The 71,864-nt window shown below is 47.0% G+C and overlaps 1 protein-coding gene and 1 pseudogene across 2 annotated transcripts; both read right to left on the bottom strand.

The window, feature by feature from the left end:
* Positions 1-7,743: 7,743 nt before the first annotated feature.
* LOC144372067 (uncharacterized) lies at positions 7,744-17,056 on the bottom strand. The gene is made up of 8 exons (XM_078035488.1): positions 16,925-17,056; positions 15,394-15,509; positions 14,998-15,228; positions 13,788-13,902; positions 11,383-11,483; positions 11,100-11,216; positions 10,011-10,125; positions 7,744-8,115 (listed from the first exon to the last, which is right to left on the bottom strand). Exons 3-8 carry the CDS (start codon positions 15,115-15,117, stop codon positions 7,910-7,912), a joined length of 774 nt encoding a protein of 257 aa, XP_077891614.1. The 5' UTR covers positions 15,118-15,228; positions 15,394-15,509; positions 16,925-17,056; the 3' UTR covers positions 7,744-7,909.
* A 7,704-nt stretch (positions 17,057-24,760) lies between these two features.
* LOC144372069 (small ribosomal subunit protein uS5m-like) lies at positions 24,761-59,172 on the bottom strand (annotated as a pseudogene). Its single transcript, XR_013432117.1, has 18 exons — positions 59,053-59,172; positions 55,263-55,343; positions 51,039-51,176; positions 50,301-50,426; positions 48,043-48,275; positions 46,439-46,473; positions 44,570-44,646; positions 42,248-42,314; positions 41,944-42,001; positions 41,601-41,665; positions 39,725-39,861; positions 38,404-38,734; positions 36,191-36,348; positions 36,013-36,100; positions 35,122-35,258; positions 33,122-33,309; positions 32,532-32,715; positions 24,761-24,960 (listed from the first exon to the last, which is right to left on the bottom strand). The product of XR_013432117.1 is annotated as a small ribosomal subunit protein uS5m-like (transcript).
* Between the last annotated feature and the right edge of the window lie 12,692 nt (positions 59,173-71,864).

Here is a 71,864-nt window from a genome sequence, read left to right as displayed (position 1 = left end):
GTAAGGAAAAACCCTCTCTTACATCAGTGCTCGGTGTCAGGGTCTCCAAAAGCAACAAACACCTCATATGCTCAGACTGCCAAGCAGGAGTGGGGGACTGTCCCACCCTGCAGGGATCTGGCGTGTGGCAGCCACATCTGTCCTGAGTATACTGCGTTGAGACGGGCTGTGCACATTTTCACATTGGACTCAGCTACACCCACATGGCATTAGGTCACTTTAACTTAGGTTTCACCTTGTCAGTCTCTGGTTCAGAGTGTTCTCTTATTACTGTCACAACAACTCCGTGAAGAAGGTGCTGAAGCTGGCTCGAGTCTGTCCACCAAGTGTGCTTTGAGATATGATCATCGTCTTGATGTTTTCTGTTAGTGTTTTAAAGTTTGAGCTCAAGTAATATCACCCTGCTCCTGAGATCCTAAAGGGCATGTGACCCATCACGAGTCTTATTTATTTATTTGTTTATTTACCCGTTTATTTGGCAGTGCTGGGGATGGAACCCAGGACCTGGTGCGTGCTGGGTACTGCTCTACCACTGAGCTGCCGTCCCAGACCCAGCCCCTGTTCATCTTAGCACAGAAGTTTGAGTGTTATATAACTCCTGCTCAGTGATTATAACCACCTTTACTGTTTTTCCTCTCCAGACTTTACCATTTTCATAATCACTGGGCCATGCGGATGGCCACGTACTTCTTCATCTGTGTCAACCTCTCTCTTGCCCTGTTTGAGGAACCGGTGCTGTTTCTGCTACCGTTCTTGGTAAGCATTAGATAAAAGATGTTCAACCAGACCTCGTCACCAGTGAGTGGGGCCCCTTGCTTCTCCCTTTTTTTCCTCAAATGTCAGCAAATAGGAATTTGACTTTATTTTTTTCTTGCTGGGGCTTCAGAGAATTCTGCTTGTTGGCTAATGTGCCAGTCATAAGGGACTTTGAGGGCAATGGAACTTCAGAATAAGCTGCTGAATTTGTAAAATGAATCAATTTTTAAAACCCATCAATATGATGTCTCTGGGTAAGGTACATCAAATATATGTTTATTCAGTGCAACGTGTTTGTTTCCTTCAAGAAAATGTTTCCTGATACATATAGGCCAGGAGCCAAAACCTGGAGACTTTCTCAGTTGAGAGAAGCCAGGAACTTTGTGTTTCATTGGAGAGTTTCTGCCTAAATCTCAGAAGCTGGACCTCAATGACACGATCTGATAGTGGGTTTATTGCAGAATGTCCCCCATTCCTAAAATGATAGTATGGACCATATCCCGCTAGGCCAAGGGTACTTTTGGCTTCTGCCTTCTATTTGATGATATTTTCCCCTCTCTGCTCCCCCCAGCTCACTCTTGAAAGGCCTTCTGTTCTGCCAGTCATAGTGACATCTGCTGGCAGACATGGGAAGTCACAAATCTGGGGGACCCTCTCAACCAAACCTTGTTAATGCTGCCATTTATCACAGGGGCAGGGGTGCAGGCTCTGGAGGGCTGGGTGTCCTGTCATTTCTCCCATACCCTCTCCCAAGAGAGCAACCATGTCTCAAGCAGCCAGTTCCCACCTTCCATTCGCAGAACTGAAAGTCAGGCAGATGCAAACCCAAATGCTAGCATGGGCCCTGGAAAAGAAGCCACCACTCCAGGTGACAATAGACTTGACTGGATGCTTGGGGACTGAAGCAAGGCAGTTCTCACCCACCTCTTCTCCCTCCTCATTTTCAGCAGGCCTCTGCCTGCGGCTAGGAGAGGAGTGGAGCTCTGTCCCCCACCCGGCCCCGCTGTCTCAGCACTGCTTTAAGGGCAAACTTGCAACTAGGTGAGTTGAAAAGGGATTATTCCAACTCAGAGTTTCTTTTCTTCTGATCTAACACAGGAGATGTCCACTTTTCGTTTCTGAGAAGTTTATGGTGTCCTAAGAACTCCACTTCACTTTGGCTACTCAAAGTGGGGTCGCTTGGCCAGTAGCACCAGCATCCCTGCTCAGAGCTTGTCAGAAACGCTGCCACTCAGAGGTGCTGGAGTTTTGCACTGACAGAAGCCACTTTTGAAACAAGCCCCGAGGCCATACCTTCACACACCCAAGTTCATGTGCTTGTACTCCACACTGGGTTCCTCACCTTGGCGACCTTGGCCCATCAGGCCATATCCTTCTTAGTCTGTAGAGGTCTTCCTCGTGCAGTGTAGACATTCAGCAGCACCCATGGCCTCTACCTGAGTTTTACACCAGCACCCCTGACTTGTGATAACATAAAAGGTCTCCAGACATTGTTAAATGACCCAAGGGGAGGGGGAAAGTCACCTGTGTTGAGACCCATCACCTTCAGGGTCACCTGAGACCTTGTTACAAACACACATTCTCAGACTCCGCACCAGACTGGCAAAACCAGGAACTCCAGTGGGGCCCAGGAAATTGGTTAACTCTCTGTGAGACACAGGCTCTCTGAGGTGGAAGAGGACTCGGGAAAGGCCCTGCAGTGAATCACTATTTGGTGACAGACCAGTCACAGGGGCCACAGCATGACCAAGAGGTTGCAGGCCGTGGATGATAAAGAGCCCAAAGCTGTAGCCACCTGGGAGGGTTTGCAGCCAACACTTCCCCTGTGCTATCTCCATGACCTTGGCCAAGTGACTTGATCTTTCAGTGCCTCAGTTGTCACCTATGGAAAATGGGGACAATCAAAGCACTGTTCCTCTTGCAACTATTCAGGGATGAGGAAGCTTTTATGATAAGGTGCTTAGAAGAGTGCCTGGCTCCAAGACCTTTGGACAAGTCAACTAACTGGTCTTCTCTTCACCATCACTGGCCTGTCTTGCCCCCGATTGTTGAGTCCCCTACAAGCCAGCCAGGCATGTGCTTCTTTCTCTGCCACATCCTCAGCAGGGAGCCCTGGCCTGGCCTGGACCAGGCTCTCAATGAACATCTGTGGAGAAAGGCATTGCAGTGCCCATGAGGACATGAGGATATAAGCAGAAGCCCTCTGTCTCAGGGGCTTGAACTTTGCTGTGGATCCTGTATGTTCTGCAAAGGGACCCCAGCTTCCTAGATCCGATTCTATTAGAAGGTGTCCTTGCAAAAGTGGCAACTGGACAAAAGTGAGCTTCTCCATCCATGTGGATTAGATGGGACGTCAGGTAGATCTGCAGGCATGCTGTAACCAACAGTCAATCAACACATGCTTAGAAAATCATGGAAAGACTAAAGATGGGGGCGGGGTGCTTCACAGATGCTGTGTGTTTTCTTCCTCTACTTCTAGGATTCTCTCTACCCACCTCCTGAAGTCAGTCATACAACTATCCCCATTTCAGATATGCAAACACTGAGGTCCCAAGAGGTTACAGAACAAGCCCAAGCTCATTGTCTAGTAAGCAGTGAAAGTGTTCTTCTCATGCTGGTCTCTTATTCCAAACCCACACCTGCCTTTCTTCCTAGGGCACTTCCTGGTGTGCACACAGGGATGACATGCCTTAAGATTGGGAGGACAATCCTAATTTCAAACCTTCTACCTCACGTTATGCTGAAGACAATCCTAAGCAGCAGAGCACGTGTCTTATTTGGTTTAAAAACTCCATCTCTGGTAGTAATGAGATCTCTCTGCCACAGCCCCGCCAGACAGCCATTTGTGACCACAGGAGTGTGGAGAAAGAGTGACCACAGGAGTGTGGAAAAGAGGACATAATTCAGGAAAGTGAAATAAAGAAGCAAGAGCTGAATATACTAGAACAGACAGGATCAGCAGAGAGAGCTCAGCTGAGAGAGGCCTGGAGCAGGGCTGGGGTGAGCCAGTGCATTCCATGGGTATTGATGAAGGTCTGCTGTGTGCCTGGCACTATGCTGAGAAGTAGATGCTGCATTGAGTACAGTCTCTGACCTTGCCCTGCTAAAGATCCCAGTCTGGGGATTTAAAGCTGGATGACATTGTCCAGCACTATGCCATTTCTTCAAACCCCAGCTGACCTAGAGCCCCCAGCACCATGGCCCATTTGCCTACAATGAAGGCCAGCAGCAGAATCCTGCCACGGCTGGCAGGAGTGGGTGGAGAACCCCCAGCTCTCTCACCCTGTAGGAAGGGTTCTATTAATAACATGGTTTACATGAACCTCCAGCACTCCTTATCAGAACTGTGCTTACTCACTTAGTGACAACAACTGGCTGGTACACCCTGTCTTCCAGTTCCTAATCACTTCCTGTTCCCACCTGGAGTTTTCTAGCATCACCTCCCAAGAAAACTACTTGCTAACAAATATGGATGACAGAGTCTCCACACTTTACCTCAGGGAAGCCAGAGCATGAAAGAAGGTTCTAGAAAAATATACAGTGATCCCAGTCTATCGGGCCATTTTGTGCCTGAATTTATAGTACTCCTTGGCTGCTCTGATTGCCCTGATAGGTTTAGGAGAAAAGACAAGCCATATTTTGGGATGGAAATTGCATTCAGGCCGAGTCACTTTCACACCATCTACCAAGTAGGAGTAGAATCTCATGAAATTTTAAGTACAACAGAATGCCAAATGACTACTCATTCCAGTGAAGACATGCTGCAAACAAGACTTAGAGAAGTGACCTCAGAGAAGATTCTATCATTCTGCATTTGCTTCTGAAAGTTGAAGCACACAGTTCTAATGGGCTCAGGAAGAGGTTGATACCCAGTTGAGTTGGCCAGAGCTCAGGACTTCAGGGCTGCTGTCTGGTGGTTCCTGGGCTCTTCTGGTCCTAACCTTAACTCAGTGTCTTTTTGTTGGTGATGTAGTTCAGCAATGGATTACTGGCCCAGAGAATTGTTCAGTATTGCTCAGTAGGATCAAAACACTGTCACCAGTTGTAGGTAGCCAACTCCAGGTGAGAAACTTGATAGATGTTAATGCTCACGGCTTCACACCAGCAACCTGCCCCTCAGTGATCATGCTCTCTAAAACATACACCATGCTAAATTGTGTGGAAGCATTCTAGGTCTAGCCAAACCACACGATCTTTCAAAAACAGCCCAATAACATTTAGAGGATTCACTCTCCAAAGCAAGCTTGCCAATGCCTGAGCGCCCACACACTCGATTGGCGCCAACCTCACCTCCTTTTAGAATGCACACATCCACCAAGATACCACTGCCTGTGGTGGTTGAGCGGCCTCTCCAATGGACGAGGTGGATGTGAATGTAACACGTGAATGAATTAGCATTTACCATCAACTGGAAGAAAAAAATCCATTCTCTAAGATATGATGACGGAGCTGCTCTGTGATCTAGACCATCCCCCTCTCCTGCATCCTCTCTCTTTTCCTCTGCCTCGATGGACCTCCAACTGAGCCCAGAAAGATGTGTCCTTTCTAGTCAGAAGCCCTGTCATGGCTTCCATTTCCAGGCCCTGATTCCTGGTTAACTGCAGCCAGAGCTCGCTTTCAAGGTAGTTTCTTCAGATCCCTTCCCTACCCTAACCACAGTGTGGGCTCTGGCCCCACCCTTACTCTCTACACCACCATTCCACATTAGGGTCTTCCTGTCCCTCTCTGTGACCCAGGACTGCCCATGACCGACCCCACCCAACAACAAGCTGTTGAACCAGGTGCCATCAAATGGAAGAAATGACCAGAGATGGCTAACTTGAAGATTTCACAGAATAGTCCATGAGACAAGGAATATCCTGAACCAGTGAAATGACATAAGAGGAAGTCAATGAATTCTAACCTCAAGGGCAAATCCTACAGTACACTGGCTCTCAAATTCAGCTACACACTGGAGCCACCTGGGAGCTGTGCATAGTACTGACCGCTGGACCACCCACTGGCCCTGGGCTGATGGATTGGCTCTGGGCTAAGATGGGACACTGGGGTTTGTAAATTACCAGTTGAGTATAATATAAAGCAAACTTTGAGAACATTGCTTTATTCCCCACATGAAGAACTGTGTGCATACAGATGCAGAAGTACACAAATCTGCAGCATAAACCTCCTTGAGGGCCATAGATTAAATGCACTGCAGTCACCAGCATCCTGGCTAGGAACACCACCAGCCTCCTATTTCCACCTTCCAGGTGATTGCAGCCCCGCCATCCAAGCATGGAGGAGTCCTCCCTGCTGAGAAATTTCAGTGTGCAGAATGGAGAGCCCTCTCTCCTGGGAGTCCCTGCTTTGACAATAAGTGCACTGGAGAAGTTGAAATCAAGTGGGAGGCACATGGGCAGGCTTCCTGGATGAGGCCCTATTGAAAGAAGAATGGGATCTGAGGAGTGGACCAGAGAGAGGAAAGATGGAAAGTACAGCAAGTACATTCAGAGCCGAGGTCAGGCCCAAAATACAATGTTGGCTGACAAGACAGCCCTTGCACCAGGATCAACAATTTTGAGAAGGCAATGAGGACTGCCTGAAAAGATCAATTCCACAAAATTTCATGGAAACCCACTCATCACACCTTTCTGAAAACACTGGAAATGTAGGTTTCATGCAAGGAACTCTGGGTGACAGATGGCAAAGTTTGCCAAATGCAAACATGCCTACCAGCTCTGAGAAGCCATTCTCATTCACACTGCTTCAACCAGGGAAAATCCCCATGTGCTCACTGAGAACAAGTTAGCTTGTGCCACTTGAAGCTGCTTCAACAAACAGCTTCACTTCTGCACTTCTAAGCTGTTCTCCTCAAGCACTTTCAGAGCACAGTTCAAGCCTGAAACACAAAGGGTGCCAGAAAGAGATCTCTTGAATCTAGCATCACCAACGTGCAGTGAAAAAGAGGACCAGCTGAGAAGATCAGTTCTCCAAAGTCTCACTGACATCCATTTGTCACACTCATTTACAACATTCACTTGAAGTGCAGGTGCCCACATGAGTGAACTGGTTTTTTTTATCAATGGCACAGAGGCTTCAATGTGTAAGCATGCCTGTCACCTGTAAGAAGCAGTTTTGAATTCTTCTAGGTCCACAGGAAAAAAAAATAGCATGTGCTCACTTACAACAAAGTTAATCAACAAAGCAAATTGAAACTGCTTGCAGCAAACAGCTTCCATTCTCCCATTCCCCTTCTATTTTCAGCAATCGCATCCAGAGTCCAATTCCAGCTCAATATAAAATGTGTGCTCCCAAGGAAGCCTGTATAATTGACATCACCCAACTTGGGGAGGCAAGGGGAATGCTGAGAAGATCAGTTCTTCAAAACTCCTACTTTTTCAGAAAACTCATTGAAAGGCAGGATACCCACTTGCAGCCATCAGTGGTTGAGAGATGGCACAGAGGCTTCAATGTGAAACCGTGAATGCCAATCATTACAAGTGCTTCTGACAAACTCTAGTGCAACCTGGGACACCCCAAAGTGCTCAACGAGAACACACTTTGTTCCTGCAAGTGGAAGCAGCTTGCATGAACTGTTTCAATCAGGAAATTCCAAGCTCTTCTCAGCAATCACATTCAGAGCACAGTTTTGGCCCAATAGAAAAAGGGTCCTAGCAAGAGGGTCCCACACCTACGATCACCTTCATAAGGTAGCTTCCCATCTTCTGTGTGGGAGTGGGTTTCTCCTTGGCCCTTATGCTGTGGAGGAGACCACTAGGAGCTAAGCTTCATGCAGGACCATCTGAACTGGACTTTTTGCAAGCCCTATGAAGCCCTCACACAAGCTCAAATGCTACAGGACTCTGCAGACCAGTCCATGCAACAGTAGACATTCATTCATTGTCTAGAGTCTACAGGTTCCTAAATGCTCGGCATTCATTATCATCAAATGCACAATTTTGATCAAAAACCATCACAGTAGATCAGGTAACAAATCATCACAGTAGATCAGGTAACAAAAACATATATATTTTAAAATAATAATATATTAGTGGGAACAACAAATACAGGATAGAGTAACAACTGTGTTACTAAACAAGGTCAAGGACAATGGCAAACTATAGATTCAAACTTTGAAGCCAATAGTAATCAATGAAAATATTCCTGGGCTGCCTCAGCCCCGCCCAGGCACACAGCAGCAGAATGGTTTTGCAAGCATCCTCAGGAGGGCTGGAGCCTTCTTTGCAGGACGAGAGGGAGGTTGAGGCTGGATCCACTCATCCTTCTTTTGGGAGAGGCTCCTTTTCCTCAGCACGAAGTTGGGTTTTGTGTGAGGGTTCTTTGCGTAAAATACGTTGGCCTGCCCTGGAATCCTCAGCTCTGGGGAGAGAGGGGTGTACAAAATAGGGTGGCTCGGGAGGTGCTCCCTGGGACACCCCAACATCTGAGAGCCTGTGCCAGAAACGAACTGAGCCACACACCTGAGAGCTCTCCAATTCAGCACCAATACCAACAAGACAGCCTCCACAGTCCTCCCTGAGGAAGAACTAGGCAGAGCACTTCAACACACCTAATGTCTGTTCCTACCAAAGGCTTTGGACTCCAAAACATCCCAGGTCCTCTTGCGTCTGCCAAGGCACACCACTAGGGTTTGCATCTGAAATCTCCCACAAAAGTGCCGAAGATTCAGACCCCACATGAGCCATCTTCACAGGTGGGTTTGGAAGGAAGCATTGGATGGTGAGTGCTCTGATGTCAACATGAAATTCTCATTCAAGATGAATACACTACTGGGAGGTGGGAGGGACTGGAAGAAAGGTTGAGCATGCTTGGAGGAAGACCTAAACAGGAGTGTGCCCTGGGCAACAGTACCTTGTCCCTGTTGGCTCCACTGAATCCTCATTCTCCAAGTAGAGGTCCTCCTTCTCCTCTCCGTCTTTCTCTCTCTCCCTCTCTCCCAGCCTTGTTCTCTCTCTCCCAGTCTATGCCTTTGTGGCAAGGGCTGAGGAGCTGTCCACTGCCACACACTAGAGCTTTATGGACAGCCTCAGTGCACAACCAAAGAGAAAGTTGTGAAACCCAGAGAAAAGGCCTAGGATTCTCAAGTATGGCCACAGTGAGGACAGGCTGACCAGCACGGATACCACATTAGAGCCACGCTTCTGCGTTGGTGGAGCCTGCTTCCATGTGAACCAGGCTTCTGAGAATGGAGGCCACATTCCAAATGCTGCCCTCCTGAGAACAATGATTCCAAAGACCAGCAAAGGGACTGCTTCCCTCCGACATGGTGTATGGCCCAGTGGTGCCATGACCCCGAGTGGGGGAATACAACAGCCAGCTTCTCCTTCCTCTGAACACCTCTTTCCTGTCGCCCTCCTCTAACCTAGAGCCTGTTCTCCATCCATTCTGGGTTGGACATGGGGATCTCTGCTATGAATTTCTTAGGCTACCAAGGCCCCAGACAGACTTCCTCTTCCATAGACTCTACTAACCTAACAGAAGGTTAAGATAGGAGACAAGTGATCCTAGAACTCATTGGGATGGTGGTCTTCAGCGTACATAGGCTGGGATAATGGCTGCTGAGGTGTTTGGCTCACAAAAGCCAACCAACCAACCAATGAAAAAGTGCTGACATTATTATCAGATGAGCTCTGTGGCTACGTGCTCAGGAAGCCCTCATCTGACTCTAGTTAGTGATCATAACCTGGCTATTGGGATCACTCTTTGGCTAGTGGACTCAGGTGCGGAAGACCATGGAATTTATGCAAAAACAGATGATTCAAGCTGTCTCCCAGGCTGTGTTTTCTTCCCAATTTCATCCTGTTACTGCTTGCTAGAATCTTGGCAATGCTCTGACCAGGCAGTGGTTTTCTTGTCACACAGAAGGCTTTCAATCCTACTGCTTCAGTCCACAAAATGCCAGTTCCATCTTTAGCCCATGCATGCCCATGTTCCTCTGAAACCACTCCTATCTCAGACCACAGAACCATACTGCTCCTGGAAAGAGGCTTTCCTCCTCACTCCTCAATGATGTCAGCTTTGCATGCGTCTTCATGTCCTGGGCAGGGCACCTGGTGGGGGAGCCGCACTAGCCACTGGGGTATACCAAAACACCTGGAGAGCTTACACCAGCAGAAGTGCAGTTGGCTTTGTGCACGAGCCCAACACACCCTGTTGGAGTGTTCTTGGGGGTCAGAGACTACTCTTTGGTGCTAAGAGTTGACCTGAGTCCACATCCTGACCCTTGCTCTCTGTCATCTGATTGTCCCACTTACTCTGACGGTGAGACATGATTTGGCCCAGCTCATATTCCTCCGGCTTCTCCTGAGTAAGCAAGTGTAGCTCGAGGGCCCTGCGGATGACGACAGGAGCCCGATCGTGGCAGGTCACCTGGAGCAGCATGGGAGACAGGCCTTCAGGAAATGGGCCTTGAAGTGACTACTCAAGGACAGTGGGCAGGGGCATTCTGGAGGCACCTCCACTCTAAATACAAGGGCAACATCCATGACCCTACTACCTGAGGCTGACCTCCTGCTCATCGCGTGGGCTCTTCACATAGGCTACTAGCCCAATCCTTGTACATAGGACTTCCTGGACCTACCATTGCTCTTTGTGGAGCTGCACTTCTCTCCAAGTGAAAGGACCCCACTACCTGCATACAGATGCAATCTCATCCCACAAGTTGGGAGGAATGGGACAATAGCCTCCAAGATCCTAGGTCTGCCCGAGGATGCAGGCGGCATTGGGAATGGCCTAGGCACAAAACCGAGAGGCTTTGGTCTGGATTGCCAGGGCCCAAATCAGACCCAGGAACATGACCACACACAGGAGTGACGAAAGATAGCCATGAGAGCTCCTGGCCTCCAGAGGCTCAGTGCTGGCTGGGGTGTACGAGGGCACCTCATCCGGCAAGGGTGGTCATTGGGTTACCTGGACATTTAGTGTGCTTGCTCCACATCCATAATGACTCTGCAGAGAGACCCTCTCAGCTCCTTGTTCAAGGAACATGCAGAACCTCATACTGGTGTCCTGCTCCATAGAGGCCAGCATCCCATACAGGGGAACCTGCAACCTAGGTCCTGGCCTGTTCTCATCTGTCACCCATACCTGCCTCTGCCCTTCTGGACTGCATGCTGCCACCTGACACACAGACTCCCTCAGACATGGCGGTGGACAAGCTGCTGCTCTCCCTCATCTCAGCTCCAGCCCTTCACACTGACCTCTTCCTTGTTGATTCCCATCTATCCTCCTGATCATCCAGAAGCTCCAAATTCAAGAGGGCATGAGTAGTTCATGGTATTGGACCAGTGTCTGCTCCCCACCCAGGTGTAAGCACCAGGGGACACCCCTGCTCCCAGGCTTACCAAAACAGTCTTGGCCATCTTTGGACTTTGTGTTTCTAAGTGGACACGAATTAAGCAGGTGTCTCCCACCTGCTTGTGGGCAAGCGGCCTGGAGGACTTGCAGGTTGATTCTGAGAACTGTGGGGGATGGAACATCAGCAAACCCAGAAACAGAAAGCCACCCCAGCCTGTCAGTTGGCTCTATGGGCTTCTAGCACATATGTCCAGGTGCTCAGGCTTCTTATTTCCCCAGGTGGGAGTGGAATGGCAGCACAAGTACAGCTTGAATAAGGTAGGTGTTTACCTCCTTTCCCTTGACCTCGCGGCGTTTCCTCACGATGAAATAATATTTTATTTGTGGATTCATGGACAGATACATCAGTGAGTGGTCAGGGACCTTGATTTCTGCAGAGCAAAGTGGAGAGAATTGTTAGGTGGCACTCAAGGATTATACCACAAAACACCCACAACCCCTGAGAGTCTCCGCCAGGGCGAGCCTGCACCAGAATTGAGAGCCCTCCTATCCAGCTACAGTGCCACCAAAGACTTCCTTAGTGATTCTTCCCTGGAGAAGATGATGTACAGGATTCTAAACCAAAAGAGCACCTGGCAATGGAAACAGCACCTTGGGCCCAGAACTTCTCAGTGCAGGTTGGATCTGCCAAAGGGACACTGCTAGGATCTGCATCAGGATTGGCAAAGGCTCCTGTGCTTAGGCCTTTCTCCCCAGGGCAGCCATGCTCACACATGGGCATTCAGGGAAGCGTTGGATGGTGGGCGAATTCATCCCCTTGCCCTGGATGAATCCACTCATGGATGAATACACGGAGGGGAGGTGGTATCCATCAGAGGTGTGTTGGGCATGGACATGGGAGGACTTCAGCAGGGTGGTGCCCTGGAGAACTCTATTGTTTTCTAGGATCGCTCTCCTTCCCCTTGTTTCTCATCAGGAGCTGTCTGCTTGGTACTTTTATTCTGGTTCTTGTTCTACTTCTGGCTCTTCTTTCTCTCCTGCATCTTCTTGTAGTTCTTTCTGGGTCTTTTTCCTGTTCTTACATGATTCCTTCTTGTTCTTCTTCTTGTGTATCTCCCTCCACCCTTCCTTCTGTTCACCTCCTTCTTTTTCTTCTTCTGCCTCCTGCTCTTTATCGTGTGAACCTCTCCCCACTCAGGAGTGTCTCTTTCTCCTCCTCCTCCTTCTCCTTCTTTCTCTGGCAATGGTGGGGCGTCCTGAGGAGTTCAAATCTATCACACTCTTCTGCCCAGATGCAGCCTCTGTTCAGTAGTCCAAGATGAAATCAGTTCTCAATCAATGGCCAGGAGTGAAACCAAGACCAAAGACAAGTGACTTCCTTTCTTTGTCATTGTCACAGTCAGGAAAGACTGAATAACACACACCACATTCTGGATAGGCTTCTACCTGTGGTAGTCAGCACCTCATCTGGACCAGGATTGCTAAAATAGATTCCACCTCCATAAAGCTTCCCCAATGAAAACAAGGTTTCCAAAATCTAAGAGAGGGCCAGCATCACTGCCACCCTCCTGCCATAAGGCATAGATGCCATCACACCTAGTGGGTTCCAGGCCCCCCATAGTCCTCCCTTTTGATGTCTGTTACACACAAACCTCCCCTGGTCTGGAGCCTGCTCTCAACTGATGCTTGGGTTGAAAGTCTGTTTCTAAAATCACCTTTGTAGATTCTCGGTTTGGTAATTCCTTTTGACCGGCTTATTTTTTTACTAGGGATAAAACCAGAGGCACTTAAGCACTGAGACCATTCCCAGGCCTTTTGACTTGGGTAAAGGGTCTCCCGAAGTTTCTGAGGCTGTTTGGAAATCCCCATCCCCCTGCACTGCCTCCCAAGTCCCTGAGATTCGCAGACACTGCCCCTTGCCCTGCTCCTTGCACCTCAGTCTTCCTCATGTGTGAGACAGAGCCAACTCAAATGAGGCGGTGTGTGAAAATGGGAAAACTCACTTACGTGCCCAACAGATGGTGGGTTCTACTGTGGACAGGCTGGGATGGTGGAGGCTAGGAGTGTCGGGCTCACAAGAAAGGAAAGAGCACTGGCATTGTGGACAGCTCAGCATTGTGGCCTCTGTTCTTCAGATGCCCTTCTTTGTTGCTGGAAGGAATAATAACCTGGCCATTCTGATATCTCCAGGAGATGGGCACCCAGGCACAGAGGACTTGGAATTGTTCCAAAAAGAACCCAAACAGGCTGTCCCCTGGCCTTGACTTCCTCTTCACTGAGTCCTGTTCCCAGTTGCTGCAATCCTGACATTCTTGAGTAGGCAGGACTTCTCATATCCTGGCCATGGATTGGGACCTGTGTGTGGCTTCCGTCCATAGCAATGCTGATCCAATCAGGACCCATGCTCTGCTCCTCTTCATTTGAAGGCATCCTTATCAGTGAGCCATAAACCAAACTGATGATGGATTGAGCCTCTCTCTGCCTTGCCCTCATCGATATTAGCTTTGCATTGCCAGACCAGGTCCAGGGGAGAACACGTTTAGGGAGGTCCAGCAGCCCCCTGGGGCCGCACTGAACACCTCCACATTGGACACGCCCATCACTGCACTTGGTTTCCTGCACCAGGCCCACCACACTCTGGCTATTTTAGGGCCAAGGCCCACTTTCTCTTGGCTGTGAGTTATCCTGAGCCCACTGTGGATCATGTCTCCCCACTGTCTGATTGTCCGACTTACTCTCATGCAGAGACATCATTCTCAGCAGCTCAAAGTTGTCCACATCCTCATGCTGCAACAAATTTTGGTCCAAGGCCCTGCGGATGAGGCTTGTCACCCTCTCCTGACACGTCACCTAGATCAGGGTGGGACAAATGTCATCAGAGAATGGCTTTTAGAGGAGCTACCCAGAAGACTGTGGTCAAACATTCAGGAGAAAAGTTAGCTACATATACAAGGGCACAATCTTGTTATCCTGCTACCTGAGTGTGGCCTCCATATACCCCCTGGGTTCTTGCAACGTGCTACTAGAACAATCCTGGTACAAATATCTGCCTGTACCTGCCATCTCCCCTCCCCCTGGGGAGCCACATTTCACTCAGGTCAAAGGACCAAACTACCTATGCACAGACACACTCTCATCTCACTGAGATGACAGCAATGGGCCAGGGATCTGCGCACCAAGTGTGCTCTGGGATGCAGGCTGCCTTTGTGGGTGGAAGAGGCAGATGCACTGAAAATTTTGGTCCTGACTGCCACTACACAAAACAGACTCAGATACAAGAGTGTGCACTTGAGTGCTTCATGATAGCCTGGAGAGGCCCTGGGCTCTGGAAGCTCGGTGCGGGTCTGGTTCTAATGATGTACTTGACTCAGCACTGGCAGTCACTGAACATGTCTCCTCTGCAGCTGGACACCTGCAGCATTAGCGTGTCTACTGCACATCCATAGAAATTCTGCCAAGAACCCCTATAGTTCTGTATTTACTTACATGCAAAGGCTGACATTCCGAAGCTGTGGCATGACCCCCCAGGTGATCCCGACCCCAAATTTCCACACCTAGTCATGCTAAGGAGGTTCTCTTCCCTGCTACCAGGAACACACCCCCTCCTACACATGTGACAAGTCACTGCCAGCTCCTCTGCTCCAACCTCACTCATTGAGAATACCAAGTTCTAGGCACTGCAGCCTGCACCCTGGACACATCTCTGCCTTCATCTGTCCACAGCAGACGCCTTCATCTGTCCGTCTGCACTTCTGGCCTGCCACACCCACAATACACAGGCCCACTCACCGCTGCAGCTGGGCATGCTGAGGCTCTCCCCCCTCAGGTCAAGCCCTTAAGACTGACCTCTCTCTTCTTAATTTCCCACCACAGCCCCAGGGTTAGCTGTGTCTCCTGCCTTCCACTGTGTGGACACCCAGGAGGCAGCCCTGCAATCAGGCTTACCAGAATGCGCTTTGTCTCCCTCAGGCTCTGTCCCTCTAGGAGGACGTGGACAAAGCGGCTGTCTTCCACCTGCTCGCTGGAGTGAAGCAGTGAGGAGCTGCTACTGGTGACTTTTCTCATGCACCACTCATTGCTTTGGGTGGCCTGGGGCAATGGTCCTGCAGCCACTGCAGAGCTGCTGCTCACAGCTGCTGGGATCCTGGATGCCACTGCCACAGAAGGCTCCAAGAACTGTGGGGGATGACAACATCAGCAAAGCCCAGCACCTGCACCCCACCCAGCCTGGCATTGGCTCTGTGGGCATTCTACAACATCCATCCAGAACCTGAGGTTCTTGTCCCCTTGGAGGATGTGGAGTGGCACCAGGAGTAAAGACTGAAGAAGGTGGCTGTTTACGTCCTTTGGCTTGACTTTAAACAACTTGCTGGCAGCTGTTTCCCGAAGAAGAAAGTTATAATCCACTCTGCCATCCAGGGCGTAATATACGTTTCCATCTGCAGGGATCCTCAGCTCTGGAGAGGCAGGGGCAGAGGCGTGGTAGGTGACAAGGAATACACTACCCAACATCCCCCACAACTGAGAGCCTCTGCCAGCTCAGGTCTCACACACATACCTGAGAGCCCCTGAATCCAGCTACTGTTCCACCAAAGACTCCCCACTGATTCCTCCCTGAGGACCCTCTATGCACAGAAGGTCCACTACAGGAACACCTTTCAAGGAAATAGCCCCTTGTACCCCAGACCCTCTTAGTTCACGCTGGACCCACCAAAGCGAAACAGCTAGACTTTGTATCTGGATTGATCCCCTAAGACTCATGTGTTGAAGGTTTTCTCCCCACTGCAGCAATGATCACAGGTGGGTTTGGGGAAGAGCACTTGATGGTGGGTGCCTCCACCTTGCCAGTGGATTCATCCACTCATACAGGGCTACACTAATTGGAGGGGTATGGTTTGGAGGTGTGTTGAGCATAGGTGGAGGATGTCCACAGCAGGGCTGTGCCATCCAGAGATATATATTTCTCTTGAGTTCCCCACTTCTGCATTTTCTCCTCATGAGTATAATTCTCATTCACATTTTTAATCAATTTATTGTTATACTTCTTGTTCGGCTTGTGTTTCTCCTTCTTGTTCTTGTTCTTCTTCATCTTCTCCTCATGCTTCTTCTTAAAGTCATCTTGACCTTCTTATTCATGGTCTCCTCCTTCAACTTATTTTCATTTTTCTACTCCTCCTTCTCCTCCTCCATGTCCTTCTTCTCCTCGTCCTCCTCATCCTTGTCCTCCTCCTCCTCGTCCTCCTCCTCCTCCTTTCTTCTTCTTCTTTCTCTCTCTCTCTCTCTCTCTCTTTCTTCTCTCTCTCTCTCTCTCTCTCTCTCTCTCTCTCTCTCTCTCTCTGTATCTCTCTCTCTCTCTCTCTCTCTCTCTCTCTCTCTCTCTCTCTCTCTCCAAGAAGAGTTTACAAGCTGTGAAGGGTTCTATTTTACCACACTCTTCTCTCTAGAAATGGCCTCTTGTCCTAAGTGGACTCAGTTTGCAATGAATAGATAGATTGGAAACCAGAAATGATTCTTCATTGAACTGCTTTTCTCATGTACTCAACTAGGTCAGGAAAGGTCGCCAAAGTAGGCACCCTGTGGTTGTCTGTCTTCTTTGACACAAGACAAAGAAGCCTCTCTTCTTGGCCCCTTGTGGATAATAGCTTTGCAATGCCTCCTCAGGCCAAGGAAAGAACACATGATAGGCAGGTCCACAGCCCCTGGGGAACATGAAGAACCTGCAGATTGATGCCCCATCATTACACTTTGTTTTATGCACAAGTCCTACCATACTCATCCTGGGCACTGAGTCAATGCACACTGTGTTTTGGCTCCCAGTTATCGTGAGGCCACTGTGACTCACTGCTCCCTACCCTCTGATGGTTCCACTTACTCTGATGGTTTGAGAGAATTTGCAGAAACTCGTAGTTTTCTGGGTCCTCCTGCTGGAGCAAGTGTGCATCTAAGGCCCTGCGGATGATGACTGGAGCCCTGTCCTGGCAGGTCACCTGAGCAGGGTTGGAGAAAGCTCATCAGAGAGGGAATTTGGGAGTAGCTACCCAGAGGACAGTGCTCAAGGACAATCAGAGACAAGTGAGCTCTCAACACAAGGGAACCATCTTGATACCCTGCTACCTGAGGCCTTCATGTGATCATGTGGGGGTCTTCCTATGAGCCTCTAGTCCAATCTTGGTACAAGAGTTTGCTTCAACCTGCTATGCCCTACAGGGACAAGGGAATAAGGACCAAAAGACTTTGTACAGACACACTCTAGTCCCATCAAGATGGGTGGAATGGTCCAGTGCACTTCCATATCCCTGCTCTGGTCTGGGATACAGCTGCATTTTTGTGTGGACCAGGCACAAACCCTAGTTGCTTTGGTCCTGACAGCCAGGGCACAACACACACTAGGACTCTTTAATGATAGGCATGGAAGCTGCTGGGCGCGAGAGTGTCAGTGCTTGCTGGGGTGTCAGGAGTTTCAGACCCAGCAGGTGTAGTGGTTCAACATGGCTCCCCTGGAGGTGGACACCAGAGTCTCATGATGGATACTCCACACCCAGGAAAATTCTGCAGAGAGAGACGCTAAATCTCTATTCACATACATGCAAACTAGGACACTAATGGGCCCCTCCTAGGCCCCCAGTTCTCTGTGACCCACACCTACCCACCCTAATCATTCTACAATGGCTCCCTTCCCTTCAACCAGCAACATATCCCCTCCCCCACACAAGAAAATGACTGCCAACTCCTGTGCTTCAACCTCCACGGTTCAATATACTCCTCCTCATTAGCAAGGTTAGTAGAGGATGGCCTGTACCCTCGATATTTCTCTGACCTCCTCTGAACCCAGCACTCACTCCTGCACTTCTGACCTGCACACCCCAAAACACGCAGGCCCACTCGCACCCAGACCTGGCATGCTGCTGCTCTCCCGCCTCTCTCTTGCTCACTTTCTGCTCTCCTTCCTGACCTTCCAGAAGCTCCAGTTCAAGAAGACAGGCCTAGTCCAAAGTGTTTGCTGTGGACTCGGTCTTCCCCACTGTGGGCTCCCAGGAGACTCCCCTGCTCGAAGACTCACCAGGATGCTCCTATACTGTGTTGTCCTTTCCTTTTCCAGGTAGACGTGAATGAGGCACCTGCCTCTCATCCGCTTGTTATATTGGGGCCTTGGGGAGGACCGCGTAGAGACCCCTGATGTCCTGGACTCCGGCTCTGCCCCTTCCCTGGGAGAAGGCTCTGGCTCTGGGGTTGGCTGAGGAGCCGTGACAGAAACTGAGCATGTAGCTAGAGGAGAAAAGATGCCAACATGACTGCCTTGCCCTGACCATCCTACAGACAGACAATACCCCTGCTGCCAGGAAGAACTCAGGCCCTTAGCCCACACAAGACCTCTTTGCAGACTGGGGTCACTTCCTGAGTGGACAAAGGCTTGTCCTAATTTCCAGCCCAACACAAGGCATACAGACTCCCTGCAGTGGGACAAGAGTCGGACCTTTCCTCATATACCCTTAGGTACTCACCACAGTCCGCCTGGCTCTCAGGCTTTGCCTGGCTTGATTTGCCATCTTCAATTGCGGCCAGGAGGTGGTGTGCTTGGTGTTCCAGGTTCAAGCCTCCCAGCAGGAGCCACATGGATAGCAGCTGCTGCAGACTCAGAAAGCCTGGAGGCTGATGGGAAGCCTCGGAGTAGAGGTTCACCCAGGTCCCCAGGAAGGAAGGTGAGGCACTGTGGGGAGGAAGGTGTGGAGTCAGCAAAACCCTGGCCTTGCCTTCACCACGGCCTCCAGAGAAAACCTCTGACCCTACACTGGGGAGAGCAGTCTTTCCTCAGCCTTCCCAAGTCAAATCACCTTGCAGGTCCCTATTCTGGAAACAGGAGCCCACCCTCTTGACCCCAAGCCCATTCCATGTTGAAGTTGGTCCAGGGGTCCACCATAGTCACTGAAGAGGACAACGTGCACTTATGCCCCATAGAGTCAGGGATGCAGTCACATGTAGGATATGTACTCATGGCACCTGCGGTTTGAGGCTGACCCCCATGAAAAGAGACAAAATGGCAGTCATTTGCACCCTATTTTTCAATGAATTATGAAACGTGACTGGAAACGTATCTTCACACAGTGGGTGCTTTCTCCATGTTCATCAGTGAATGAGCCCAAACTGCTGATTCCCACATATCTCTGGGTGTGGGAGCCACCATGTCCAAAGCCCCTGTCCAGCTATGTCCCAGCTAGGATGCTCTGTCCCACTATGGAAATTAACATGTCTTTATTAACCCAATAGTGCTTTTCCCAAGGCCTGAGTTTTGAGACGCCTCTGGCACAGATCTACATTCTTCACAAAGCCAATATCACACCAGAAAGACCACCTGGCCTCGCTGAGTCCACCTGGGAATGAGCTCAGTGCACACCATTGAGCTGTGGTGCCCAGTGTGTGGGGACTGCTCCTCGGACCTCTGTGGATCAGCTGGAGTCAGGATGGTTTCTCTGCCTGAGAGGGGAGTTCACTCCCCTTGCAAGGCTGTGGCAGGCACCTCCAGGACTCGTCCCATTTGGGACTGACATTCCACTATGAGTGTGGTCCTCTATCTCATTAGGTATCACAAACCTTTGGGTCCCTGCGAGGTACATGGCAGCCCCAAGACCCAGGCATGAGGGGGCTACACACTTGGGCTTGGTGGTCTGGTGCTTACCTTGGGAACAAGAGATCCAGCACCTGCTGGGTGGGGATGGAATCCCAACAGATTAACCCCATGTTGCTGCTGAAATGTAGGTTCCTCCCACAAATGACAGGCAGGAGCTCATTCCTCAGCTGGTTCTCCCTGTAAGGTTCAAGGCTCTGTACCCTGAAGGGCTCCTCCGTGTTCTCATCATTTTCACCCTGGGTTGGGACCAAGAATGTTGGTTTAAAATGGAAATGGTGACAAACAGAAAAATGACTTGTGCCAATACACTAGAGTCAAAGCACAATGGGACAGTTCCCATCAGTACAACACACACACACACACACACACACACACACACACACACACACACAGTCAGAATAGGAGTCCTGGGCCATTCATCAGGGATCAGACTAGAGGGCCTGCTGGGCTCACCTGCCCTGTGATACTCACTGTTACTCTTGAGCTCCTCTGCGACAATTGCCAGAGGCTCTGGCGTCTAAGATGAAGCCTCACCCAGTGCATCCACAAAAGGGCTAGTTGGCCCCCCTGAGATTCCTGGGAGCCTGAGGCTCGGCATTGTTTGCAACCACAGGAGAACATCCTTCTCACTCTAGTTTCTCCAACCAAATGAGCTCGGGTGGCTTAGTCAGTTAAGTGGGTGCCTGGATACCAGGGTTCCATGTTCTGTTTGATCCATTGTCAAGGCAATGATGTCATTTCCTGTGCCCATACCTGAGCCTCTTTTCTCATAAGACCACTTTCAAAAGCCCTATGAGCTGCTGATTTCTCCTCCATGCCTAAACATCTCAGGTGCGCAGGTGTTCACCAACAACTACCCAAACATCCCCACCAGCATCTGCCCTGCTTGGTGCCACTAGAGTTCCAGCTTGGAGCCTTCAAAAATGCATTCACAACCAGTCCTTCCCTCTCAGCAGGTTTTGGACCCTGGTCCCATCATTGTGCAACTCATGGTGTGCCCAGTCTTTTCTGGAAAGTAGGGTAGCATCTAATCTCTAGGGTTTATTGTGTCTATTGGCCCATAACACCCTCTATTCTCCTGAAACCAGAGATGGGACTCACAGGTGGCTAAAGCACAAATGTAGAGATGGGACAATCACAAGAAGGGGAGAGACAAAGAATGCACCCCAACTCATTCAGGCCTGTGTCCCACACAGGGACGTGGCCAATGTCCGTCCCATCGTGGCTGCAGTTCCCTCTCTACACCATGGCAAGTTGGAGGGGACTGAGATGCAGAGGCTGCTCCCCTCTGCCATACAACTTCCCAAGGCTTCTCCTAAGATTTCAAAAGGGCCAAGTGTGTCTAGTGTTGGGGTCTCACAGAGACTCCGAGGTACCACAGCATCCTGCTTCCCAGAACCGGTTCACCCCTCACCTCAAGGGGGCTCAGCCTCTGGATTCATGGGAATTGAAGTGGGTACAGGTGATGGGATATCACCTCCAAGACTGAGTTATGCCAAGTCCATGACCCCTGTCTGCATCCCTGTCTCCAGCACCACTCCCCTCTCTCTCTTTCCTCCCCAGAGCAAACAAATCCATTTAGCAAGTGTGTCCTGTGATAAAGACATGACAGTCACCCATCCTCTCATTGCAAAAACACTGAGGCTCAGCCAACATGGATCCTACCAGAAACACAGGCATAAACTCAGAGTCCGATCCTCCCAGCCGAGCCTCAGTGGAGCCTGGACTCCCAGCCTCCTGAGTCAAGGAAACAGAGGTGCCTAGCCGAGCCACCTTGGATGCAGCCGCACACAAACTGAACTCATCAATGCCCCTTGCTCTCAGTTGTGAGTAAGAGGGGAGGTGGTGTTTCACAACCCTGGACATCAAGTGCAGTCTCCAGGCTTTGGGGTGTGCCCTGGCCTCTCTCTATCTGCCCAGGCCCTCCAACTCACACTGGCCTTTTACCCAACCTCCTCCTAGGGACAAACTCAATCCTGCCTCTCAATTTCTGCTGCCTTCCCCAGCACACTGCTCCGCAAAATGAGCAGGGCTGGCTCTCTGTTATCATGCTGGTGTCAGCAGCAATGCCATCCCACTGACATCATTCTGAGTCCCAACCTAGGCACTCCAGCTGTCCTTGCCACATGTGGCCCGGTTTGGGCTCTGGCTCTTGCTCTTTTCTTTCATGTGCATGTGTTTTGAGATTTTGAGTTTCTCCCACTGCAGAACTGCAGCTGTGGCAGGGTAGAGCTCATGAAGGTGACATTCTGAGCCACATCCAATCCCATCAGGACTGTTAACTGGGGTGATGCTGGAACACAGTGATGAATGAACACATGGGAGGTGGTTGGACCCACCTTGCCTCTGAGTGGTTTCCTTTCAGGACAGGAATGTAGGGATGGGAGCCCCTGGCGTGGGATGCTTCGCACAAGGCGTGACCACGGGCTCTTTCCTGGCAAAAATGGCTCCACTCAGCATGGAGAGCACTGTCATTCCTGGTGGCTAACAACAGCCCTGGACCCCAGAAAGGAACCCACACTCAAGATTAATGTCTCAGTGTGCGTGTCCTCGAGGAAATGAGGTCTCCTGATCCCAGGTGCAAAGGGGTAAGTCCTCTAACTCCAGGGGCCATGAAGGGACATCTGAGTTTCCCTTGTCCTTCTTTCCCTCTCTGCACCTATGGTGTCCTCACACTAACCACAGTTAGAACCCTGGCCTCATTCCCCAGTTGGGATCATTAGGCTCCATAAAGGACAGTCTCTAAGATGCTCAGTAAACCACCACCCTCTGCACAAGCCATAACCCTATTCACCCAAGAGGCAAGAGGATTTCTATTCAGGAAAACCAGGAAAGGGAGAGCCTTTCTCAAGGACACAAGGACATTAGTGAGTGAGGGAGTGATTAATGGATGGAGAACTATTTCCACCACCAACTTCCAGGAGCATATATGGCCCTTTGGGCACAGGTATGGACACTTTTTTTCCAATCAACTTTTTCAGAGAAGTGAGGCTGCCTTCTAGATGGCACCTCCACACTAAGGGGGTCTCCTACTTCTTCCACATGTACATATTGCAACGGGTCTCCCACTGTGCATCTGAGAACACTCTGTGGGCATCTGTAGCCTTTCAAGACCCCAGAAACCATGCGGGCACCCCAGCACCAGCAGAGCATTTGTGCACATCACAACAATCACCCCGGGTGAGAACTCTCCATTCCACTCTGTACTAGGCCCTGCCATCTGTACTGATCAGTCCAACCCCTCTTTTTCCTGTTTCTTGATTATACTACCATGGTTCCCACACATGGATGCCAGGGTGCTTGTGGCCCCCCCAACCATTTGAGTTCCAGGAACAGTGGAATGTGTTTGGGAACTTCTGGATGATGGGAAGTCCCACCCTCCAGGGTTTCATCTTCAATGTAATGAGTGCAGAGGGAGCCAGGAGGGCTCTGTCAGGTAGAGAGGTGGGAGCTGATGGAGCCTCAACTAAGTGCCCAGGACTCTGGGTTCAGAGCAGGTGTTATGTGGAATTGTTGAGGGACGTGAAGAAAACCCAGCTCACTGTACGCAGAGACAGCAGATGCCCTCACGTGGTCAGGCTGCTGTGCTAATCAGAGCCCCAAGATGTTCCACAGGTGTGGAGGTGGGGAACTCACGTGCCAGCCCAGGCTGTTCCTGAGCACCTCTACCTGGATTCGAAAAACGTGACTCTGCATCAGAGTCCTCACATCAATGTATCCCGGCCCCCCACCCCAAAAGTTCTCTCAGAGACACTGAGGTTCCACTGCTCTGGACTTGCCCTTTTCTCTGGGATTCTGGGGGCCCATTAATTAGAAGGTCACAACAATTCTCAGCACACAGGCTGAGCCTACTGAGATCCCAGGAGTATTCAGGCATTGCTTCTATTTATAGTCCATCATGTCCCACGACACTGTGGACACGTATTGCACTCACCTAAAGAAACCACCAGGCCCAGGGCCTTCGTGCCACTGGCCTGCAGACACCTGGAGGAACAGGCAACCTATAGGCTGCGTGGAACCAAAGACCCTAGATCCTGGGATCTGAGCTGGACACACAGCTCATGTGCACACAGTCACCACTGTCACTGAGAGTGCAATTGAAACACCCGCAGAGTTAGCAGTGGACCTGATCTGCCCACGAGTGGGGGTGAACTGCATCCCTTGAAAATGATCGTGTCCAGAGAAAGGCAAATTTTGTAGGATTTCACTTATCTCAGATTCTCAATTATCAGGTTCATAAAAAGATAAAGTACAATGTTTTTTTCCTGGGCCTCAAGGGCACTAGAATTCCGCATTGATGGCAAGAGTATGTCCACGTGAGTTCTGGAGATGCATGGTGGTGACGCCTATACACCAACATGAACATGCTTAATGCCACTCAACTGTGTCCTCCAAAATGGTTTAATTACAAAACGGATGTTTGGTGTCAATTACCACAATGTAAACCCTTGGGAGACTGCTGATTGACTTATCTTAGCATAAGTCAATGAATAAAGGTCCTCAGGTGTCAAGCTACAAAATGTGGGATGAGCATGGATGAGGATGGGCGGGAATATCCTCCCCCTCTAACACAATTAGGGAAGGATGTGCTGCCCTCAAGTGGCTGGGGGGCCTGGGATCCTGCCACAGATGGGGATTCCAAACCTCACATCCCCTGACCCAGGCCAGAAGACCAGGTAGAGTCCAAGGACCCTGGGGCGGCCCAATGGCAATAAAGGTCAAAAGGAACTGGGATCTACCTGGACCCTCAATCCCCTACTCTGAGCAGGGCTGCACGACGAGGCCAGAGGCCATCCACAGCAATCTGCCTTTACAGGAAAACAGATACTCCAGGCTGCCTCTGGCTCACTGAATCAAGGTGGTGTTTTCATAAAGCAAGACCACTTCCTCACATTTGACCAGCAGCTCATGCGCTGACAGCACAATGGCTGGCTTGACTCAGGCCCTGAGAAATGAAATAGAAAATTCATAGCAAACCCATCTTTAGCTCTTCCACATCATCAGGGTGTGTGATTCATTTCCATCAACAAAGATGTCTGAAATGATGTCTAAACATGCTGGGGACTCACCTCCGTGTGGAACTTTTCAGGAAAAAGGGGATCAAATCTCATGAAGCAACTCTTCTCTCCTCTAGCCCATGGGCAATGCAAGGAACCTGCATGTTACCAGAGGCTCACTCTCTCTTCTCATGTCTTCTGGAAAGGATTCAGGAATGCTTCCTTCAAGGTGAAGCAGAAGCCTGCATTCCCAGCTGCACAGAAGTGTTTGAGGGCAGTGTCTCCCTTAAAACCCAAGAAGAAAAACAGGTCATTAAACAGGCACATGGATTAGAGTACATGATCAATGATCCCTCCTCCCTGAAGCCTTCCACATGCCTACCTTCCACATTCACAGAGAAATGCTTGGCCATTCTCAAGACCAGGAGACCATGATGCTCATCACCAGGAAGTCAATAGGAACATGAACAGAGCAGCATGGATTGCAGAAGGTGGCACACCAAGGATCTGCAGCACAGCTGCTGGAACACCAGAGCTTGACTTCAGTATTGACTTTCTGCCACCTGCCAAGTACGATGTTAATGTCAAGCACAACATGCAGATATGCAAGTAGTGGGTGACACGGTGCATCCATTCACAGAAGTGGGCAACATCTTCATTGGAACAAGGAAGTATCTTATCCTTACTCATCAAAATCATCACAAAGAATAAAATGGATGCAAGACTTCTCATTTCACTATCATGTAGCTGTTGGAATTCCCTATTAAATAATACCTCCTCCAAAATATAAAATATCTCAGACATGTGTCAACTATTCGATGGATGACATTTTAAAAACTAGGCCTTTACTTCATATTTATGTATGCTATAGCCCTGCCTAAGGCTCTTTGAGAAAGGAGCACATAGAATTGGATCTTTGCAAATCTCACATTTGCCGATAAATATTACCGACAATGTCAGGCATGGCGAAGTGAAAAGTGGGACTTTGGATACTCAAAGAATGCTATGTTGTGAGATTGGTGTCTCTGACTCATAGACAGCATGTGGTTTCTATGAAAGCTGGTGAGGGAGCAGGAGTAACGAAGCTCATGGAACAGATGACCTCAGGGAATACTGACAGATAGGCCAAACTGGAGAACATGTTCCAGCTAACATTGGTATTTGGGCTCCTGAGCCCAGTCCTGTTTGAAAAAAAGTTGCAGACAGGCAGTGTTCATGTACAAAATGTCTACCATGTAAAAGTGGGTAATTGAAATGTCATCTAGGTACACATCTGATAGAATGGTCTGCCAACCTATGAATTTTATTCTAACAAATAAAAAGAAAAACACAGACATGAGACATAAAGATAAAACCTTGTCTTCACCAGGATGCCTAAAAATAAGTTTTATTTGCCTCATGCAAATAGCTTTCAATAGAACTTCTGACTTCTGAATGAACCCATTCAATTTTATAATGCACAGATCATAAGGTTTTCTTTACAGAATATTCTCTTCTTCTTCTTCTTCTTAAAGCCTCACATAGAAAATGTCTCACAGGACATAGGAGGGGAATGACCCAAAGGATGAGAGAATGGCTGGAACCGTTCTCAAATGTGCCCATGTAGCCTAAAGTTTGAAGGCACCTAATTGTACTCTAAAACAATGATGAACCTATTTGATCCATTAATTAATAAATAGCACTGCTTTACCACTTGAACCAAATCACAGAAAAATGGAAACAGATGATCGAATTCCTCTTCTCCCATCACTTCCTGGCCCAGACTCTCCCCAGAGGTGACTCTGGTCAATTGTCTATTAGGGAGTCACCCGTGGTCCCCTATCTCTCAGAAAAGAAAATCACCTCAGCTACTGTCCCTAAAGCCAAGTGATGGCTGCGGTTTCCACACTGTGTGGATCTGGAGAGATGCACAGTGCCGCTGGACCAGCCTATGTTCAGGGCTGTGTCTGTGTCCCACAGCTGAATCATGTGGTCCAGGGTCTTCTTTCCACCCACAGGTCCTAAGAACTTGCAGTCAGCACGTGCCTCCTTATTCACTGTGGCCACAGACTTCCTGCCAATGGCCATTGCATTGTACATGTCTTATGATTTAACACGGCATTGAAATGAACTTCCTTCTGGGAGCCTCTCAGGGCACGTCCCAAGACCTGAATTTCTGTGTTGTAGGGAGCATAGCATTCGTGCATTTTTTAAGTTTCATGGATAATGTTAAATGTGCCTCCAAAGTGTATGAAAAAAGCTTATCTTCCTATCCCCTCCCAGCACATATTATCAACATCCTTAATTTTGGTAAAAAATAAATAAATAAAACACATCATTTGAGCCTGTGTTCATCTTCTTGCCAGCTGTGTTCCAGTGACCTCCTCCCATGCATAGTGCTCATCTGTGTTTCTCCTCGTGCCTCCTGTTATACTGGGTTGCCATTTCCTCCCAATCAGTCCCTCTGTTTTGACAATGTTTGGGGCATATTTCGTTGGAGAGTAGTTTCTAACGTGGATGGTCAATTGAACCATCTTGACAGCTTTGGGTTTTGAGGATTGAAGCCAACCCTCCCCATTTCCAGGCCACAGCCTCTTCTCCTAGATTTCTACCAGTATTCCAGTAAATATTTCATTTAATTTGGTTGGTCTCTGTGTCTGGGTTCAAGACTTAGGTCCTGCACTTGCTAGCAGGGACATTGTGCTTTCTGGTTTGTTGTGTTGGCTTCTTGGGGACACTGTGAGGATCAGGTAGGCAAGGCAGGCAGAGTGGCTGGCCTAGAGCATGGCCCAGAGGGAGCGTTTGATCAACATTATTTGTAAAATGACAGCTGTCAATTATCACAACCAACATGAAAGGCCATCCTAATAATCATCATTATTAAAATATTGGTCACAATAAAGTTTTCTACTTCTATGGTACAACTGTATTATACTCTCCATGAGTGAGGTTACAGGCCATGTGTCATTGTGTGCCTGCTTCTGTCACTTAGCCTGGAGGCCCCTGGCATAGTTTGTGCTTCAGGACTGGAAGCTCTTTTACCATACAGTTTTCAAGTGGCCATTGGTCGCCTGATGGTTCTCCTTAGGGTCATCTGAGCCTGGCGTGCATCTGGCTCCTGCAACCAACATCCTGTTTTGCTAGAAACTCCATCGAAAGAGGCTTGGAACTCCTGCTCTCTTGTTCATCTCTGAAGTTCTGCCATTTCTTCTCAGATGGCTCCATCTCCAAACCCCCTCCACTGCTCCAGGGCTTTGAAGCGGTTTCTTTGGAAGCTTCTGCACAGGGTTAAGGACAAGCCATTCCTCACATGCTCCTTCAACAGGAGGAAGAGAGGGGCCAGAGGGGCCATAGGGAGCAACCTCCTGCTCTGTTCCAGGCAGCCACTTCCAGGCTGGGGCTGCAGCCTGGGGCTCTCAGGAAGGCTCTGGCTAAGGGGGAAGCCCTACCCAAGCCTGGATCACAGCCTCCCATGCCCCAGGGCAGCTGGTGAGCACTGGTGGAGGGTGGAGGGGAAGGCTTGCACCCCAGGAGTCGGGTCTGGACAGCATTCAGGTGGGAAGAGACCACTGGTCACCAAGGGGATCTGAAGCAGGGGGTGACCCAGGGCAGCCATGAGATCTCCTCTAAAGACCACTGTGGTCCCAGCAGTACAAAGGGACTGAGTGACATTATTACTCTTCCCTGTTTTAAGGACAGAGGTATAGAAGGGATTCCTGAGAGTCACAGAAAACGTGGCTCACAGGTTTCATTTTGCCATCTAGGAGTGACTTTGGCCGCACTGGTGGCAATTCCCTGGACCTTTGATGAGCCCCCTGGCATCCTCCCAGTGAGTCCTCCCAGGTCCAGTCTCAGGGGCAGACAGCTGCTCTGACTGATCTCCCTGGACCTGAGGATCACATGGGGTTTTGAAATTCTTTTTGTTGCCCCACTGGGCATTGAACCCAGGGCCTTGCACATGCTAGGCAAGTGCTCTACCGCGGAGCTCACCCAGCCCTGAGGGTGACAGGTTTGGAGAGCATTTGCTACCTGAGTCTTGGTGAGGTGAATCCTCATAGCCCTGAAGTCAGCATGTTTCTCTACCAGCTGCGTTTGCAGGGTTAAGATCTTAGCTTGAGTTTTGATTTCCCTTATTTCTTCACTTCTCTCTCTCTTTTGGTACCAGGGGTTGAACCAAGGGGTGTTTTACCACTGAGTCACATCTCCAGCCCTTTTTAAAATACTTCATTACAGAGTCTCACTGAGTTGCTCAGAGCCTCACTAAATGGCTAAGGTTGGCTTCAAACATGCCATCCTCCAGCCTCAGCCTCCAGAGTTGCTGAAATTACAGGCATGCACCACTGCCCCCAAGCTCTGCACTATTCTTAATCAGAGAACCTGTTGGGCTATGTTTACTAGGTATGAATTGAGTTGCCCTCCAGAGAAGAGAAAAAGTAACAAAGCACTGCTGTGTGGGCAAATACGGGATGACCCCAGAACAGGGTCAGCTTTCTCTCCAAGGAAACCCCACTGCCAAAAAGGAGCCCCTTGGCCAACGCAGTGGTGCACTCCTGGAATCCCTGCACCTCAGGAGGCTGAGGCAGGAGGATCAAAAAGTTCAAAATCAGCCTTAGCAATGGAAGGCACTAAGCAAATCAGTGAGACCCTGACTCTAAATCAAATTCAAAATTGGGCTGGGGATGGGGTTCAGTGGTCAAGCATCCATGAGATCAATCACCAGTCCCACCGCCCACCCCCCCACCCCCCATGAAATGAAAGAGCCTCTGCTAAGGACTTCCATGCTGGCTGAGGCAGCTGCCTGCAGTGGGTGTTCTGCAGAATGCAGTCAATCTCCCCAGGCCTGGGCTGTGGGAAGGGGTTGGCCCGGAGACCAGGGTTTAGCCCCCAGCTAATGATCACTTGGTATTGTGGTTTGGATGTCAAATGTCCCCATTGCCCATGTGCTAAAGGCTTGGTCACCAGCCTGTGGCCCTTGGGACATAATGGAAACTTTAGTAGGTGGGGCCTCCTGGAAGGAATGAGATCATTAGGGGTGTGACCTTGAGGGGGATATTGGGACCCAGCCCAGTCCTACCCACCCTCTTCCCAGTTACCCAGAGATGAGCAGCCTCCTCTGTCATGTGCTCCAGCTGCCAGGATGTCCTACTGTGCTGCCACAGGCCCAAAGCAACAGGGCTAAGGTGCCATGGACTGAGACCTATGCAGCCATGAGCCAAAAGAAACCCTGTTTCCTTTTAAGGGGATTCTCTCAGATGCTTTGTCACAGCAACAGAAAGCTGACAGCACCCTTGGTCTGTGCCCCTGCTTTATAAAGGCGGATGCTGAGGGCCCACAGGAAGCTGAGCAGCCTCAGGTCACATGGTCCTGTAAAAACAACTATTATCCATTCATTCACTGACTACATGGCAGGAGCTGGACTCCAGATCTCAGTGTTTGAAAAAGTTGTGTTTCCTTCCTGCCCCTTAGTCCCTCGCTCTCTCTTTTTGTATGAATCCAAGAAGGACCTTCAGGAGATTGCAATGCCACCCAGTCATCGTAGCCAACTTTGTACTTGAACGTGAAGTTCATGGGATGTTTCTACTTCACATTGTGTTAGTCACTAGTCATCAGAGAGCTCTGTGCTTTCACCTACAGAGTGCCACCCCACTTCCCTGCTGCAAGGGCTCTTCCTGCCAGGTCACCTGCTGGATGGAGGGCACTGCCCAGTGCCCTAGATCTCTCCTGAATGTCCTGTGACCAACCCACTGCAGGCCAGGCAGACATCCACAGGAAAAAAAAAAGGCGAGAGGGTCTGGCGCCCCCTGCAGAAAGCACCCCTGTCCAGGTACTGTTATATAGATGCCTACAGAACATTCCTCAAACCTGCAGAAGCTTGGACTGCATCCAAATGCAACCACAGGCTGAGCACAGTGCCACCCACCTGTGCTAGAGTGACTCAGGAGGCTGAGGCAGGAGGATTGTGGGTTTGAGGCCAGGTTTAACAACTTATTGAGGCACTGTCTTAAGATAAAGAATTAAAAGGGCTGAGGATGTAGCTCAGTGGCAGAGCCCCTGGTCCAATCCCCAGTACCAAGAGGAGGTGGAGATACCAGAGATGGGAACTTCTGAGTTGGGTCAATGGTAACTCCAAGTCCAATGAGACTGAATGCACAGGGGAAGCTTTAACCCGCAAAAGAAAAGGAGGCAGGGAGCTTCAGCTCCAGGTAAAGGACTAGGAATTGAACCCGGGTGCCTTACCACTGAGAACACCCCAATCCTTTTTATTCTTGTTTTGAGAAGGGGTCTTGCTACGTTGCTGAGGGTCTCACTAAATCACCAAGGTTGACCTCAAGTGATCCTCCTGCCTCAGCCTCCCGAGAATCTGGGATTACAGGCATGCACCACCATGCCCAGCAGGAAAGGAACTTTTATCAATGCAGCCACACGGGGAAGGCAAGGGGACCCACATCTTAGCCTGTCTTCAGGAAGTGACAATGACTTGGAGCTTTTATAGAAAGGGGAATGAGGGCAAGGGCTTGGGCTTTGCACAGCTGCCAAAGCAGGTGGTCCTGATCAGGTGAGGTCTGTCCATCTTCCCAGGATTGGCCAGGTGGTGCCTTGTCAGGAGAGCTGTGTCACCTGCTTTGGCTCTCAGATGCACATCAATCCGACCTTGTTCCTGGGACATGAAACAGACTGCATGGGGGCAGGGGTCTGGATTCTGAATTAAGAGCAACTTCCTTCTGCTGAAAATAGAGACGGGCTGCAACCCCATGCCCACCTCAGGAGCCAGAAAAGCTAAGATGGGTCCCGCCCTTCCTCAGGCCTGAACACAGGCCATCTGCCTAGGCATTTTCTGTGTTTTTCCCATTTTTGTTCTTCTTCAAGCCAAGGAAATTTACGGATGTAGATCACTTGGGTTTTGTTTCTATAAACTGTAACCACTTCTGTGGGTCAGAGGCTTCTTCCAAGCCTTCTGGCTGCTTCTCCCCAGTTTGATCAAAGTTCTTTATTTTTTCCTTTTTCTTTCTTTCTTTCTTTCTTTTTTTTTTTTTGCCTGTTCCTTGTGCTGGTGGGCACTGATGCAGCCAGCAGGGTCCAGTAACAAATCCAAGGTGACTCAGGCAAAGGGGATGGATGGGCCATATATTGAGGCAGAGATGCTGCCCTTCTAATTCTGCCTTTAGCCTTCCATTGGATGTCTGTGGGTAGAGGTGTAGGGCTGGAGTCCTCCTTACAAACTCCCCAAGACTCAAGTCAGCAAACACTGAAAGCCCTGTCGCCCTCAGGGACAGGGCCCCAGACAGTTCCTCGGTGCCTCCCAAAGGCTGCCAAGGGAGAAGTCACTTGGGGCCCGACTCCAGGAGGATCATCAAGGGGCAGGACAGGGGGACTTCAGGTAAAAAGCCGCAGCCAGCTCGCCCTAGGACCCCAGCCCTCACCAGCCCCACCGCGTTCCTGGACAGAAAGGTTTCCTCGAGCATCCTCACTGGGTGTCCCTGCAGCAGGGCTCCAAGTCTGCCCTGGAAAGGGATCTGTCAGGTGTGAGCGACCGATTTCCCTGATATATGCTGCTCAGCACCAGTATCCCCTTCTCTAGGCTCGGCAGAGTCCCCTGAACCTGCAATGTGCCCAGATGTGCCTGGCCTGCAGCCCTGGCTCTGAACCAGCCTCGTGGAACACTGGGTGCACATTGGAGGCCCATGAGGAGTGTCCTCCTCCCAGTGCGCACCTCCTACTCATCCCTTGGCACATCCCCAACCCTCTTTGCTCCCGGGACCCCTCAACTTTCTTTCCAAAGGCCTTGGAATCCCCAAAGGATTGATGCATGAGGGAAGGGACCTGCATCTGGGGGCAGAGACCTCGCTTTAGCATCATGTTGCCTACGTGGTACTTACACCCCTGAAGATCTCGCCCAGCATCTGAAGCATGATCGATTTAGCCACGCAGCAGGTAAGCACTGATAAGCTCAAAACATTGCATGGACAGGAAAGAGATTTCTTCTGCAATCAATTTCTACATCATAGTCTTCAGTAAAGGAAGAGACCACTTGGGGGCTTCTCTGTCCCCTGTTGGTTGTAGCTAATTTCAAAAAACAGTTTCAATGAAGGGCAGCAACCTGCACATTTCAAGCACACTCTGCTGAGTTCCAATACTATGCATCAGCTGTGAGGGCACCACAATCAATATAAACAACATGTCTATCACCCTAAAAGTTTCCTCCTGCCTCTCTGCAATCCCTTCACACCTCCACCATCCCCCCTCACATCTTCAGGTGACCCCTGATCTGCTTTTTGTTACTATATACTTTCTAGAAGTTTCAATAAACGGAATCATACAGCATGTTTTATTTTTTTTTTAAATCTGGCTTCTTTCAACATAATTATTTTGAGCATCACCAAGGTTAAGTGCCAATAGCTCACCCTTTCCTATTTTTGAGTGATCAACTGTCTCTTAAGGTGGGCCTGGGGAGTCTGCATCCACCCACCTGCTGATAGACATCTACACTGTTTCCAGTTCTTGTCTATAAACAAAGCTGCTATGAAAATGTGTATACTAGTCTTGGCAAAGGCAGGTTGTAATTGATGGATTTCTGGAGGCTCAGTAGGAAAGTTGAATATTGAAAACTCCAGGGAGGGAACCCAGTGGGCAGAGCTTGTTCTGCAGAGTGAAGTCCTGAGTTTAACCCCCAGCACCAAAAAAAAAAAAAAGAAAAGAAAAAAGAAAGAAAGAAAGAAACAGAAAAAAGAAAAACTCAGAACCACCGCCAGATCACAGGGGCCCTCCACCTTTGTGGGTTTCACCTGCAGGAGTTCAGTGTTCCCACTGAGACTGTCTCCAGGTTCCTCATGTTTCTGGACCTTTCTGACATAGGCCAGAGCATTCTGTTCCTAAAAAGGCTGCCCTCTAGAGAAACTGCTTTATCAGAGTCTGAACAACTGGGAATCACCAGAGCCTGTGTCACCTGGGGGAAGGCAGGCACCCAGCTCCAGCACCCTGAGTCCTGCTGTTCCACCTAAGAGGGCAACAGGGAGAAGCACTGGGGACATTCCCAGCCCAGGATGCAAGCTCAGGAGACAGGGACCCACTGGAGGGGCCACAGAAAGCTTGCCTCCCACTCCTGGACACTCCCCAAGGCCTATTTCCAGGAGTTCCCTTCCCCAGTGCTAGAGTTACAAGGCAGACTAAAAGGCAAAGGCCTGAGAGAGGAGCAAGCACAGACACTAGACTCCCACCAGGAGGGATGCTGGGACCCTCAGACCAGGAACCCCTCAAACAACCACGACTAACCTGCCAAGGGCTCTAAAGGAAAGAGGGAGAACAGGCAGGAGCAGAGGGGACAAGGCAGAAAGAGATGGAGACACAAAATGGTGGGACACAAATGAGGAAGAGCTTTGATGAGCTCATTAACATACTGGACTTCACTGAGGAAAGAATGTCTCAGCTTCCAAAACACGAAAGCAAAGCAAGATAGGGAGAGGGAGAGGGAGAAGAGGGAGAGGGAGAGGGAGAGGGAGATGAGGGAGACAGGGAGAGGGAGACAGGGAGAGGGAGATGGAGAGGGAGAGGAAAAGAGAGAGAGAGAAGGAGGGGGCAACAAGGGAGAGGGAGACAGGGAGAGGGAGAGGGAGAGGGAGATGAGGGAGACAGGGAGAGGGAGATGGAGAGGGAGATGGAGAGGGAGAGGGAAAGAGAGAGAGAGAAGGAGGGGGCAACAAGGGAGAGGGAGACAGGGAGAGGGAAAGGGAGACATGGAGAGGAGTGGGGGAGGAGAAGGGAGAGGTAGAGGGGGAGAGGGGGAGATGGAGAGGGAAAGGAGGAGAGGGAGAGGGAGAGGGAGAGAGGCTGAGGGGGAGGGAGACAGGGAGAGAAAGAACCAACATCTAAGAACTGTGGGAAGATAAGAGGTGTCATGTAGACAAGATGGGAATCCAAGGAAGAGAAGAGGAGAACTTCCCAAACTAGTACCAAATCAAAGTGGCTCAGAGAACTTCAAGCAGAAGGAACAACAAAACAACTCCACCCAGCCTCAGCCTCCAGGAATCCAAACTGTAGCACCAAGAGAAAGGCAAGCCAACACCAAAACAGAACCACCACCAAACACACACACCCTAAAGGGGCCAGAGGAAGAAGCCCGGCCTCTGGGAACAGAGACACAATATATCCAACTGCTCAGAAAGTATTCAAGGAAGAGCGTGGAGCAAAACACTTAGAAGTGTTGAGGTGAAAGCCCCCCAACCTACAGCCATGTCCTGAAAACTCAGCCTCAGAGTGAAGAGAAAGAGAGACTCTCAGACACACCACAGAGGGACTGTGTCACCAGGAAGCTGCCTGGCAAGAAATGATAAAAGAAGTCCTTTAAAGACAAGGACCATGATCCCGGCCAGAAAGAGATTTACATAAAAAAGAAAAACAACTTAAGTTTTCTTGGATAAGTTTGTTCAGAACAAAATTAACAAATGTCCTCGATGAGAACTGTATACGTACATGTGAGATGACAGTGTGACGCGGGGTGGCAGAAGCACCAGGAATGCTTTGTTGCTGTGAGGTACTGACACCAGTCTCGACCCGGCAGTGTCATCCAAAAGTGGACCTGGGTTAGTTATCAGTATACACTACAACCACTAAAAAAGGTTTTTAAAAAGAAGTATAACAGGTGTGCTGAGAAATGTGAGTAGATGGAATCAAAAGGCAGGAAAAGAAGAGACAGACAAAAACAGGCACAAAGAACCAGGGCAATTACACAGAACGGTACCAAGCACAGCAGATGCTATTTCAACTGGATCAATAATCACATTATACGTCAGGGGCCTAAACGTACCAATTATCAGAGATTATCAGAGGGGTTCAAAAAACAGGTTCCAACCCTTTGGTGTCTAGAAGTCCACTTAAAATATACAGTAGTACCCCCACCCAGGGATACATCCCGAGACTCCCAGTGGATGCCTAAGCTGCAGATGGCACTGAGCCCTATATACACTGTTTCCCCCTATATCTACATTCTTATGACTGTTATAAATTAGGCACAGGAGGAGATTGACAATGGTAACTAATAGTAAAATAGAATAATTTTAACATAATTCAATAAACTTCCCACCATCGTTCCCCTTAAGCTTTAAGTAAAATATGGGGTATGTGAGCGTCAGCACTGATACTGCAACAGTCCATCTGATAACCAAGATGGCTACCAAGAGTGAGTAACAGGCAGGGAGCGTATACAGTGTTGACACACTGGACAAAGGGACAATTCATACCTCAGGGGGACAGTGCGACACTTCATAGCATTACACACAATGAAATATAATTAAAACTTAGGAAATTTTTTTATTTCTGGAATTTTCCACTTAACAGTTTGGGACTGCAGTTGACCACAAGTACCTGAAACCTTGGCGAGCTGAATCGTGGGTACAAGGGGACCACCGTAGATTAAGAGTGAAGTGTTGAAGAGGGAAACACGGGGCCAACTCTAGTGAAGGAAAGCAGTAGTCACTGTATGAAGCTCAGACTATATTAACTATGTGCAAGGAAAACTGCCAATCATATAGAGGGACACCACCTGAATGATGATGGGACAGTTCTCCAAGATGTACCATTCTCAGGGAGCACGCACTGCACGGCAGAACATTAAAATACTTGAGAACTGCGAGGAGAGGTGGGTGATGCCATGACCAAAGCTGGAGATGGGACCAGCCTGCTGCCAGAAGTGGACAGACCCTGAAGGGGAACACCAGGAGGACAAAGTTAAGCTCAACAGAACACAGCACAGTGCGCTGACAGGATGTGCACAGGTGTTCAGAGGGCTTGCACTTAGTGTGGTCGAGGAACGGCTGCTTTAAACTTCCCAGGCTTCTCTTTGGGGCCGCCTGTTCCTTGTTCCCCTTCTCCTCTTTTCTTGCCTTCTCTTGGATTGAGGGTTTTTTGAGTTTGTTCTGTGGTGCGGGGGATGGAACCCATAGCTTCCCACATCGATGCAAGCAATCCACCACTGAGCTGGGTCCCAAGCCTTTTTTTTTCCCCCCAAGAAAACCATGTCTTTAAAAGCTTTAAAAACAAATAATGCTATTTTGCAAATATGACTTTGCTTAACGAGGGCCACCAACTTACAGCACTGTGATGTCAGGAACACAGAGTGTGCAGGGAAACTAACTAATGCTGCTACAGTTGGGAGATTGGCTGCTGTTGCTGACTGAAGTGTGGGTGATACACATTGGGACTTGTGACCCATCAGATCAGCGTAGTTAATGGTCACCCAACTCCCTGCACAGGCTTGGGTCTGATCACATATTCTGCCGGGATAGATATTTCAGCCTCTTTTGTATATAAAAGACACACACATACTCTCTCTCTCTCTCTCTCTCTCTCACTCACACACACACACACTCTCACACACTCTCTCTCTCTCTCTCTCTCTCTCTCACACACACACACACACACACACACACACACACATACATGTATGTCCTGTCATACAAACATGTAAAATTGTCTGCAAGGGCACACATTAAATAAACAAGTATTATGCGCCTCAGGCAACCCTATTTAGTATAAATACATACACATTTTTTTGCATTTTGTTTTTTTTGTACCAAATTTCTACATTATCTAGCAACTTGCAAAAGAAAAGTTTCTTTTTTTCTGATACAAAATGTCTCTAAAGACTCGTTATGTTTGGACTTTAATCAAAGGATATGTATAATCAACAAATCAAGAGCATTGTATGTTTGCCCAGCCCTTTCTGAGACAGGGTCCTGCTACGTTGCTGAGGCTGCACTTGAACCTGGGAAACTCCTGCACAGCCTCCTGAGCAGCTAGGATTACAGGTGTGTGCCACTGCACCAGCACACACCTGTATTTTTAAGATTGCACCTCATTCTCTTTGCTGGCTTAATAGCTACAGCTCTGTGTCACGCTAGTGACTCCTTTACAATAGGGTTTAAGTGCACATCTTTACCTTAACCAGTGCACCTTCAAATGACCCCTTGAGAGAATCAGGTGACAGCATATTTCCAGGACTCCTGCCTGGTCTCTGTGTTGTTATCATACATTGCACATCTACATGTGTAAAAAAAATGTTGGCATTAATTGTGCTTTAACTACTCTATTGTCTTAAAGGCAATAAACTGGGGGACTGTGACAAGGGCCTACCTGGGTAGGCAGAGGATTGGAAGAGGATGGGGGCAGAGAAAGTATTCAAAGAAACAGGAAATTATGATCTGCCCACGGAGGAGGAACATGGTGGGTCACACCCCTTACAGGGGCCTGTGTCCACAATACTAAAGCATCTTTACAACTCAATGATAAAAACACAAATAACTCAATTTTTCAAATGGGCAAAAAGAGGTGAAGAGACATTTCTCCAGACACCACACAAGAGGTGTCAAGCGTGTGACAAGAGGTTCCTGCTGCTGGCACTTGATGTGCAAGTTGGAACAATGAGGCACTTCCTGCCACCAGGGCAGCCTGGGCCCTGCTGGAGGTGGGTGCAGCTGTGAGGGACAGGGCAGGAGGTCACCTCCCAGGGATGGGTCAGCCCGAGCGGGCGTCGGGCACAGCCACCACAGCCCTTCATGTCCCTGTGCACATTACCCCTGGGTGGGTCTTTTCCTGTCTCCCTGCTCCATTTGCTTTTGCTGGTTTCATGGAGTATTTAAAGTAGTCTTGAACTGAGGTCAGTACATAATGTCCCTGCCACACTGCCTGGCACAGATCACGTGATCAATAAATCAAAACTAGAATTATTTATTTGTAAATAAAGAAGGTTGAAATTACCTCAAAAAAGAAAAAAGAGGTGACACAGCAAGATGTGACGGGGGAGTCCCAGGCGCCTAGGGCAGCAGGCACGGTGTTGCAGTGGGGGAGCCAGGTGGCAGGAAGGTCAGGTGGAGGCCCTCTTGAGACCTGACCAAATAGAGCGCTTCATTCCCTGTGCAGCCTTCACTTCTTCCCAGTCCAGCCTGATGTCGGGAACCTCCTCTTCTGGCTCAGGATCCTTCCTCAAGGCCCCCCGGGGGGAGGCGACCAGGATGGGCAGGGGGCCACATTCCTCCCGGAATTCCACCACATGGAGACCTTTCTTGTCGGCCAGCTGTTGGTGGGTTTCCTGGGCAAGACCAAAGTGAGAACAGCAGTTAGGTCTCCGAGGGTCCCTGTGGCTATAGGAGTGAGAGGCACCACCACAGGTGTGGGGTGGGGGTGAGAGTGCAGAACCCACCAGAGAGCTTGGGGGAAAGAGCAGTGCCAGCTGATTCTGGGTGGTTAAACCACAGTGGCTGTCACAGGGGGATGCCTCAGCCCACCTTCCCACCCCAAAGTGGGGTACGCCAGGCCTCGCCTTCCAAACTCCCTAAGCACGTGCCTGCTGGGCCAAGCACCAAGCCTGAACCTGGTGGAGCCCTGAGATCTAACAACCAAATCACAGGAGGTCCAGGGGGGAAGGACATCAAGGACCCCACGGGTGCTCAACCCTGGAAACACTATGGGACTTCTTCAACATAACAGCAGCAAGGGGGGAAGAGAGAGGGACAGACCAAGAGAGACTTAAAAGACATAGGAGAAACTTTAGAAGTGCTGACATCTTCTCAACTGGATTGAATCAAATCAACGGGATTGAATTAAAAACTGTGTAAAAAAAAATGTTTTTAAATCGGACGAATGGATAGATTTGAATGAACAGATTTGATACTTGATAATACTGAGTCATGATATTTAGGAATGGTAAGGGTACCAAGACATTTTTTTTTCCCCAGTGCTGGGGATCAAACCTGGGCCTTAAGTGTTCCTAGCAAGCGCTCTACCATAGAAGTAAACGGATCCTTTAGATCCTCTAAAGGATCAGAATCAGAAACCACTTCTCAGGTTTCTGATTCTGATCCTTTAGAAATACACTGAAATATTTACAAATGAAATAAAATGGGACCTGAGATTTGGTTCAAAACGACTCGGTGAGGTGATGTTGAGAAACAAGATTAGCTCTGGTTGGGCAGCAGAGCCCTGGGGTCACTGCAGCAGGTGGCCGTGGGAGCCCCTAGGAGACCCTCAGCACCTTGGTCTGCAGCACATCCAGACCTGCTCAAACCCCAGGGAAGGTTACCTGGCGGGAGAGCCCATGGAAGAGGCCCCGGGTGAGGTTGAGCATGTTGACAGACCCAGAGACCTTGGCATACATGTCCTTGATGCCAATGAGCCGGCAGATGGTAATGATGGGCCTGTGGCAGCGCAGGCCGTATCCTAGGAGACAGGAAATGGACTGAGCACCTGCCAGCATGCTGTCTTTCGTGTGGCTCTGGGTTTAGGGAATGACATTTTGGCTTCACCACCCCCAGATGGTGTGACTTCTAGGACGACATTTATTCAATGGTATGTACAAAAATTAAACAGAATATTTACCTTAAACGTAGTGGGGGGGGGAAACCAGGATATTACTTACATTAAAACTTAAGTGCCTGAAATCTCTTGGCCCTCTGCCCAGGCCAGCTCCCGTGTCCATGCCTGGTTACCATCAAGGGAGACGCCTGTCCTCACCCTCCTAGACCACTCAGCTGCCCTGGCAGCGACACCACTTCCCTCTCCTGGGAACACCTTCTGGCCTAAGTGGCAGCGTCTCCTGAATTGGTGGCTCCTGGAGTGTTTTCTCACCTCCCTGATGGCCTTCAGTGCTGGGGTGGTCTCCTCCCCTCTAGCCACGTGCCCTGCTCTTGGCCACCGGCAATCCCTCCTCCAGAAGAGCTTCAAAAACACAAGCCAGGGCTGGGGCTATAGAGCAGAGCGCTTGCCCGGCATGTGTGAGGCACTGGGTTTGATCCTCAGCAAATCAAGGCTCCGGGGCACAACCTCTCACTGGCCTTTGCTCTCTGAATTAAACAAAGACATCTGCAGGATCTTCCCCTCACAATATCATTATCTCACACACACACACACACACACACACACCGTGCCTGACCCCACTTACTGCACTGTCCTCGCATGGCCTGTGCACGAGGGCACACTGCACCTGGGGCACGCTCCAGCCTGGAACGTTCTCCCAGACCTGCCCCTCTGCTCCTCTTCCTTCAGGATCTCACTCACACTGCCCCTGCTCAGAGGCCACCTCTGGCCACCCTGATGAAGGTGGCCCTCCTCCTTCTCTTGACAGCACTGAGGAAGGCACAAGGCAGTAGCTCAGTTGCTTAGAGCCTCACTAAGTTGCTGAGGCTGGCCTGGAACTTGCAATCCTCCTATCTCAGCCTTCTGAGTGTCACTGGGATTACAGGTGTGCACCACTGCGCCCAGCTCCTGACCTGAACTCCTGAGATTTAAAAAACTACAGTCCAATGAAACAGGTTCTTACTACAGAACTGCAAGCAAAATGCAAATCCAAATGTTTAAGAATTCTGCACCAAGAGTGCACTGGGTGTGACTGTCCCCATAACCAACACTGCCTGTGGCCTGTCCACAAGACAAGAAAGGCCATTTCTTCTCACCCACTGCTTCAATGAATAGAGATCATAGAAGTTCAACAGTACTCAATGGTGAGGGGCTGGGGGAGCTCCGTGACAGCGCGTGCTTCACAGGTGTGGGGCTCTGGTTTAATCCCCAGCACCAAATAACAAGCCTACCACCAAGACACTTGTAGAGGAACAGCACGTGACTGTCAGGAAGGAACACGGAACAGCACGTGACTGTCAGGAAGGAACACCGTCCAGCTGGGTGAAGGCTCCAGGAGGAACCACGTGCCCACTCATCCAACCAGACCACCTCCACCTGCTCCACCCGCCTCAGCCACTCCAGGAACAGGCCTGGGCCTGTGCAGCCCGACCTTGGCTTCTTCCCCAGGAGCCTTGCCTTCCTCAGCCTAATTCAGGCCTTCCATCTGTCACTCTCAGGATGAGTTCAAGGAGAGGAGAACAACCCCAGGGGGGAGGGTGGGACTGTGGTCATAAAGCTTTCTCTGCTTTATGTTCAACAGAGAGTCAGAGCTTTCCAGTTACCTCTGGGCTGTTTCTTCATCTTGATGTGTGTGTCCTCTTATATCTCAACGAGATGTCATGGAATACTGGGGGGTAAAGCAGACACAGGAGGGTCAGGCATGTGGCTTTAATGTCTGCAAAAGCCACAGAGCACTGGGTGCTGCCCTAAGCAGCCAGCCCACAGGACACACAGACGCTGACCCCACTCATTCTCCTGCCACCCCCCGAGGCCAGGCTGTTTCCTCATTTTGCACATTTGTAAGAATGCAGTCAGAGCAACACAAAGACACCCATTGGGCATGTCACAGACACACCAGGACACAGTGGCATTCTGCAAATCTTACAAGAAAAGACCCACACTCACTTGTATGGTCTTCATACTGTTCTATGTAATGCAAATAGTGGATGGCTTTGTTCTTTGCCTGAAGAAAGGAAGGAACAAATTCTCCTAAATCTCTCGCTGGGTTTCAAAACTATTTTATAAAGTATTTTATTATAAAAAATTCCACCTATGCACCTTAAAAGATAAGGACTTAGCCACAATATCATTATCACACATACACTGACGATTCCTTCGTGATACGTGACTGTGTGCCTGCAGTGCCCCCATGTGAACACAGAGCTTTTCATCTTCTACTAAATGTTAACAAAGAAAAACATGCACGTACTTTCCTGAAAGCATCCACCCGCTCAGTGGCCTTCCCAATGGCAAAACCTTCAAAAGAAGCAGCAAAACTTATGAAAAGGAAAGCTACTCTGACCCAGCCTGTGCCTCTCCCCAGCTCCCAGTTTGGGCTCTACAGCATTTCACGCCCTTCTTTCAACTGCCCACAGAACACCTGCTCTGCACAACCAGCCATGAAGAAAGCCAGAGATGTGCTCATCTGTTCTGAGGCATTCTACAGACTTGACATTTAGATACATAACATTACCTTTTATAAATCTCTAATAAAATGAAATACACTCAATTTTTAAAATTAAGTATGCTCTATATTTATAAAAGGCAAATGTTTTGGGGCACTTGTGCAAAGAGATTAAAATGACAAGAAGGGATAGGGGAAAAATACATTGTTATAGAGTAAAACTATGATTTCAGTAGAATTTCAATTTTAATTAACCAGAAAAATAAACCTAATAGTTTCCAATTTGTAAATGCTTTACCCTAAGAAATGAGGTCTATCAAAAGTTGCAGAAATGCTTCCATTATTTGCTGCCACCATTTATTATTTAATTTGAAAAAAGTACTTTGTTTTAAAATTATCCACAGGAAAATAAAATAGGCAAGACATCTGAGGCCTGGGATGAAAAGGGCTTGAATTCCAGTTCCTAGTTTAAACAGAACAAAGTAAACCATGGAAGTCCTAGAAGGAAATATGAGTGGACTTACTTATAATCTTCAAAAGGAGACTTTCTAAGCAAAACACAAACCAGAAGTGACCTAGGACTGATAAATTTGCTATGTTAAGGTTTAAAACTTCTGTGGATTTTAAAGCTTCGATGTGGAAAAAAATTCAAAACTAAGTCAAAATATGATAAGACAAAAAAGGCTCATGTCCTTAACTTACAAGAAGCTAATCCCAATCAATAAAGACAAGAAAACCACCCAATTAAAAAAATAGGCAAAGCACCTGAACTCACAGATGTCCAAAGGGAAAGCGCAACGGCCAATGAACACGCAAAATGGCGTCGGCACTCTCCTAACTTAGAAAGTACAGGTGTAAACTGGGAGAGACGTTTCAGGGATCATACTGACAATCAGTAAAGTCTGATACTACTCAGGGCAAGGATGGGTGGTACAGAGGGACATAAACTGATGCAACCTTTGAGGAGGAGATCTGGCAATACTTGACATTTACACCCAGCGCGGCAGCAATTTCAAGACATTTCTCCTATTTCTATATTTCCAAAAATTCAACAAGCTCCATGTACAAAAAGGTCAATGTTATTGTTGTTGTTTGTAATAAATGATACAAATTTGGAAACAATAGGGATTGGGTCAAAAATCATGTCTATGCACACACTGGAACACTATGAAACCAATACCAGAAATCTGCTTATGCTAACAGAAGACCTCTGAGGGCAAAACCAAGTAAGAAGAGCAAGGTGCAAATTCATGGCTATAATAAGATCTCTGCTAAGCTTTTGATAAAAAGGTAAAGGGAGGTAACATGGACACAAAATTTCAGAAAAGATATTTTTGAAAAGAGACAACAGTAACTGCTAACCATGGTCTCTTACAGCAACGCACTATCATGTCTTTTGCTTTTGCTTTGAAATTTTCAAAAGGAAGCAACAAACAGTTTTTCAGTTCTATGTGAACACATTTCAAAAACAAGATGTTCAGTAGGGAAACTTTAAAAGTCTAAGGAAGAAAATTTAAATGATTGACAAACCTGCTAACCCAAGTGAACACTTATCAGTCAGTGTACAGTCTTCTAGTTTTTTTCCTTGCATATAAATGACTTTTAAAAAAAATCATGATTACATGACAAATTTTTAACCAAAATTACTTATTGTGTAAGTAATTTTTCACAATTCTTTAATAGCTATAGAATATTACTTTGGAGGCCTGTGGTTGTGGCTCAGAGGGAGAGCACTCGCCTGGCATGCGTGAGGCACTGGGTTTGATCCTTAGCACCACATAAAAAATAAAGATCTTGTGTCCACCTATAACTAAAAATAAATATTAAAAAAAAGAATATTATATTGGACAGCTATCCTGTAACCAGGCCTGATTGAACTTGTTCTAATTTTTCACTATTATGCACCATACAATAGTGTCTTAAGCCCTTTAAAATACCCAGTCCTCAGATGTAGGCCTTAAGAGCTTTTCTTTGTTTCTCTGAGAAGCTTCGTGGTTTACCACCAGGTTTGTGAGCCCAGACCTCTAGGCGGCTCTATTAGTAGAAAAAGTGAGACTGGCAGCAGGGCCCTGGCTTCCAGCCGGGCAGCCAGGCCTCTTTGTGTCCAGTGTCACCCCACTCACCTGCCCATTCCCCACAGCCACCAGGACACGGACTGATCTCTTCCTTCCCTCTTTGGCTGTCATATTAAAAACATTTCTGACCTAAAAGACAAAATGCTTCATCAATAGGACAGCTGAAGAAAACTCTGAGGTAGAGGACGAGGACCTGCTGGCTCAGCCACACAAGGCTTGGTGCAGGACCCAGCACCTCCTCCAGTCTGTACGCACAAAAGCAAACTTCCCAAACAAACCCTCCCTCTGAAGCATTTCGGGAACACAATGGAAATAAGACTTTCTCTTCCTATTTCATTGGGTTATTAGGAGAGTTAACTAAGATAATCTTTAAAGGAATTTACAACTACACAACTCAATATACCCCATCTTAATAAATGTACACAGGAAAGAAAACACTATGGATTAAACTTTGAAATAGTTTAACACTGATTATAAGACAAATTCCAGTATCAAAGGTACTAAAATATCTTAAAAATGATGAAATGCAACGTAAGGAAAAAACTTCGCAGGACTGGACTGCTATGTTAAGGATCAGGCTTAAACAAGAATACAGAATTTGGAAACACCTATTCATTATAAACTTCAGGAAAATCTCCCATTTTTTCAGCCTATTTTAAAGGCCAGGAATTATGAAACTATTAACTAAACTGCTTAAATGACAGTTGTCCCCTTTCCTTCCTAGGAAGAAGTTTAAGGAAAAGGGAGGCTGAGGCCACACTTTTGAATGATCTTATAGGAAACAACCTACATATGAAAGACTCTTTCAGTGGGATTAACTTTCAAAAGCTATGAACTGGGGTGTGTGTAGGGGCACATGCCTGTAATCCATGTGACTCAGGAGACTGAAGCAGGAAGAAGGCAAAGTCAAGGCCAGCCTGGGCAACTTAGTGAGACCCTTCTCAAAATAAAAAGTAAAAAGGGCTGGGGATGTGGTTTGGTGGCAGAGTGTTTGCCTAGCAATGCACAAAGCCCTGGGTTCAATCTCTAGAATTGGGGTGTGGGGAATAACACACAATGGGATACCAACATAAAACACTTGTAAACATATTTTAAAAATTCCATAATATAACTGATATTGAAGAAATAATATACATATTCAGAGAGGCTTTGTCACAAATTTGATATATAAATTATTCCACAATTTGGGGAGGTACTGGGAATTGAACTCAGGGCACTTGACCACTGAGCCACATCCCCATCCCTTTTTTGTATTTTATTTAGAGACAGGGTCTCACTGAGTTGCTTAGGGCCTTGCTTTTGCTGAGGCTGTGGAACTCACCATCCTCCCTCCTTAGCCTCCCAAACTACTGGGATTTCAGCTGTGCACCACCGCGCCCGGCTCTGTTCCACATTATTAAACACTGATTAAATGCACAGTGCCAGCGCCAAGGAACACTGGCCATCAGAGAACCACCCTGGAAGGGTGGTTCAAGCACACCTGATACAGGATCTGTGAGCAGCCCAGAGACCACTGCCCTAGTCAAACTGCACACTGGCCATAACCTGAGGCTTTCTGCCCTTGCCCCTGCTCCTCCCAACCTGTTCTCTGATTGTGTCCTAGATACAACTGGTGTACAGCTCCACAAGAGGCCACCAGATAGCACACTCTAGCTCCAGGAAGAAGGAACTTAACATAATCTCCAAATTCTGCTCCTGAATTTGCCCCTCACAAACCTCAATTTCATAGTCCCCACAAACCAAGGCAGCAGTGGGGACCACCAACATGAAGGAACTGAACTTCAAATTGTGTTAATTCCTCCCTGAACTTGAGTCTGTGTCCGAGAGATCACTGTGACCACAGCTCTGCTCAGCTCCTCCTGCCCACCCGACCCCAGCAACCTCTCCAGAGGACCCTGGGAGTTGAGCTCGGCAGGCCTACCTCGAGTATCCTGGTATCAAAGTCCTCATAGGTCTCTACAAGGAGAGAAGAAAAAGCACACAGATAAGAGCATCCACGCTGCTCACGTGTGACAGCCTTTCCCAGGTGCCCTCAGACTTCTAATGGGAAGAACCTGAGCTCTCTGGTGCTGCTCTCCAGGCTGCGCCCCAGTTCCCATCATCCACGGGGACTGCCTGGCCTGACTTCACGAGCTCAGCCACGGCTCTCTGACCGCAGCCTCCCCCTCTCCAGCTCCCTGCTGCCGGCTCCCGAGGCACAGGTTCCTGGAGCGCCGACACCTCCAGAGCCTTCCTCGCTGCTTTCCCATCTGGTCTCCTGGGGTCTTCACAGCCTCTCTCACCAAAGTCCCTCACTCCTCATAGATCTCACCAACGTCCTCAATCCCTACACTTTTGTCTCTACCGCCCTCTCCAGGCCAGAACCCACGCAGCTGTCTGGTCACAAGTGGCCTGCTGCTGCTGCCGGGAGAGATCAGAGCCTGGCCTACGCTCACCACTCTCAACTGCGGGTCTGACCCGCTCGCGAACTCCCGGCTCCTCAGCTTTCAGTTCTCTTAATTCAGCCTCTGCTCACCACCACAGCTGTTTCCAACACTCCCCAATTCTCTTGCTTTTACTTATTACAGAAAATCTCAATTACAAAATAAAATAGGAGAGCAGAATAAAAGCTTCTGTACCCAGCAGTCGGCTTTGAAAGCGGTCAGCTCAAGAGTCAATCTTCTTTCCTGGACACTGCCAGGGTCCCACCCACTGGGTGATAGTGAAGCCAGTGCCAAGTGCCACCTTCTCATCAAGAAATATTCTGGTGGCCATGTTCACCAATGCCACTATCTGGCTTGATGACTCCTGACCAAAGCTACCAGATACCAGGTGACCTCCCCGCCTTTCCACCCCCATTGCACAGGCTCACCCAAACCTGCACCCTGCCCCTGCTGGCTAACAGCAGCCTGTCTGTCTAAACTCTGGATCTGGTTACTGGGGACTTGGCTCGTGGGCAGGTCCTCTCCCTCCCAGACCTCCAGCCTCCTGCACGCTCGCCCCATTCTCTCCAGCCCAACCGTTCCTCTACTTTGAGCCAAACTCCTGTTTGCTTCCTCCTCTCCCACTCACTGGCAAGAGCAAGATTTTCAGGTGAATCTGCCTTTGTGGGGAGGGGGAGGCTTTGTTTTCTAATTCAGCCTAAGTGTCGTCAGTTTTTGTTTCATGTTTGCTTTTACGAAGGCTTAGTGACAGCTCTCTGGGGTCTCTCAACTCTGCTGTTAAACAGCACTCCAAGCCTGAGGCCACGTGTTTGGGAAACGCTGTGTCCTACAGATCTATAACGCACACCACCATGTCTAAGGCACTTGCTAAGGCACTGGGACCCAGGGCTTTCCATCCTGTTGCAGGAACACTTCCTGGTTACAGGCCTCTAGTGTCCCACAAATGCAACCGGGATAACAATGTGGAAAGTTAGTCAAAGAGGTCAAATTCTTTTTTCAGAAAGGGTAATCTAAACAGACAAGTAAACAATAAAATTATTTTCAGAAACACTGTAGGACGATACGTCCTCTACCAAAGGCAAGCAAACCAGGCCTCCACTACCTCCATTGGGACCAGGGTCCGGGGGACCGACACTGAGGCCACCCCATGTGTTCCCGCTCCAGCCTCGCTCCCGCTTCACTTTCATCCTCCACTTCCAGTCCCACTCTTCCCTCTGCTGGAAGAGTCAGCCGCCACCTGCTCCTGCTCCTCCTTGCTCCTCTGGGCAATGGTCTGCACAGCTCCATTTCTCATGAGAGGGGCATTCAGACCCGGCCACAAGAAGCCGGAGCGTCCTGAAGGGTAAAGATTATAGGTAAGTGACAACTTCTAAAAGGTGCTCACTCTTCATGTTGCTAAGATGCCAGGGAACGCGTGTACAGACACCAGCACAGTATTGTAGAGTTGGAGCTGATGCGATCACTTGGCAGGTGACCTGGCACTGTCACAGTTTTATGTACATCTACCCTACAGGCATGTGACCACATTTTCACTTTTACCAAGAGAAACACTCGTGAGGCCTGTGAGCGCTAAGATGTCTGCTGAAACACGACCTGTAACGCAGGTCGGCAACAGAGTCGGCAACAGAGGAATGGCTGAACGCACAGCCAGCAGGTGCCATATCCTGCACAAAATCAAAAGCCGTTGCTCTCTCGGGCTGGGGATGTGGCTCTCAAGCAGTAGTGCGCTTGCCTGGCATGCGCGGCGCGGGGTTTAATCCTCAGCACCACATACAAATAAAGATGTTGTGTCCACCAAAAACTAAAAAATAAAATATTAATTTCTCTCTCTCTCTCTCTCTCTCTCTCTTAAAAAAAAAAAAACAACAAAAAAACGTTGCTCTCCAGGTTCTGATGTGGAATGATTTCTAAGACATGTTATTATTATTACTTTTGGTTCTGGAAATTGAACCCAGTGGCGTTCTACCACTGAGCCACATCCCCAACCCTTTTTATTTATTTTGAGACAGGGTCTCACTAAATTCTTGAGGCGGGCCTTGAAACTTGTCATCCTCCTGCCTCAGCTTCCCCAGTCGCTGGGGTTAAGGGGTTTGCCACCATGTCCAGCCCTGAGACCTCTTATTGGGTTAAAAAAAAAAAAAAAAAAGCAGATTATACAATTGCATGTACCATATAGTATAATTATCTTTTTCTTTTCTTTTCTTTTTAAAGACGATATCTATTTCTTTTAGGGAATTGATACAAAAGCGCGCACCAGCACATACAAAAACAACTGAAGGAAATACCAATATGAGACCAGTGGCCCCTCAGGGGAGACAATGGGAATGTGGACGGCAGGAAGGACATCAGGGGCTTTTAGTTTTCTCTACACTCTGCGTTTTTACTGAGAAGGTATGCATACGATTTTTATAATTTGAAAAAATAAATTACAGCCAGACACAGTGGTGCATGTGAGCAGTCCCAGTAGGTGGGAGGCTGAGACAGGAGGGAGGTTTTAACCTGCAAGTTCAAGACCAGCCTGGCAAGACCAGATGGCAAGACCTGTCTCAAAAATAATAATAAATTATTAACATTATTAAAAATAAATAACAAATGCTTAAAAACTAAAACAAGATACAAGTAGTAAAAGCACCCAAGCAGATGTGCAATCTTAGAAGTACAGCACAAGGTGCTTCCTTTATTTCTGAAAGGTTGTTAGTATCAAAAGCGATGAGTCTGCACAACAGTAAAAATAAGCCAATTCAAGTTCACCTATCCTATTTTTGCTTTCAAAAGCACAAGTATAAACAATCACATCAGCACGTGAAGGACCAAGGCCAAGTGCGGCCCACCAGCTGATTTGTAAATAAAGTTTTACCGGAACACAGCTGGGCCTGTCCAACCATGCGCTGTCCAGGGCAGTTTCTGTGTGACAGCAGCCCAGTTGAGTAGCGGCAACAGGCCCTGTGACTACAGATCTGCTCTTGGTCACTGTCTTCTCTGGGCAGGGGAAGGCTGCCAGCTCTCTGAGAGCTCCACCTGCCTGCAGTGGGCTGTGTGCAGCACAGGACCTATCACAGCTGTGCCCCATGGAGTACATGACACTCTGGGGCAGCTGGTAAGCCCCCTGGTTGGACTCTAAACCATGGATTCTTATGCACTTAATGAGAATGTTTCCAGTTTGCCAAATATCCATAAAATCTGGGGAAAACACTTTAAAAGCACATAGACTCTTTTTAGAACAAAGTTTGCCGTTGGGCCCCCCCAGGCCTCCCTCAGACCCAGCTTGCTTGCTATTTCTCCCCTTCCCAAGATCATCAGTTTCCCACCCCAAGTTCAGGACCAAATCTGAAAACTGTCAAAACAACCAAACACGTTTACCTTCACCAATGACCTGACCCCTGTTCAGATCCTTCCTTCTCTTTTTTTTGCTTCTTTTGCCTCTTCCTTTTCTTGCCCCAGCACCAGTCTCTGCTAAAGCACCTTCCCAGAGCTCATCTGCTGTCACTGTAAGGAAACGGGGTTTTTAAAAACTCTGTAGTTGTAAAGCAAAGATCTACACTCTCCTAAGAATAAGAAAGGCCAGAAAGCCCAGCTTCATCCATGTCACTGAGGTAATGAAAATAAAATAAAATCATACAGTGAACATAAAACATGATTACATTTGGAAAACACAAGAGGAGACAATTCCACTTTGTTTCCACAAAAGATGGCTAACATTAAATCCCAGTAAGTCCCTGACCAGTAAGTAGACTTGCTTCCCTGATGTCTGCCAATCACAACTCAGGTCTCAGTAGTGACGTCTCTTGAACTTCTCCAAATGATATGTCCTAGCAAAGGCCCAGCTAAAAACAGTAAGGGCCTTCTTGGTGTGACTCTAAATCAGCAGGGTATCTGGGGCACAATTCAATACTTCTAGGCCTTGGGTGCCCCAAATGAGGGGCTCAGATAAACTAGTGCTCTCCAAATACAGCTGTAGCACATGAGATAATTCTAGTTGCATTTTTAGTTGAATAATCACTAAAATGTTAATTCGTTTATGACAGAAGAAAAATTAAGATAGGAAAGCACCCCTACTTTCCTGTTGCAGGAAGTGGAAGTGTGTGCCAGTCTACCTACATTTAGTGAAGAAGCTGTAGGGTCTGTACTGCTGGCCTGACCGGCTGGTGGGAGGAGAGATACAGCACTGTGTCTGTAGCGCATGACTCAAGCTGGTGAAGTGTCGGCTGTCTCTGGTTCCCTGCAGTGACAAAGGGCCTACAGAGAGATGAAACAAAACCAAGTTAGATGCTCCCTGGCTGTGGAGCTGCCAGCACCAAATAACTGTGACTTGATGAAAATAAGTCTCTAAAAATTCTAATCTTTTAAGAATCATATTTTGAGGACAATTGTTATTTAAAAAATAAAACCAAACTTTTAGGAATGAAAGCCACCTAAATGCCCTTCCTAGAGAGGTCATGGTTCATTTCCACAGTGGATGTCCCAGTCTCAAGAAAGCTCTGTACAGCCAGGGTTTCTGCCCTGCATTATCCAGCCCAAGCTCCTGGGCTGCTCTGGGCAAATGGCGCCCTCTGCTGTATGCAGCTGGGCAGTGGACAGATGAGGAAAGACCTTCAAGTGAAACTGTTCAGAAGAACAAGACTCAATGTGTAGAGGGTACCCTGCCCTTTATGTTCAAAACACAGGGAAGCAGGGAAGGCATGCTGTAGACAACTCCAGAAGATCACGCAAGAGACTGAGGAGCAGCTGCCTCTGTGGAAGAAAACAGGGGCATTTAAGGCTGGATGTGAAAGACCCGCATTTTTGTATTTTGAGGGATTTTTTTTTTTTTTAACCACATGCATCTATTACTTGAGAAAAGGTTTTAGAACAGCCATGTCTGAGAGGAAGCCATCTGACCAGTCCCAGGGATGGCGGTTTCACGTGAGGAAGAAGGCAGAGGTGACAGGAACAGGTGGTGATGAAGGAGTGGGACAGTGCTGGCAAGATCAGTGCATGCACAGATTCTTGAGCTCTGTGCTTCACTAGAGAAGTGACAGGATTCAAACAGCCCTGGAGGGAAAGTGGCCTTTAGGGTATTGGCTTGATAAACACAAAACAAAAACCTGACAACAGCTGTTTTCAAGTCTGAGTGAAGCCATGCAGAGGACAGTAACTGCAGATTCATCATCAGCATCAACCATGACTCACAGGACCAGAGAAAGAAAGCGGGTAAGGACAGGGAGAGTGACATCTAAGGGTGGTAGGAAGCCATCGAAATAGTTCCACTGAATACAGAGACCCAAACACAAAGGGATAATCTTTGATTACTGGACAACACTTAATACGACCATTTTGTTTCAAATGTAGGCCTATGAGATAGATTTGCCAATGCCACAAGGAACTGGATGACTGGATGAGATTTCAACACTAATTTCGATTCCAGATGATTTGCTCACCTGTGGGGAGGGAGATCGCACCTAGCACACAGACGTCCTCTAGACCTGTAGCCCACCTGATGAACTACCAAATAAAATGTAGCCAGAAAACATTGGGTCTTCATTTTTTTTGAAGTTGTTGATGGATCTTTATTTATTTATATGTGGTGCTGAGGATCAAACCTAGTGCCTCACATGCTAGGCAAGCACTCTGCTACTGAGCTACAACCCCAGCCCTGGGTCTTCATTGTTTAACAAACCAGAACTTTATCATTACAAATCTCATTCTGCTATACACAGCCTTTCTTGTAAACACCTTCATCTTCAACACATATCTAATATTAAAACATTTCATCTTGCTCTGTTCCACATTATAATCTTTAATGTAGTTCAAGAAGTGTAAAAATTATTAACAGATTTTTTTGGAAAGACTGAAATATCACTCATAGCTAATAATGTACCCAGCCTAAAAGAAACCAAATGTCAAAAATAAAAAGAAATCAACTTTAGAATTTAGAAATAGCCACTTGTTTTTTGTTTGTTTGTTTTAATGGGAGGCAGGGAAGAACTGGGGATTGAACCCAGGGCTTTGTACACATTAGAAATAGTCACTTTTTCTGGGTGCGTGGCACATGGCTATAATCCCAGTGACTCAGGAGACTGAGGCAAAGGATTGCAAGTTCGAAGCCAGCCTTAGCAACTTAGCAAGAACCTGTTTCAAAATAAAACACAGGTCTGGGGATATAGCTCAGTTGGTAGAGTGCTTGCCTTGCATGCACAAGGCCCTGGATTCAATCCCCAGCACCATCAAAACAAATAAACAAAGAAAAAATATATGACAAGGGCTGGTTATGTGGCTTAGTGATAGGGTGCCCCTCAGTTCAATCCTCAGTACCAGCAAAACAACAGTCAATTTTCATGCACACTTGTATAAATGGTTTTGCTTACATTGTGTCACGATTTTTTTTTAATATTTTATTTACATTTTAGTTTTCGGCAGACACAACATCTTTGTTTGTATGTGGTGCTGAGGATTGAACCCGGGCCGCACCCATGCCAGGGGAGTGCGCTACTGCTTGAGCCACATCCCCAGCCCCGTGTTATGATTTTTTAAAGAAGAAAGTTCAGTAGTTCAGGCTGAGTCACGTTCTGAAGCTCACTTACAGATCACAATCCACCTCACTTATCAACTCTGTTCTGATCCTTTGAATTCTTATTAAGTTTAGGTCATGAGACCCCAGACTCAGGAAGCAACAACCCTGCAGCCTAAAGTGGGATAGGCCACAACCCCTCAGGTGGGGACGGAGAGGCCCCCAGGGTTCTACCTCAGCACACATCACGTTCTACACCAAGAACTCCTTCCTTCTCACTTGGGTCTCTTCTAGGAAAACTGGTTGGTGAGAGATTTTAGAAAATTTATTACTATGTTTCTGACTGATTTGTTGCAGCATTTAGAAAAATAGAGTGATAAGGAAAGCAATCAACTTCTTAAAAGTCAGGCAATTATGAATTTCAGGAAAAAATGTAACAGTAGAATACTACCTAGCTCCGCTCTGAATGTGCACATAATTTAATAACAAAAACAATGCCCAGAGATTCAGTCCAAACTCAGCTTCTACCTATACTGGAAGAAAGTAAGGGTAAGGATAGACTGTTACATCTCCAATTAGCATAACAATGTTGTTTAAAGAAGACTGAATGTATTTAGAAATATAACCAGAGGAAGGTGAAAGAATTAGTGTCCCTAGATGATGGGAAGGAGCAGAAAAGGACTAGGAATGAAAGCTCTGAGCCTTTTAGGACCTTTTGGAAACTCAATTGTTTTTTGTTGTTTTTTTTTTTTACTTCCGGTGTGGAGCTGGGGATTCAATTGCGGGCCTTGGGCACCCTAGGCAAGGCTCAACCTCTGAGCCGCACCCCCAGGCTGAAAGTTAATATTTTAAGGAATAGCACAGCAACCTGTAGTGAGGACAGCTATCCCTATCAGGCCCTACACCAGCTCAGGTCAGGGCAGTGCCTGGCACATGTTAAGGGGTAAATAAACTGTTTATAAATCAGTGAGTCAATCAACCAAGCAACAAATCAAACTGGTTGATTCACAGTGGGTGTGACAGGTCGTAGGAAATCTGCCATTAGGGAGAAAGCCCTGTCAGCTGGACTTCTCCCAGGATCTCCAAGGCATCTCACAGGTGGGTCTACAAGAGGAAAAGGCAGGAGACCCACAGGGAAGCCCAGCACTAAGGAGTCCCAGAAGCTCAAGGTGAAAGGGCCAGGCTTCCTTGCACAGCAAGGTTGGCCTGGACTTCCCAGAAGGCAGCTGAAGAGAGGCCCTGCACTATGTCAAGGAAGTCTGTGTCCACAGGAGGGGGCATCACAGCAGCCAGAAAGCTCTGGGACCAGCCCTGCTTCACTGGCTGTGTGATTTCTTTCATTCTTTTTTGGGGGAAGGTACTGGGCATTGAATTCAGGGGTATTTAACCACTGAGCCCCATCCCTAGTCCTTTTTATTTTTATTTTAAGACAGAGCTGGCCTTGAACTTGCAACCTCCTGCCTCAGCCTCCGAAGTCACTGGGATTACAAGTGTGCACTACTGTGCCTGGCCTGGCTGCATGATCTTGAACAAGTCACTTGGCTTCTCAGAGATTCACCTTATCATCTCTAAAATGTGAATAAGCTCATGAAAGCCAGTGTGAGGGCTGAACAAGGTGATATGTTTCAAGCCTAGTGCACAATACCTACTCAAAAATGGCAACCATTATTTTTTAAAGCCTTGAACTACAACAACTGCACTCATAAAAAATTTGAAAAATACTCAAGACGGTACAATACCATCATCAAGGACATGCCTTGTCCATTCACATTTTCAAATCTACAGAAACTCTTATTAAATCTTATGAGAACAGATACTTCCCAAATGAATCTCACCATTGCTGAGAGTGGTCTTCAGCGCCAAAACAGAAGCTGTTGGAAAGGTGTTCAGGGAAAGCTGCCAGCACCAGAAATGACCTGTCAATTAAAAATAAGTAAATAAATATTTTTTGGTTCCAGTGCTGGGGTTGAACCCAGGGCCTGGAGCCTGCAGGCATGTGCTTCATCACTGAGCCACATCCCCTCTTCATTTTTTGAGAAAGGGTCTCCCTAAGTTGCCCAGACTGGTTTCCAACTTGCAATTCTCCTGTCTCAGGCTCCCAAGTTGCTGGGATTACAGATGAAGGCCTCTGCACTCAGCAAAAAGTGGAGTTGTTTTATGGTGTGGGCAATAGAACCCAGAGCCTCACATATGCTGGGCAAGTGCTTTACCACTTAGCTATGTCCACAGGCCTCCAACAAGAATAAATAAATAAATAAAATTTAAAGATACATTCCTACATGAAGAGGGACATTTAAAATAATAAGGTGAGCCACCTACTGTGGCACAAACCCGCAACCACAGATACCAAGGAGGCTAAGGCAGGAGAAGTGCAAATTCAGGTCTTGAGATATAAAGGGTTGAGGATGTGGCTCTGTAAAGCACAATAGGGTGCAATGCCCAGTACCCCAAAAATAAATAAAACAGTAACATTCACAGAATAATACCATCCACAGAATTAAAGAACTAAGAGAAGTGGATGAGTGATTTCCAGGCTTAGTGACCACTGGCCAGGTAGCTGCCATCATGCTGCACCTTCTCTTCACCCTCCCATCAACCAGGCTTCATGCTTGGCAGTCACCTTAAAAATCCCTCTGCCGTGGGCCACACCTCTGCTGTGGTCCTGCTGCCACTTCTTTGTTCAGGCCTTAGCATCACTCAGACACAGGTTCAAGGTTTCTTAATGGGTCTCCCATCTCTCCCCTTGTATTTACCACCTTTCTACAGTAAGAGGCTTCATCAATTAACAGCCCTGACATGTCCTTCCCTGGCTTCCTGCTGCCAAGTTACAAATTCTGGGCACAGCCTGCAGGACTGCCACATGGCCCCAGGCTTCCACACCAGCCTCCTGCTGCCCCTGCCCCACCCTCCCCATAGCCATCCAAACACACAGTTAGTCTTGAATTCGCTCTCATACACTTTTGTATATGAGATCCTGGATCCACCAGATCCTGGAGGCTCAGCAGCTCTTGTGAAACCTCCACCCTCTGGAGCCCCCACAGCACCAGGCTGACTGTACCTCCCTGTGCAACCCTTAATACAGTGTGGTTCTCGAGGACAGACTTAGACAGCATTTGTGGGCAACTGGTTTTTGGCAGAGGGACCATGACCATTCAATAGGGGAAAAGGAATGTGTTCAAAAAATGGTGTTGGAATAACAGGGTGTCAACCCATAGAAGAATGAAGTTGGAGCCCTACCTCACACCTTATGTACAACTTAATTCAAAATGGACTAAAGACCTGAAGGTAAGAGCTAAAACTATAAAACTCCTAGAAGAAAAACAGAGGTAAATTATCATGACCTCGGGTCTAGCAATGTTTCTGAAACATAACTCCAAAAGCACAAGTGATAAAAAGAAAAAAAAGAAAAAACCCATAAACCAGACTTCACCAAAATTTAAAACCTGTGTTTCGGGGATGGGGATAAAGCTCAGCTCAGCGGTAGAAGAACCAGCATGCCTGGGTTCAGTCTCTAGCATTACAAAAACAAATAAACAAAAACCTTGTATGCCTCAAAAAAACACTATCAAGCCAGGCTTGGTGGTGCACACCTATATTCCCAGCAGCTCTAGGGGCTGAGGCAAGAGGATTGTTGAGTTCAAAGCCAGCCTAAGCAACTCAATGAGACCCTGTCTCTAAAAATATACATAAAAAAGGGTTGGGGATGTGTCTCAGTGATTAGGCACCCCTGGGTTCAATCCCCAGTACAAAAAAAAAAAAAAAAAACCCACAAACTATCAAGAAAGTTGAAAAACAACATATCGAATAAAATTCTGCAAATCATACATCTGATTAGACACCTATAGACTCCTTACAATTAAATAATAAAATGAAAACCCAATTTTAAAAGAGCCAAAACACTTGAACAGACATTTCTCAAAAAAACATGTAAAAATGGCTAATAAGCACATGAAAATACATTCATTATCCATCAGGGAAATGCAAATCAAAATTTCAAATTAATACCATTTCATACTCACTAGGATGGCTATAATCAAAAGAACAGATAATAAGAAATGTTGCTAAAGAAAAATCAAAACCCTCACTGTACCCTCAGGTACTTCGAAAACATTCTGGCCATCCCTCAAGTGTGGAATTACCATTTTACCCAGCAACTCCATTCCCAGGTACATACTTAAGAGAAAAGAAAATAGACACACATGTAAAAACATGGCATGCTGATGTTTACAGCAACATTAGGCATAATACCCAAAAGATGGAAAACAACTCAAGTGTCCCTCAACTGATGAGCAGATAAAGTGTGTGATGGACACGTTACAATTCGGCCCTAAGAAATTCAGGATGATACATGTTACAACGTGGATGAATCTTGATGACCTTGCACTGAATAAGCCAGCCATGTATGTGGTTCTACTTATATAAAATGTCTAGGACAGGAGAGCTAAGAAGAGTGGAAAATAGATCAGTGGTGGCTACAGCTAAAAAGCTTCCTTCTTGGAGTGATAAAAATGTTCTAATTAGATTATAATGATAAATGCAAAGGTTTGTGCAAATATTGTGCACTTCAAATAGATGAACTGTATGGTATGTGAATTATAGTTCAATAAAGCTGGAAAAAAAACAAAAAAAAATACACAAGAAGACAAAAAAGGGGGGGCGGGGAAACACACTTTGGTGTCAGGAATTGTGGGTGCAAAAACCTATGTCCCTTGCTCAATCTGTGTGGCTCCCTCCACCACCTGTATAAAGAGTGTAATAACAGAATCTACTCCATAAAGGGACTGGGAAGGCAGTGAGGGAAAACGCATGAACAGAGGAAGACAGTGGCTGGCACACAGTTTAGACTCATGAAAGAAGACAGCCTTGAAATACTAGGAGATGGGGGAAGAAAAATAAAAGGGAAGAGACAATCATAAAGACAAAAGAAAAGAATATTAAGGTCAGATTTTCTGCCAAGATTGCTGGTGAAATTTTTTGCTGCAAAATGAGTTACCAAAAAAAAAAAAAAAAAAAAAAAAAAAACCAACTTTGACGGTTTTAGGGGGCTTTGAGTTCCAGAATTAGAAATGCTGAACTGTGGACTTAACAACAAAATAGGGCAGAGAAGGCAGGTGGCGGCCACGCAGCGGCCCTGCAGTCAACCTTAGGCAACACAGCAGCAGGGCGCCTTCCTAGGGTGCACACAACCCACCAGGGCCCCGGGGGAAGGAAAGGCGACACTGCGGGCTGACGTCCGAGTCATCCGTCTCTGCACGGAGGCCACCGGCCAGCTGGAATTAAGCTGACGGAGGCCAGTGCTCTCCGACTCCACCTGGACAACCACCATCACCTTCAGAGCCCCGGGCGCCTCTCAGCCCCGAACCCGGTGGGCATCACCATGTGACCCCGGGGGTCGCGCCTGCCCGCCGGGAAAGCAAGGCTCGCCAGTTCCCTCCTCTTCACCGAAACCAACCGTGAAGAACCGACTGCACTTCACGGTCACTTTCCAGCCAAGCGCCCCGACGCCCAGAGAGGCAGGGAACGCGCGCAAGGTCACCCAGCGGTCCCGGGCTGGATGGGACCCTCCGCCCGGACTCCCGCAAGCCCTGGCGACCCCCGGCTCCCGCGCCCCCTCCCCGCGCTCACCCGTCGACACACCGCACAGCGCAGGAAAGCGGCCCTCAGCGCGCACCGCCGCCGCCATGCTGAAGCGCGAGCTGCGCCTCCTCCCTCCGGGGCAGCTGGTCCTTCGCCTGCCGCGAGGCTCCTCGTCAAACGGCGGGCCCCAGCCCTCGGCTGGAGGTGCGAGACCCGAGGACCACGCCGTAGCCCATATCGGGTTGGAAGGATTATTCGGATGGGCCACAAGGTAGGTTGGGTCAGGCGTAGCCGCGGACAGCTCCGCGGGGTCCTCGCCCTAGGGCCCGGGGGCGGGGCTGGGGCGGGGCCAGCCCGGGGCGCGGGTCGGCGAGTTGGAGGCGGCCGCTTGTGAGCGCCAGGGAGGTCGGGCTGGCGCAGCGAGCTCTCCAAGCTACCCAGGGCCGGGACCCACGAAGTGTAGGGAGGATCCACAGGGTGGATAAGACAGGGTGGAGAGATTGAAACCCGCTCCAGGAAAGCCCTGGAGTTTTGCAGATGAAGTACTTTGCTCGAGTTTCACAGGCATTTCTGCATTTATTCTGATTCCAACGTGTGGTCGTCACACACGCGTATCCCAGGGTTTTCCCGTTCATCTCAGGCTCCGCTTTATGCAGTCTGTTCTTGCACAAATGATGCACAAACCTGCCACAAAGGACGGCAGGAATGTGTTGTGAGAAACGACTCCTGCTCAGATAGTCTTTAACGATCGATCGGATCAGGGTTAGAATGTTGAGATATACAGAAAAGTAAAAATCGGCGCAGAGCAGACCAAGACTGACATAGTTGGCTTGGGGTTGTGGCTCAGCGGTAGAGCACATGCAAGGCCCTGGGTTTGATCTTCAGCACCACGTAAAAATGAATAAATAAAACAAAGGTATTGTGCCCAACCACAATTAAAAAATAAATGTTAAAAAAAAGAAAAAGTGACACAGTTGTTGTGCATTGCTGACCTTTGTGGCTAAGTGAGACAAGCCAGTTCAGTATGGACAGCCCAGGTCAGATCGGTGGCAACTTTCTGGTCTGTGTTGTGGTCAAGCCTTCAAATGCTGTAAGGTCACTAGCAAGTTTGTTTTTTATTTTGGTTGGCATGTTGTTTATACCTAAATAATTATACATTTGAAATAATTATACATTCACAGGAAGTTGCAAAATGAGTACAAAAAGATACCCATGCACCATTCACCCAGTTTCCCGAAATGGTAATATTTTACAGAACTATAATGTGAAAACCAGGAAGTTGGCATTGATTTAACCCACTGAGTTTGTTCAGATTAATCAGTTTTGCATGGACTCATCTGTGAAAGTGTGTGTGTGGAGTTCTATGCAATTGTAGCGTAAGTAGACTTATGTAACCACCACCACCACCATCAATGTACAAAACTTCTGTCTCCACAAAGATCCCTCCTTTCATCTGTAGAGACACTCATCCACCCTCCCACCATCTGGAAGATGGCAACCACCAATCTATTCTTCATATCTATAATTTTGTAAACTTGAGAACATTTAGTTACTACCATCCTACTCACAACAGAAGAAATTCATGTGTTGACATAAGATTAATAAAATTTATTTATAGATACCATTCAAATGTAGAGAGAAGAAATTGAAATAAAATATGTATTTCATTAAAGATTAAACTGAAACAAATACAAAAATAAAAAAAATAAATGGAGTCACATAGTGTGTGATGTTTTGAGTTGGCTTTTAGACTGTTGATGTCTATTCAAGTTGTTTTATAGTTTCTCACTTTTATTACTAAGTACTTATTATTACTGCCACTTGTTTAACCATTTGCCCTTTCTAGCATATTTGGCTTATTCCCAGTTTGGGCCTATTCCAACCAAAGCTATCATAAACACTCATGTACATATTTTAGACATTTAAACTTTAAAAATTGTAGCAAATACATGTAAACTTTACCATCTTAACCATTTTAAGTGTGCAGAACAGTAGTATTAAATAAATCCATATTGTTGTGCTATCATAATCACCTTCTGTTCATAGTATTCATTTCCTCTGTGCTGGATGTGGTGGCGCACACCTGTAATCCCAGCTGCTTAGGAAGCTAAGGCAGGAGCATCCCAAATTCAAGGCCAGCCTTAGCAATTTAGTGAGACCCCATCTTGAAATAAAAACAATAAAAAGAGCTAGTGATACGGCTCAGTGGTAGATCACCCCTGGATTCAATCCCTAGCACTGGGGGAAAAGTTCTTTACATTTTGAAAAACTGAAACTGTACTTACCAAATGCTAACTCCCCCTTCCTGTCTCTCAGCCCTACCTTACCCCTTTATGTCTTAAGAAGTATGCCTACTCTGAGTACCTCATACAAGTAGAGTCACACAGTATTTCTCCTTTTTCTGGTTAATTTCGCTTCAGTAGCATTTGGCAGAATCGACCTTTAGAGATCAATAACATTTGCATGCACATGCGTGTGCACACACATATAACTCCATATATATGTCATGTATACAGCTGTTGCATATATATAACTCCATCCCTGTGGTGTTTATATAGTCACTTGTCAAGGGACAATTGGGTTATTTCCACCTTTTGTCTATTGTGAATAATGCTGCCATGAACATGCGTGTATGAGCATGTCTTTGAGTCCCTGCTTTCAATTCTCTGAAGTGTATACCAACCCCATACCTATTTCTGCATGGGCATAAGATTTCATTTCTCTGGAATATGCCAAGTTCTAAGATTCCTAGATGTATGGTCGGTATATGCTCTGTTTTTAAAGAAACTGCCAGCTGGGTGCCGTGACACCTGCCTGTTCTCCCAGTGGCTTGGGAGGCTGAGGCAGGACGATTATGAGTTCAAAGCCAGCTCAGCAACTTAGCAAGGCCCTAAGCAACTCGGTGAGATCCTATCTCTAAATAAAATATAAAAAAGGGCTGAGGATATGACTCAGTGGTTAAATACCCATGGGTTCAATCCCTGGTACCAAACAACAAACAAAAAAAACTGCCAAACTGTTTTTTCAAAGTGGTCTTAGCATTTTATATTCCCATCAGCAACGTGTAAGAGATAGATGCTCTCTGCATGCTCACTAGCATGTAGTATTATCACCATTTTAAAAGCTGTTCTAGCGGGTATATAGTGGCATTTCCTTATGGCTTTAATTTATATTTCCCTAATAGTTAATAACACTGAACTCCTTCCGTGCGTGTGTTTTTCTCTTAACCATCTATCTGCATATCCTTTTTGGTGAAATGTCTGTTTGTATGTTTTGCTCATTTTCTAGTTGGATTATTTGTTTGTTTGTTTCTTTCTTTCTTTCTTTTCCCCCCAGTACTGGGGATTGAACTCAGGACCACAAACATGCTAGGCAAGAGCTTAACCACTAAGCTACAGCTCCACCCTGATGATTTCTTTTACTGTTCAGTTACTGTTCATTTCTTTCTTTATTCTAGGCGATTCCATTTTCAAATAGATAATTTGCGAATATTTTCTCACAATCCACAGTTTGTCCTTTCATTCTTTTAGCAAGGCCACTTGGCCATTCACCAAGCAACAGGTTTTTATTTTGATAGTCCAGTTTATTAATTTCCCTTCATGCATTGTGCTTCTGGTGTCATGTCTAAGAACCATATCCCTAATTCATGGTCTAAAGCTTGTCTCCTGTTAATTTATAAAAGTTTTGTAGTTTGGGGCTTTACACTTAAGTCTGTAATCCATTTTATTTTGTTTTGTTTTCTTTTTGTAAGATGTGTGAGGTTGAAGTCGGCTTGCAGAAGTGTTCAGACAAGCTAGTCACTTCCTCCCCCAGGAGCCAGGGGTCCCCTTATCCTCATTTCTACAAAAGTGCCTCCCACAGCCACTGCTAGTCCATTCTGTACCCACATGCATCCCCATGTTGCCCAGTGGGACATTCTGTATCTTCCTTTTATAAACTACTGTTGAGCTCATCTGTCATTGTGTGGTCAGCCATCCACATGGCCCTGGAGCCATTTTTAGTGTGTTCCCAGAGCTGTGCAACATCATCACTGTCAATTTTAGATCACATTCATCACTCCAAAGAGAAACCCCCATACCCTCTGCCACTCCCCTGATCCCCATCTGCTACCCCAGCCTGAAGCAATAGCTAGTCTACTTTCTATCTCTATAGATTTGCCTCTTCTAGAAAATTCCTATCAATGCAGTCACACATGGTCCATTGTGGCTGGCTTCTTTCACTTAGTATAACATTGTTGCGGTTTACCCATTTTTGTCGCAGGTATCTGTACTTCCTTACATTTTATGGCTGAGTAACATTCTGTTTGCTTGGATATACTACATCTTATCCATTCGTCAGTTGATGTACATTTGGGTTACTTTTGCATTTTGTCCATTATAAATAATGCTGCCATAAACATGCATGTACAACTTTTGTGTAAACATGCTTTTGTTCTTTTAGATATGTACCTAAGAGCAGAATTGCTAGGTCACATGGTAACTCTGCCAGACTGTTTTTTAAAGTGGCTGCAATATTTTACAGTCCTACCAGCAATGCTTAGGATTCTGATTTCTCGCCAATAGTTTTGGAGTTCAAGCATTACTGTTTTAATCTGATTGTCTTTTATTATCCAGTTTTATTGGTTCTTTGAATATTTTGGATATAAGCCCCTTATTGGTACATGATTTGTAATTATTTTCTTCCATTCTGTAGGTTTTATTTCCATTTCTTAATAAGTATCCTTTGAAGCATAAAGACTTGAGTTTCAATTGTGTTTTTCTATTTTATTGCCATTGCTTATGCATTTGGTGTCATGTCTAAGAATTTACTGTCAAATCTGAGGTCGTGAAGATTTGATCCATGTTTTTTTCTAAGAGTTCTTACATTTAGGTCTTTAATCTATTTTGTGTTCATATTGGCGAGATGTGGTCCAACTTTATTCTTGTGCATAGGCCCTCCAAGTGTTACATCATCATTGGTTAAGGGAAGGGAAAAAAGAAAGAAAAAGATAAGGAGAAGAAAGGAAAGACTATTTTTTCCCTATTGAATGGTCTTGTCACACTTGTTGAAAATTAGCCATCCATAGACATGTAGGTTTACTTCTGAGCTCTCGATTCTATTCCATTGATCTACAACATCTGTACCACACTATCTTAACTGCTGTTGCTTTGTAGTAGGTTTCAAAGTTGTGAAGTATGGGGTTTTCTACTGTGTTCTTCTTTTTAAAAGTTATTTTGGCTATTCTTGATATCTAGCAATTCCATGTAAATATTAGAATCAACATGTCAATTTCCGCAAATAATACAGCTGGGATTCTGATAGAGAGTGCTTTACTGTATAGATCAGTCATCTTGACAATAGCATGTCTTCTGACCATGAACATGGGATGTTTTTCCACTTCTCTTTTATAACTTCTTTAATTTCTTTCAACCAGTGTGTTTAGCTTTCAGAATATAAATGTTGCACTTCCTTTTTTATTTTATTCCTAAGTATTTTGTTCTTTCTGGTGACATTATACATGGAATTGTTTTCTCAATTTTATTTTTGGATTGCCCGTTGTGCATGTACAGAAGTAGTAGTGATTTTTGATTATTGATCTTGATTCTAGCAATGTTGTGGGACTCTTGTATTCTAATAGGTTTTAGTGGATACTTAGGATTTTCTGTGTACAAAATCATGTCATCTGTGAACAAAGAGGTTTTCACTTTCAGCTAGCTAATTAGCCTCTTAGGGCATGTGTTGTTCTCTCCCTCTCACATTTCTTTTTACAACTCTAGTGCTCTGGATCCTGACATTCTCTAGCTTTTAACAGAAGGGGACACTCACAGTTGTCTTTCCTTAATCACAGAATCTCTGTAGCTCACTTGGATTTATTAGAAGTTCCAATTAAGAAACCTGTCTTATTATTTGTTGATGAATCCTCTCAGAACTGAAACTGGAGGTTATCAAGCAGAATACGTGATCACTAATTTGAATTCTCTTTAGAATATAGTCGACCTGAGAGAATGTCAGACCAGATGGCAAAATGTACTGCATTTACTACACAGAGTTTGTCAACTCATGTGCACTGAGAGTAGGTTTGCGTGGCAGCATCATGTGATTTTAGGATGCTTTGAAAACAAGGAGGGTATCCTAACCTCTGCTAGAACCTCCATAAAAATGAACAAATTAAGGAACATGTAGATGCAGCTTCCTTCTTCTTAGAGGCGCGGCTGTCATCAGGGCTGTGGCCCATGCAAAGTCAGAATGAGAAATGGCACCATGATTGTGAAAGGAAATGCTCTAGCAAGCAGTTATGCCAAAGTAGCAGCCTCAGCCAAAATTATGCTCCTAAATGGACCCCAAAGAGTAAATCTAGAGTGATTCAAAGAGAATTTTACACATTATCAACGTGAAGACCCTGGTTCTGAAAAAAGAATAATATTAAAAATTATAACCTTCACTTGGATAATCTCTAGTGGTCCCAAAATGGCTGCTTTCTGGTATCAGATTATTTCAGATGGATATTATCTAAATTTCTCCATGTAGTTGCCCATCATAATACAGACAACTTGGTCACTATCTTAAATTAGTATTGGAGAAGGAACTTTTAAAAGGGAGCTTTTTAACAGGTTATTTTCAGATTATGGATCACCTGTCAGCATAATTCTGGAAATCTTGTAAAGGTGGGGCATGGCCAGGAGCCAAAGCCTCCGGGGCAACCCTGCACACCTTCAGGTGGGTCTTACCCAGCTTCCATTCTTAAAGAGTTGCAATATGTACGCACCAATGTATATCTGTTTTCAGGATGAGCTGAAGCATTTCCTTGCTAAACATGCACAGTCCTTACAACCACTAGCAGCTGCTTGGTTTTTTTCCCCCAACCTGAGGCTCCTAACTTTCATATCAAGTGATCAAGGCACATATTTTACAGGAATCATTAGAACTCCATAAGGCATTACCCCATGTTTAAAAATGACACTGTTTTTACCATACATAATCTCCCAGAAAGCTTGAAAGAACCAACATTATTCTTAAATTAAAATGAGCAAATTTTTCAGAAACCCTTGAACTCCTAGCTAAAGGTTTTACTCACAGAATTCCTTATGGCCATAAGATTCACTCACTTGGGACACATCAGTTCTTCCCCTGAGAACTGGTACAGTAAGGCCCACTTACTTAGGGGTTTTGCCTCCAATGATAAATCTACACTGCTATTCTCAGGCATGGAAAAGTACTGCAAAGGACTTGGGTCTAGATCCTTCCCACAGCATCTTCCTAAAGACCCTCTTTGTTACATTAAACCACAAGATTTTGTCTATTAAGAGTCACAGGGGAAAGGTTGAACCTCCTTGCAAAGGACCTTTCAAGGAACCACTAACAAAAGTATCACTAACTCTGGAATAAGTTATTGACAGCAGCTCTCCCTGGGATACAGATCTGTGTCTGTGCGTTGGCACAGGAAGTGATGGGCTGCTGCATTGCTCTGGATTTCTCATTGGCTTGACGTGGTGGCATCAATACTATCTCTCTATGATCTCTCTCAACAACAACTTTTCTTCCTACCCCTCTTTTCTTTTTGCTCCATTCTTCTGCACGGCTACCATTTCTTATCAGATATTATGAAGATGATATAACAAGATCATGTGCTATGGTGTACATGAACAATGGAACATTCCCCACATGGTGAAGATAGCATCTATAGTGGTCCCTGAATTGGCCAGCCTCTCTCCAGCAAGAGAATGAGCAGAAGGGGGATCCATAAGCACACAAGCGGAAGATGGCCACACCACTGAGCCACAGGTCTGGCTCACACTTCTTCAGCAACCATCCTGGAAGCCAGAAGGTGACGTGTGCAGCAGTCATCTCAGACATGGCCTGAACTTGGTCAATCACTGCAGCTCCTCTGTCTTTTGCCCCCACTACCAACTCAGGACCAACCATGGAAAGTCACATATCTCCCTGAAGCAGCCACATGAGATGTCCTGCTCCCAGCTAGGTCAGCCCAGTTTTCCACGCCCACAGCTGTCAACCTGGGGCACACCTGAGCTTCCTTTTATTATTATTTTTTTCCATTGTAAAGGTGTCTCACTCCCTGCATGCATTTGGATGTCTGCTGCAGGTGGAGGTGGCTGATGACTTGGTTATAGGAACCTCTGAATCATCTCTGACTGCTCTTATTTGAAAGGACTTTATTTCCACATGGGCAAAGCCCTTCCTCTTCTAGAGAAGAAAACCAAGTCCCAGAGAAGGTCATTGAGGTGACCTCCAAATGTCTTGGAGTATTTGGCACAGATTCCTGTCCCCCTCTTCTTCCTTAGTAATTGTAGCTGAGCTCACTCCTGCTGTGTTAGACAAAGAGTTTGGTTTCCAGTCTCCTCAACAGGGAGTCTGTAAGAAGGAGTGATACACTGCAGTTGTTTATTGAGGAATGTCTGTAATCTTCATGTTTGTTACATGTTTGTTGGGGACCGCAAATCAAGATGGCGCCTGGCAGTTTGCCAGGAGGAGTGGTTTGTAAGACAACGCCACGGAGCCATTAAGTTGGTGGGGATTCCTTATTGGCTGACTGTTGTATCTAGATAATGCTAATTGAGTCGAGCTGTGTGTAAGCAGTTAGGTATGTATACCTCTGAGGTTCTGCAATAAAGTGGCTCTTACTACCTTGGGTGCCCACTATCTTGAGTTCCAGCTCAGTTCCCGCTGAGTTTTCCCGAAATGAAGCAGTTCCCGCTTCAACCTTCAAGTTGCTTGTCACCTCCCAGTTATTTGGCCCAGACAGACTGCGGTACATGTTTAGTTGAATAATAAGTGAAGAAGGATTTTTGACTGATTTGTTTTAAGGTGGGTGCTATGTAATAAAGTATTTGGCCGATCCTTGTTGCTGGTTCCTTGGAATTTCCTGAGCAACAAGAGAGCCCTTGGACCATGCATGATATGCAGAGTGGCATCCTGGCCTTGCCAGAATTACCAACCAAATGATTAGAGGGTTGGGGCTTTGAGCCATGTGGTATCAGTCCATCCTCTAGGGAAAGGAAGGGGGCTGGTGACTGGGTTCAACTGAGGGGTCAAGGATAGAATCCACTATGTCTGTGTAATGAAAGTCCAATTAAAACCCTGGACACTGATGCTCAGGTGAGCCTCCCTGGTTGGCAGTACTCTGTGTATTGTCACACATAAGTGTGCAGGTAGCCTAATGTGCTCCTGGGAAATGACAGGAGCTTTGCATCTGGAAGTTCCTAGACCTTGCACAATTTGCATCTCTTCCTTAGGCTGGTACTACTGGGTCTCTTTTAGCTATCATTAAATTTATGATGACAATGTAATATTGTATGGTGGTGCATATCCATGATCCAGTGACTCCAGAGGCTGAGGAAGGAGGTTCTCAAGTTCAAAGGCAGACTCAGCATCTTAGAAAGGCCCTAAGCAGCTTAGAGAGATCCTGTCTCTGATGAAAAATAAAAAGGGTTGGGTTGGGGATGTGACTCAGTGGTTAAGCACACCTGGGTTCAATCCCTGGTACCAAAAACAAGCAACAAAAACATAGCCCTTTGTCCTGAGTTCTGAGAATCATTCTAGTGAGTTATCTAACATACAGGGGTAGTGGGGACCCCTGAATTTGTAGCCAGCTCTCAGAAGTGAAGGTGGTCTGGGGACTCCTCAATCTGTGAGGTCAGCCTTGTAAACTACCATGTTTTTAACCCATGAAGTTTATCCCAATTCTGAGCAGTTGGCATCAGAAACTATTACAGTGCAAAATCTAAAAGCACTCAATTTCTATTACACACACACACAAAAACACACCACACTATCCTAAAGATGAAACTATGCTAATCTATTTCTGAATTTGAAAAACAGGAGGCACCATTACATTTTTCTAAGGAAAAGTTTAATTGGCAGTTTTCTAGAAGGAAAGCTTTTCAACTAGTACAAAAATATGAAATCAGCCAGGTGCACTGAGAAAACGTGAGAAAGTCAAATTCTTTTTTCAAAGTAACTCCCAACTGGTGAGAACCCACTGGAAGCTCCCTTCTCAGAGGAAGCATGAGACATGACCTTCAGCAACTGATAAGAGTGGTGAGATGATGAACAGAAAATTACTTAAATGGTTATCACAAGACCAGAGAACCTCTGGAAGGTGTGGTCATTCATTGTGGCTCTCCACACTTTAGAGATTTAGTAATTTACCAAAACATTGAATCATCTCCGTAATTCAGTTTTAGAACCCCCCCTCCCCATAACATTGTGGTCACTCTCATTTGCCATTCTCAGGACACCACTAAATCTCATTTGTCTCTGAAAAATGTCCTTTTCTGGACATTTCCTAAGGATAAAACCATATACTATGGACTCTGATATCTGCCGTCTTTCATTTAGAATAATGTTTTTGAGGTTTTTATTTTTTATGACAGCCATATTTTAGTGGTTTTCATCTTAAAAGAAGATTTCATTCCAAAAATTCCAAATCTAGTAGCATGCAGTTGCAATGGGAATTGCTTCTTGCTCAGATACAGACTACTTGTGGCCTCACAGAGAAGGTAATGTGCTACAGAGAAACAAGGACAAAGGGTGTCCTATGTCAAGGGCCTTCAGTCTCATCCCCAAACTACAGCTGAACCCACGGGAGGAGGCCAGCCCAGGAAGGTCTGCAGGGCAATGCTCTCTAAAGATCCATCTCCTTAGCCTAATCATGGCTGGGCTAGGTCACTGATGGCTGTCCACCTGCTCAGCCTTGTCACTCTGGCACCTGTGACACCAGTCCCCGTGATCCACAGGATGTGGTGACCAAGGACAGGCACAGTTAAACACTGGCCTCCAGAGGTAGAAGGAACCGGGCAGGCCATTTTCAGCTTCCTTTCAGCTCATGTGGTGGATTTCAAATCTGAAAGGAATTTTCCTCACATTCCTTCAGCTCCCAGGGTTTTTCTCTGGGGTGAAGAATTGATGTATGTTGAGTTCTGAGTTATACTAGTGTGTTTTCTCAGTTTTACCAAATTCAAAGAGTTGCTCTAGAGTTAGGCACAATGGCATGCACCTGTAGTCCCACACACTGAGGCAGGAGGATTGCTGGAATTCAAGACCAGCATGGGCAAAACAGCAGGATCCCATCTCAAAACAAAAATCTTAATAATACTAACTTCTAGCATGGTAGACTAGGAGCTTGATAGACCCACTTGCCTAAAAGGTGACTGTTCTACAAATTATCCAGTATAACAAAGAGCAGAAGAGCCAGCAGAGGTTCCCCACATGGTCCACATTCCAGGGTTGTAACCAGCAGGGGGAGCTCTCTGGCTTCTGAAGGGATGGCTCCACCCCCGACACACACACCCCAAGGTTCTCTCCAGTATGAATTCTCTGATGTGTAATAAGGGGTGACCCCTGATGACGGCTTGCCACATCCACACCTCCATCTTCCAAAGGGTATATGGCTTTGGGATTTTTATTTTATTTGTTTTGATACTGGGGATGAAACCTAGGGCCTCACATATGCTTCATAAACTTTAGGATATTTTAAATATAAGATTTAAAGGGACTTTTTTAGATGGGAATTTTAGATTAGAAATAAAGTACAAGTGTACTTTAGGTTAATGATTGGTTAGGAGACTTAGAGTCTGGTTACGTAGCTTGGCATTAGTTAATAAGAATATAACATATCTCGGGAAAAATAGTAAATCCTGGGAAAATCTGAAAAATGTAAATTAGTGACGTATTTTATTAATGATTCTGTACTTTTAATTATTACACAACTGAAGGTCATATCCTGGAAAAATGTAAATTAATGTTACATTTTTTTGTACCCCCAATCATGGTTAAGGAAATGTCATGTCTCGGCAAAGTTTTAAATTATATAATCAATGACGTATTCTGAATCTATAATGATGAGAAAAATTGTAATAAAAGATGACCCAGAGAAAGCTGCATCTCTCTCTGGAGATTGCTCCAATGGAACGACTCCTGTCTCATCTTTTCGCCGATGCCACTCATCGTTCAGGATTCCCTGGACAGGACCCCAGGAAGAATGCATTTGGATTCACTGTACACTATTGCAACACAAATTTCATTTACCTAATTGGACATGATGTAGCATTGCACCCTATGTTACTCATCCATGTACCTGGGGGAATAATGTCCATCTCATTCCACCATCTATCCTGCCCCATACATCCTTCCCTCTCCTCCCTCCCATTTGATCAAAATTTCTCCATTTCTCACATTCCCCCCCATTTTGGATCAGCATCTAGTTCTTAAGAGAGAACATTCAGCCTCTGGGTTTATGGGATTGGCTTACTTCACTTAGCATGATAGTCTCCAACTCCATTCATTTACCTGCAAATGGTATCATTATATTTTCTTTTAATGCTGAACATTAGTCCATTGTGTTTATATAGGACAATATTTTTGTATCCACAGCAGAACATCTAGGTTGCTTCCACAGTTTAGCTATAGTGAATTGAGTTGCTATAAACATTGATGTGGCTGCCTTTCTACAGTATGCTGATATTAAGTCCTTTGGGTATAGACCAAGGAGTGGGGTAGTTGGGCCAAATGGTGGTTCTAATCCAAGTTTTCTAAGGAACAATAGAGTTTTGAACTGGCTGTTGGTCACCTGGTGGTACTCCATGGGGTCCTCCAAGCCTGGCTTGCATCTGCCTCCCCCCATCCTCTGGGATGAGCCAGATGCTCAATCGTGTCATCTGCAGTAAATGGCTTTCCTATGTCCTGTTCCTCATCAGCTTGCAGTGCTGGGTCTGCCCCCAAGATGGAACTGAGCAGTGGATGCACAGGCATTGCTCCAATGTCCTGCTACCTCCTGACATGGAAAGAACATCTCAGAGGCTTGTTGTATATCCACCCTCACCCCTGCTTTTCTTTTTAATAACTTGATTTATTTATTTATTTAT

Source organism: Ictidomys tridecemlineatus, chromosome Y (genome assembly GCF_052094955.1).
Source record: "Ictidomys tridecemlineatus isolate mIctTri1 chromosome Y, mIctTri1.hap1, whole genome shotgun sequence".
NCBI classification, from domain to species: Eukaryota; Metazoa; Chordata; class Mammalia; order Rodentia; family Sciuridae; genus Ictidomys; species Ictidomys tridecemlineatus.
The sequence above is the reverse complement of the archived record's forward strand: the minus strand, read 5'-3'. Positions and strand labels throughout refer to the sequence as shown.

Bases quoted from the DNA above. Each gene is read 5' to 3' on its own strand.
- LOC144372067 (XM_078035488.1), bottom strand. From the start codon at position 15,117: ATGAGAAAAGTCACCAGTAGCAGCTCCTCACTGCTTCACTCCAGCGAG. The intron at 11,484-13,787 runs GTAAGTCGGACA...TTTGCTCTGCAG, and splicing joins AATGATGTCTCTGCATGAGA to AAATCAAGGTCCCTGACCAC. The intron at 10,126-11,099 runs GTAAGCCTGGGA...ATGCTGCTCCAG, and splicing joins AGATGGCCAAGACTGTTTTG to GTGACCTGCCACGATCGGGC.